Source organism: Chrysemys picta, chromosome 1 (assembly GCF_011386835.1).
Source record: "Chrysemys picta bellii isolate R12L10 chromosome 1, ASM1138683v2, whole genome shotgun sequence".
In the NCBI taxonomy this organism is placed as follows: domain Eukaryota; kingdom Metazoa; phylum Chordata; order Testudines; family Emydidae; genus Chrysemys; species Chrysemys picta.
The window spans coordinates 340,113,095-340,184,266 of NC_088791.1; the positions used below are offsets into that span (position 1 = coordinate 340,113,095).

The 71,172-nt window shown below is 50.2% G+C and overlaps 3 long non-coding RNA genes across 4 annotated transcripts; all 3 read left to right on the forward strand.

Annotated features, from left to right (window-relative positions):
* Positions 1-10,441: 10,441 nt before the first annotated feature.
* LOC135980952 (uncharacterized) lies at positions 10,442-14,627 on the forward strand. 2 transcript variants are annotated; one of them, XR_010597910.1, is made up of 4 exons: positions 10,442-10,566; positions 11,173-11,252; positions 11,809-11,953; positions 14,532-14,627. It is a non-coding gene; the product is annotated as an uncharacterized LOC135980952 (long non-coding RNA). The 2 variants fall into 2 exon arrangements; XR_010597909.1 differs by lacking the exon at positions 14,532-14,627 and having other exon boundaries at positions 11,809-12,178.
* Positions 14,628-16,366: 1,739 nt separating this feature from the next.
* On the forward strand, positions 16,367-20,250 carry LOC135984048 (uncharacterized). Its single transcript, XR_010601979.1, has 3 exons — positions 16,367-16,505; positions 17,255-17,364; positions 20,031-20,250. It is a non-coding gene; the product is annotated as an uncharacterized LOC135984048 (long non-coding RNA).
* Positions 20,251-44,100: 23,850 nt separating this feature from the next.
* LOC135983581 (uncharacterized) lies at positions 44,101-52,632 on the forward strand. Its single transcript, XR_010601279.1, has 5 exons — positions 44,101-47,671; positions 47,804-47,895; positions 48,283-48,346; positions 51,972-52,023; positions 52,418-52,632. It is a non-coding gene; the product is annotated as an uncharacterized LOC135983581 (long non-coding RNA).
* The last annotated feature ends 18,540 nt before the right edge of the window (positions 52,633-71,172 follow it).

Consider the following 71,172-nt stretch of genomic DNA (forward strand, 5'->3'; position numbering starts at 1 on the left):
CTATCTGTTACTATGCCGGGAGTCTGAGTAGCTGAGGTACAACCTATCCTGCCTGGCGAAGGCGGAAGATTAACTCAGCACTTACAACAACTAGTAGAGTGTGTGGGTCAACTAGCTGCACCAGCAGATGCTGCTTCAATTCCCCAGCAACCACAAAGAGGGTGGGGGGGGGGAAAGTTTCTTGCTACATATGGTCACAGATGGGCCATTTATTACAATATGAATGCAGGGCTAAGAATAATGCCTGGAAGCCATCAGGAAATTAGGGGTGAAGGCTGGGCTTATTGGCCAGACCCTCTGTTATCATGGTGATGGATACGGTGATGGATACGGTGAATCAGAATAGAATAGGGACTAACTGAAGCAGAGCAAAGGCCATTTACTGAAGTAGCATTACCTCTGTTGCTGGTGTTGTATGGGTCACTGTGAATCAGACAGCTGCTGCCTGGTTTAGTGGCTATGGGAGCTGCTGTTTCTCTAGTGACTTGAGAACTTTGAGCAAATATCCCCCTGACCTATCCTCATCTGCTTCCTGTCCACGGAACTGAGGGCCAAGAATTGTCAGTTAAAGGCAAGGCAGATCTCACTGTACATATTGGTGCCTCAGCAGGGGACACCCCTTTATGGTCACTGATATGGTCCAGTTTGGGAGTAGATTTTTGTAGACTGGAATCCGATGGCGATTCCATGTGCGTAATCAAACATCAGGGTGAGATGAAGATCGTGCTGAATTACACACTAACACCAATGTATCAATTTCATCTTCTGTGACTGATACAACAGTGCCCTTGGAGGATGTGAATATCCTTTTGTCCAGTTACAAAGGCATCTTAATGATAGGACTTAGCGCCAAGCTGGGATGGGCTCATTTGACAGCACTATATCGATGCATCGAGATGTACACCCCATAAACAGAGACCCTCTTGCACAGCTGTGCCAAGACAGTAGAAAACCTGTTACAGGTCAAAAAGAGAGTGATTTGGCCATCTCATGGACATCACCAGTTTTTCTAGTCACAAGGGAAGATAAAGTACACTGCTTTTGTGGGCTTGTTAGACAGCTAAATAGTGTTACAAAAAACATACACCGCCAATCCTACAGATTGATGATGTTCTGGACCAATTTGGGGGTGCTCAGGAATCCATTACTCTGGATTTGCCCAGTGGATATTGCCAGGTTCTCTTACGGAAGTTCTGCATAAAGATAACCTTCACTATTGGGCTGCATCATTATAGTTCAGTTCAGCTTTTTGGGATGACCCAGGGGCCTGCTGCCTCTCAGAGATTAATGACTTAAGCAGATGTTTCTTCTACTTGGATGGTATCATTGTGTACACCATCCAGCTGGATGGAGCATCCGCAATGTCTATGAGCAGCATAGGAATGTCGACAGTTAGAAGCAATGAGGCCACCATCTTCAGGGGAAGTTCTGAGTGGCAGTTGGGCCCAGAGTTTTGCAGGTATTTATGTGCCTAACTCCCTGACTGAGTAAAGGTCAAAGTAAAGGTTAATCCATACTGGTTAACCACCTGCTCATAGGGAAAAGCAGGAATTTATGCCCCATTTTAGACAAAACCTTAACCTTAACTGGAGTCGCCACCAGGCACCTCCATAATACTTTATGTCGCTTATATGGTTAACAACCCTTGGTCCTTCCTTTATTACCCGCCCGTGTTCATGGCAACAATGACATACATGCTGCAGTGTGACCTCACAATGCTGTGATTTGAACACTGGGTCAGTTGGCCCTCAGTGTCAGTTGCTTTTACTTGGACAGAAGGAGAGGCTGGGTATTGTGCTGGCTAAAGTCGATTTCAGATCCAAGATCTACTCTATTACTGAGGGGAAAAAAGTAAGTGGGGTTTCTTACTCCCCATGGCTGTCCTACCTCTGACCAACAGAGACCCACTTTGCTTAAATTCTGTTTGAAAAGGGTCACCAAATTAAATTGGTTTTTTGGCGCAGAACCTCAAAGGTATTTAGGCACTTAACTCCCACTGAAATCCATGGGAGTTAGGAGCCTAACTCCCTGACTGAGTAAAGGTCAAAGTAAAGGTTAATCCATACTGGTTAACCACCTGCTCATAGGGAAAAGCAGGAATTTATGCCCCATTTTAGACAAAACCTTAACCTTAACTGGAGTCGCCACCAGGCACCTCCATAATACTTTATGTCACTTATATGGTTAACAACCCTTGGTCCTTCCTTTATTACCTGCCCGTGTTCATGGCAACAATGACATACATGCTGCAGTGTGACCTCACAATGCTGTGATTTGAACACTGGCAGTTGGCCCTCAGTGTCAGTTGCTTTTACTTGGACAGAAGCAGAGTCTGGGTATTGTGCTGGCTAAAGTCAATTTCAGATCCAAGATCTACTCTATTACTGAGGGGAAAAAAGTAAGTGGGGTTTCTTACTCCCCATGGCTGTCCTACCTCTGACCAACAGAGACCCACTTTGCTTAAATTCAGTTTGAAATTAATTTAAATTAAATTCATTTTTTTGGCCCAGAACCTCAAAGGTATTTAGGCACTTAACTGCCACTGAAATCCATGGGAGTTAGGAGTCTAAATACCTTTGAGAGTCTGGGCCTTTGTTCCATTTTATGTCTCTCTCGCTCTGGCATGAAAAGTGCCATCCTAACAGAATCCAGGAGGGAATCCAGCTGTCTGATCAGGGGCTACTTGTGCCCTACCTCTCTCTTACACTCAAGTCTTTAGTTCAGCTGTAAAAATTGTGGCAGATAGGGAATAACTCCAGAGTTGATAAGGCTGCATGTTAAGGTTATATTTCATTAACCCAGCAAGGACTTCCGGAGATCACTGAGATCCCTAGAAAGACTTGCCCCCTCTGGGAGTCTCTTCCACTGATCCCTCTCTGGGACCCTGTTCTAGGATCTCACACAGGGCCCTTGTCCCTGAAGTGGAGAATGAAAGGAAGTGGGTTCTGTTCCAGGTCTCCATTCATTTGTAGACGAGCTCCATACGCACAGACCCCAGAGGACGCAATCAGGGGAGTCGCCCACTAACTTCAATGGGCTTGGATCAGGCCCAGATATAGGCCCAATAAAAAGATGGCTCCTGCTGTCCCTGCAGCAGAGTGTGGAAAGGAGAGGCTCTTTGCTGTGGCATTATTTCCTCCAGGTGCAGAATGGACACTAGGGGATTTCCACTTCAGTTCCTGGAGATTTAGGGAAGCTGATCCCCATTCTGTGGCCTCATCCTCACAGCTGGCATGAGAGGCAGCAATTGGGCTTGAGACATGGCCCTTAAAATCTGCCTTCAAGTTGATTCTCCATAATTCTCCATCTTGAATGAAGAATAACATTTCCTTTCCCCACTGTGGCATATCATTTTGGTTTTGCGCTGCCCATTTCAATGTTTAAAATTTTCCAGGATTAGAAAGGAATGAGGAGATACAGATACATGCTCTTTAATGCTTTTGGGGGTGCAATTCTCCCCCGGGCTGAGGGTCAGCAAAAAGTCATGTACCTCTTACATCCCACTAAAATCCAGAGCCCTGGAGAGTGCAATGAAATTTTGCAATGAATGTGAAGAGCTGTAATTTTTCCTGCTGTCTCCAGTGGAGCACAAGCAGCGGCGGCTCCAGTCACCAGCGCTCCAAGCGCGTACCTGGGGCGGCAAGCCGCGGGGGGTGCCCTGCCAGTCGCTGCGAGGGCGGCAGTCAGGCTGCCTTCGGCGGCGCGCCTGTGGGAGGTCTGCTGGTCCCGTGGATTCGGCGGTAATTCGGCGGCGGGTACGCCAAATCTGCGGGACCGGCGGACCTCCCGCAGGCGCACCGCCGAAGGCAGCCTGCCTGCCGTGCTTGGGGCGGCAAAAAAGCTAGAGCCTCCCCTGAGCGCAAGCATGTAGATTAAAATTTAAATCTTTGACAGAGGATTTAAGTAATATTGGAGCACAATGTGATATTTTGAATACAGCTAAACTTTGTGTTGCCCACTAGACTAAGAAGTATATTGTGATATTGATTGATGACCATCAAACCTGTAATCTTAGCTTTGTAAACTTCTTTCTCCATCTTTGTTCATAGCTCAAGTATTGGAGGAAACCAATGATTGTGAAATTAGTTAAGAGTCCCAACTTCTAAAGCAAGTAAACTTCGGGCTTAAAATGTGTTGGGTTTTATGGGCCAGATCTTCAGCTGCTATAAATCGACAGCTCCATTGACTTGAATGAAGTATTCTGATTTCCAGCAGCTGCGGATCTGACTCAACAAATGTATTATTCAAATGAAACGCGTATGCGATGGACAGTGTTCAATGTGGGTTTTTTTAGAAGCACCATAACTGAATTTTGGGTTGGCAAATATTGTGATACATGTATAGTTGTTTGGATTTTTAGGTGCTTTATAATTCCACTCTTGGTGCCATCATTGTGTCAGATTAGTTTTGTCACCTCTTTTCTCTTTACAAACATTAACTAAGTAACCTACCTCATCTCTTCGACGTACAGAAGGGTCAGTATCATGCCTTTTTGGTACATGGGGAAACTGAGGCACGGGGCGGGGACGTGAGTTGCCCAGCATCACACAGCGAGTGAGTGGCAAAGCCAGGATGAGAAATCTATTTCTGGTTTCCAGTCCCATACTCAAACCATTAGACCACACTGCTTATCCTTTGCATAGTTTTGAGTATATTTATTGACTTTATTAAAACAACAAAGTTCCAAAAGGAACCTCCAAACCTTTGCTAATCTACAATTTGAGTCGAGGATTTATTTCTGTATTTAAAAGAACTAGATTCATTACAGCTGAGCATTTACATGTTAAAAAGGAAGGCAATTCTCAACTGAGGTTCTGGCACCAATCACAGAACTGTGGGGCTGGACGGCTCCTCATGAAATCATCAAGTCCATCCCCCTACGCTGAGGCAGGACCAAACAGGGTGTGATTCCCTGCTTGAGGAGACATCCCTGCGCTAGCTGTCATCAAGCTAGCGTGTTAAATAGCAGCATGGCTGCGACAGTTCAGGCAGTGGCTTGGGCTAGCCGCCGGAGTACGTACTCATAGGGTCCGGGTGGGGTTGTACTCGGGGTGGCTAGCCCCTCTCACCGCTGTCCATGCTATCCTTGCTACAGTGCTATTTTAGCAAGCCAGTGCGAATATGTGTATGCGAGCTGGGTATCACACCCCCAGCTGCAAGTGTAGAGATACACTTGGTGGGGGGATTGGCAGGGGGTGCAGGGTCCCAGGCCCAGATTCTCAGAGGTATTTAAGCTCCTAACTGCCATTGATTTCCATGGAAGTTGGGAAACTCCATACCTTTGAGGATCTGGGCCCCAGTTCTCGGGCTCTGCTGTCTGTGGCTCACATTTTTAGCCGGAGGACGACGCACACATTTCTCACTAGCTTCAGGCTGGAAATTGTCCCACAGACAATAAGATCGACTGAAACAAAACTGGCCACCCTTCCTGACTTGTTGCAGAATGGACATGCACAGCTTGCCAAGGGAGGAGAAGGAGGAGGACGCGGCTGCTGAGGGCACGTCCACCTTGGGAAGAGAGGAACATTCCAGTGGGAGTCAGCGTGAGCCGGAGCTGGCTCGAGAAGATACTCAAGATGGCCCAGCCAAGGTCGTTCCTAAGCAAAGTGGGCCCATCCTAAGGTGTCTAAAGCGAATCTGCCAAAAAGCGAAGAGAGGCCAGACGCGATATCCCCGAACTGTCACTACAGGTAAAAGGAAAGGCTAAGGATGCGCTAAGGGGTGGGAATGAAGGGAGGCAAACTCAGTCTCAACCCCCATGTGTTCAAAGATTTGCAGTGATCCCAAAGGCTCTTGGGTTTGTGTTCCACTAAGGGGAAACTGAAGACAAGGCACAGAGAGTGGGGGGGGAAAACATGGAAAAAGTGGAGGAGGGGAGAACAAATAGATGTGGCCGCATGGCTTTGCTAGTGGGTGGACGGTGCTCTTCCATGGCTGAGTCTGCATGCAGCTGGAGGGCAGCCCTCTGTTCTGCACGGGGGGCAGAGATCACTGCTGGAGCTTGGCAAATAAATAATGAGCTAGCAGTAATCAGTCCCAGTACTAATCATCCCGGAATCTCCCAGAGACTGGAATGACAGGAGACAGTGTTCCTGAATCAGGACCAGTTTGGTAAATGCTGGATCTCCATGAGGTCCTTCCATCCCCAGTGTGAACACAATACTTACAAGCCCTGATACAAACACTAGACCCGGGTGATGGTCAGACCCCTGTATTTCTAAGGCTCTCCAGCACTGGTGGAGGTGATGATGCCCCCAGAGCCTGTATTTCTCTGGGAATCTCTGGCTGCTGGAAGAGGAAGGGCAGTTTCTATTTCTCTCCACCACACACTGCTCTCCCTTCTCTTTCTTACCCTTATAGTGAAGTCCTTGCTTGGAGCAGGCAGAACAATACAACACTAGGGATGACTGACTAGCCCAATACCTGGGTTGGAATGGGAGTCCTATTTCTGGATCCTAGAGCCTGGTTCTCATTACACTAAGGCCTCTTTCCACTGCTCTGGCAGGTACATCTCTCTCAGGAACCATAAGGAGGAATGGGGAGGGAGTAAAATGGGGCCTAGGTGTGGCCACGCTTCTGCACCCAGAAGTGTGCAAAGGAGACACCCCCACACACACTCTGGGCCCAGCTGGTGCCTCTCCACAATAGGGTCCTGCTCTTGGAGAGCCCGTAGGCATTACTATAATAAAAATCTTAAGTAACAGCTAGAGACTTACATTGTTTCTAAATGAAAGCTTAGATGCTGCAGAACAAAAAGGCATTAGAAAAAAGAAGCCAATATGCCAGGCCACCGCGGCCCATCCCACGCTGAGCCCTGGTTTAGTCCAGTCTAGTTTTAAATGTCTTTAGCCAACGTTTCTCAAACAGTGGGTCTTGACCCCAGATGATTACACAGAGCAATCAAGGGAGTCAGGAGGCATTGAAAATTGTATTATAACCTAAAGCAAAAATAATCTTGCTCCCCCACTCCCTGTACATCTTTACCCTTCAAAGTCAAATATTCTTGGCCAACCTCTCACAACACACGTGCAGGTGAATTCTGTAGGGCTAACGTTGTTAGCAATGACACATTTCTAACTCTTATAGTGAGTGTAAAGGCGAAATTCTTTAACTTTGAATAAGTGGCCAACCCGAAAACCACAGACTTAAGCAATGGGGCTTCCACCACTTCCCTTGGGAGGATGTTATCCTGGCTGTTCCACCCATCACGAGCTCCTAGCTGCTTTCCCATGCTGCTGACGGGGGCAAAGCAGGATATGTGAACTGAATCCTAATTGCAAGAGCATCAGCCAGTCCTATTCAGCAATATTTGGCTGGCTAATGTTCATGCTATCGGACAAATCTATTGTTTGGTTGGCCCTATACAGTACAGCGAGTCCTGGTATTTCTTTGGGTCTGTGCTCATTCATGTCCAATCGGAGAGCACAAGATATTTATTGTGTAATGAATCAATGACATTTATCCAAGAAATAAAGGGGGTAGAGGATGTGACTGGAGTCAGGAGAACTATCTTCTATTCCCAGCATTGCCAGTGACCTGCTGTTTGACTGAGCCAGTCACTTCAGCTCCCTGTGCCATGGTTTCTCCAGCCATAAAAATGGTGGTAATAATACCGGCCCACCTTTAAAAGCCATTTGGAGATCCTCCACTGAAAAACTCCATAGAAGTGCAAAGGAGTCTCATTCTGGGTCTCTCTTATTTTGTTTTTGTTTTTTAAGGAATCCCCAATTTGATTCTGATTTTGATCACACCAATCTCTCTTGCTTTGAGAGTCAGTGACTTATTTCACCAGCATCACAGTTTCCTTCACTTCTCCCCTGCTCAAGCAGGATATAGATGTCTAGCCCTATTCAAAACAAGCGGTGGGAATCAAACCAATCAAGCCAACAAACAAAAGATAACCCTACCCAGAGCAGAGATATCTTACCCCAAAAAGGGAGATGTGCCAGTGACGCCAAGCTTTCCATAGGAACTTCGCTATTGCTCATTGATTTTAGCTGGAAGGAGCCCAGATACCACGGTGATGGGCAGCAGTATACAACCCCAAGACAGACAGACCGTGTCCTTTCTTTGGTTTAAATGAACTGTCTTTTGGGCACCAATCAGTCCATGAATGACACCTCAGGGCGCGTTCGTTCCCCTTTAACCAGCAATGGCAGTAATTTCTGTCTTTCTGTCATTCTTTCTTTTTTATTAGTCCCAGATATCTCGTGCATGGAGACTATTTGGGAGGCGGATGAAAGTGGACGTGAGCAGCATGGCTGTGCTATGGAGGGAGCCATGCTCTTGCTGGAATCATGGAGAAATACTGTTGACTACTTCAATAGTAACAAAGAGGTATAAACCTTCTCCATCTAATCTGTAAACTAATGTCCCCTCACGCTGTCCGTCCCACCTGACCCAGCCTGGGACATCCCAGAAGGTTTATCACATAGGGTCTGACTTCTCTTCAAACCCTTTGCCTACAGCACTCAACCTTTCTTCTTTCACTTACTCCAGACAATCCAGCCTCTGGATGCTTTTCTCCTATTATACATATTAGGTGCCTTCTCCAGATACATCCCACAAACTCTTTGGTGATCTCATGCCCCGTTTGTCAGTGGTATCCTTGATTTGCAGGGATTTCCCACCACTCTGTGCTAGTTTCAGTAGATTCTTGCCCGGCTACTCCCCTGCCTCACACTATCTGTTGGACTCAAGGACGAGACATTTCCACCCAAGGTCTCCCCTGGCGACTGCTACTCTCTCAGGGCTGGTCTACACTGGGGGGGGATCGATCTAAGACACGCAACTTCAGCTACAAGAATAGCTACGAGAATAGCGTAGCTGAAGTCGACATATCTTAGATCGATTTACCTCGGGTCCTCACAGCACGGGATCGACGGTCATCGACTCCGCTTCCGCCTCTCGCTCTGGTGGAGTTCCGGAGTCGACAGGGAGCGCGTTCGAGGATCGATTTATCGCGTCTAGACGAGACACGATAAATCGATCCTCGATAGATCGATTACTACCCGCCGATCCGGCAGGTAGTGAAGACGTACCCTTAGATCTTCACTGACAAAACAAATGGGTCCAGCTTTGTCGCTTATACACATGGTGTCAAGGCTGAATCCCTACTCTGGCACTTCGAGTGCAGAAGGTGGAGGCTGGCAAGGATTTAAAAAAGCAATGCCTGCCACTCCAGGCTTGTATTACACTCCCAAGGTTACAGCTTTTCTCTGACCTTGTCTTGGTAAACGCTGCCACCACCCAAATGCAAAAAAAACCCCTTGGACCCAGGAAGGAGCACTTGGGAATTCTTCCCTGTGGGGTATCCTCAAGCCCTTTCAAATCCCGCCCCCTCCCCGCCCCCGGGGAAGAGGTGAGAAAGAAAACAAAGGAAATCTGCTGTTGCCACCAGCTAATTAAATAACATGCACAAACCTCTTAGGACACCAAAAATCCAATTCTGTTCTTAAAAAAGGTAAATTTTGTTAAAAACAAAAAGGAAGAAAGTACATCTGGAACTTAGGCTTTTTGCTAGATCTTAAAAGAAAACAATTACAAAAATTAAGCATCAAGATAGCTCTGTTGAGGTTCAGCTTCAAGGTTACAAGCAAAACAAAAGTATCTGGGGTTAGCACAGAGGAGATCCACAAGCCAAAATAAAGAAATAAACCTGATCGCGTCTAGTTAAACATTCCCTGGCCAATGATTTTTCTCGGTATGGAAGATGAATTTTCATACCTGGTTGCAGCCTTACACAGAATTGCTGCTCCGTGTCCTGTCTCCAGAGAACAGACACAGACAAAGAGAAGTTTTTTCCCCATTTTAAAAAGTTTTAGCCCTCCATTGGATCTTTTGGTCAGGTGCCCACTCCTTTTCCTTTAGCTGGGGAACTTTGTTAACCCTTTACAGGTAAAGCAGCAGAGAACAGCCACCAAGAGGGACTTTATAGCTAACTGGCTGGCTGGGTGTTCATAAAAGGGAGCCCCCCCCCCTTCATTTATTACACATGGTCACGCTACATCTGGCTACTTGTCCTACAGAAAACAGGCCCTGTGTGGAGTCCTCCACATGGAGTCCCATTGCTGTTCTGCTTGTTCTCCTTGATCCAACCCTTCTCTGAACAAGTAGCTCACACAGTCAGGTCCTACACAAGCCAACATTCTGCTGGAAGCCATCAGAACCTTCTTAGACTGTCAATTCTTGGGAGCTGGGCCTGTGTCTTCCTTTGTTTGCAGACAGAGCCCAGTATATTGTAGGTGCTGCCCGGATACATCATCATCCTCAACTCACCACGATTTCTGCTCCTGACTATTCATTGCTCTGCAACATTGTTAATTTATCTACCAGGTGTTCCGTGTGGAGGGGTTTTGAATGAAGGTAGAATATTCTACCCGATGATGTTCTCTATCTAAATCCCTTTCACCCTGATATATATTTTTTCTCATTTTGGTTTAGGATTTCATTGTGAAAAAAAGTCTCTTAAGACTCTTGTTTGTTCTCAGCAAGAGCATCGACTGGCATAACATGCCTGACTTTTTTATTCACAACTTTGCATCAGACACTGCAGGAGCCATAGTGGTGAGTAAATAATATACACAGGATCCGTGTTGTTGGCTGGAAAAGATTGGTGAACTGTGGAGAATACATAGCTGCTAAACCCACGCTAGGGTCCATGGAATCTGGAGAGTTGTAAAGAACTTTGTTGTATACACTGAAGCAATTATTTCAGTGTGTAAAATTGAGGTCAGTGCTGATTGACTGGAAATATTAGTGTGAATGGACAGAGAGAGGATGCTAGTTGGTGGGAAGTAGGAGATGAGTGGACAGAGATGGATGAGGAAATGAGTGAGTGAATTTGTGGCTGGGTAGAAATGGATGAGATCCCTTTGGACAACACCACTGGCTGAGTAGCTTCATGATCTGGGAGCTCTTCCATCAGAAAGGAAGATCCTGGGTTTTGGCTGGGCTCCTTGTTACTTTTGGAATATCTGATGTTCTTTTAGCTGGGGATTTATTGGAGACTCTGGAGAAGCCTGTGGCTAATTTAGCCTTTTTTGAGGCCTCCAGAGTTAGCTGTGATGCCAGGGCTTTGTATAACCTCCTCAATGAATGTGTGAGGGAGTAGGACTGATGCTGGGAGCACTTGTGTCTCATTTACTATGTTTGCCCCTTTGTGACTTACAGGAGATGATTAAGAAAGAACCCTGGGACTCTCTCTCCAGCACCATACGGCTCCAGGCCATGGCCATCATTATCGAACTGAGGTAACGTGACTTCTCATTTAACTGCCCCGCTTTCACACCTGGCTTCTCACTCCATGCTCGGTGGGACCAGAGTTGCCAATAGCAGTCCCTCACTTCGTGCCTTTTTCTCTTTAGATGCTGAGGACTCTTTGGGGAGGAGCTAGGGGACTATTGCATGGCTGACTGATGATTTTCTACCCAGTAACATTGTAATCCTCTTTACTCCACATGTGATTCAAAGCCAAGAGTCTCTGCAGACATTTTGAGATGATTTTCTTTCTGGAGGTGTCAGCTGAGTCATTTCCTTCACTCTCTTCTGTAACGTTTCTGAGCCGGATTTACTATTCGGGTCACCAGTCCCTGCCCTCCCGTGCTTTTCCTGTGTTCTGTTAATCTTTGCCAGTGTCTTACTCTTCTACATTGTTACTGTTCACATGATCTTGTTCTCTTGTATAGTCCAGATGTCTCTTAGTCTCACGCTCCTTCAGCATTACCCTCAGTTCATGTCCTCACCATCTGATGCCTCCGTTACGCTTCAGCACCTCAAAGTCCAATCCAGGCTTCTTCCTTTTACCAGCAAAAAGCATGTGGTGAAGGCCATGGGCTCCCACCAGAGAAGGGTCCTGCTGAGAACATTCCTCAAGAGCGTGTTTTCCCTGCCACTTCTAACGACATTGCAGGCGCAAGGAGTAATCAGGGGTACAAGCGCCCAGGACACAAAGGTAACTCAAGAATGGCTTCCTGTTACTTACTTTGGGCCCATATTGGTGATATGTGACTACACTGTCAGCGAAATTTCTCATGGAACGCCATTGTGGAGTATCAGTTGGGGACTTTAGCCCCGGTGACGTGGCCCTGATCATTCGTCCCATGCATACAGCAAGTAGCTGCCACATTCCCAATTATGAAAATGATCCATCCGTTTTCAATTTACTAGGGAACTACTGGGGATCCCAATCTGGGTGGTGAAGCTAAAATGAGGCATGTGGAATGAGGAAAACGTACTTAGTGCTTGCCCCAGAAATGGGGCTGGCTATTGTTTGATCACTGACCAGGTATTTCTGGTGTGTGGCACCTCCCACAGCTAGGTCCTCTTGCATGAAGGGGCTGAATAAAGTTGGGGTCCTGCGGCACTCGATACAGCCACATTTTCAGCCTGAACTTTACTTTAGTCCCTACTTTTGACCTGCAATTATTTGCAGTTACACCTTAGCACACGTGGGCACCTGAAATACCTGATTTCACACCTAAATCCAGTACTTTGGCATCCAAGTGATCAACTTGACGGGTGAAAAGACCAGTAGGAGCAAAGCTGCGCCTGCAAATTGTGGGTGTAAATATGGTGGCAAATCTTTAAACATCTGACCCGTACTGTCAGAGTTGCTAAAGCTTTCAGTGCCTGCGCTTTTTTAATTCTGAAAAGCCATTTATGGCCCTAAAGTTGAGGGGAGAGAAATTACAGACACTGGACCAAATTCACTACCAAAGTCAATAGAATTTAGAACACTTAATTTGCCTCACATCCCGCATGCTCACATATGCTCTCTCTAACCAAATCATTGGAGTGAATAGTATCTAAGACCCAGAGGAGTAAAGGGCACAGACACAGGGCCGGAGTAACCCATTAGGCGGTCGCCTAGGGCGCTACAATTTGAGGGGTGGCGACCACAGCGGTATTTCGGCGGCGGGACCTTCCGCCGCCTCTGTGGGAGGCGGCATTTCGGGGCGGGACCTTCCGCCGCCTTGGGCAGCAGAAAATCTGGCGGCGCTCCTGCAAAGACAAGGTGATATATTTATTAAAGTGATATTTATTTCTAATGTTAAAAAATCTCATTTCAATGTAGGACTTTCTTTGCTATAACATTTTCCTTACTCTCTGATAAGGGCTTTGCTGCATGTTATCTTCCCAAGGGAGGCATTGATGAATTCATTACATCAGGTTTGGGGGATGATTTGGAAGATCAATTATAAGAAAAGGGTCATTTATACTGCAGATGTCTTTCTGTTATCCGTTTCCTTTGGTTTATAATGGAAATGAGGCAGGGATATAACGATGCATCTGGCTTTCTGGGTGATTGTCAAGAGCACAGCTTTGAATCACGGCAGGCCAATATCAGTTGAAACATGAGGCTAGTTTTCTCGAGATTCCTGAAGGATTCACTGCCCAGAACAAATCTAAATACGGTTTCTCTTGCGCTCAGGGCACCCACATTATTGAATAAGTGAAGTAACTAATTATTTAGCAACTATTGTGCACAAGAAGTATGGGGCAGACCCTTCGCTGGTATGAATCCATGTAGCTTCACGCCTGCTGATGGAGCTATGTCAATATGCACTCATTGAGGATCTGGCCTTATTTTTATAGACCTTGTCTTAGGAGAAGGAGCCAGAATTTACCAACGTATATTGCTGAAGATCCACAGTAATATGTCAGCAGCCCCCGCATCAGCTCCCCCACCCCACTCCCAGCGCCTCCCGCCCTCTGGCAGCCCCGCTGATCAGCGCCCCCCCCCCCCCCCCGCACGTCCCGATCAGCTGTTTGGTGGCATGCAGGAGGCTCTGGAGGGGAGGAGCGATGGCATGGCAGGCTCAGGGGATGAGGCGGGAAGGGGTGGAGGGGGGGCAGAGCCTGTGGCAGAGCCAGGGGTTGAGCAGTAAGCACCAGTAGCGTAGCTAGGGTGGACGCGGGGCAGCGGCCGCTCCCCCACCGAGCACAAGTGGCGCCTTTTTCATTTTAATCACCCGGGAGCAGAAAAAAAAAAGGCACCACCTGCTGCGGCGCTTTTACTGACAGGGCAGCGCTCCGGGTCTTGGCGGTACTTCGGCGGCGGGACCTTCACTAGCTCCGGGTGTCTTCAGCGGCACTGAAGCTTCATCGCCGAAATGACGCCGAAGACCCGCAGAGCGAGTGAAGGTCCCGCCGCCGAGGTGCCGCCGAAGACCCGGAGCGCCGCCCTGTCAGTAAAAGGGCCGCAGCGGGTGGCGCTTTTTTTTTTCCACTGCCCCTGTTCCCTCCACCTGGCTACGCCGCTGATGAGCACCCCCGGGCACATTGGAACGTTGGCGCCTGTAGCTCCAGTCCCGGAGTCGGTGCCTATACAAGGAGCCGCATATTAACTTCTGAAGAGCCACATATGGCTCCGGAGCCACAGGTTGGCCAACCCTGATCTAGCCTGATTTCTTGTATAATACAGGCCAAAGAATTTCACCCTGTGATTCTTGCCTCAAGCCCATAAGATAAATTATTTGTATAATCCACAGCTCTGTGGCGCTGAGCATAACGGTTTCCCCTCCTTTCAGGACCTCTTCTTTGGAACATTGCAGACCCTCAACGAGATGCTCCAGAGTCTGATTTTAGAAAATCCAGTTCCGGCTGAGCTAGAGAGCATCTTGCAGGTAAACAGGATCTGGAGATGCCGGTTGGAGGATGGTAAGGTAGGGAAGAGGAACAGGAAAATCTTGTTAAGAGCTTGTGAGGGAAAGGAGAGTTAAGGAAAGAACGGAGTGCCCCATCTCCACAGAGTTCTCCTATTAGGGCATATGTGACAAGGTTCATGTAGCACGGGGGAGTCTTCTATTTCCATCTGTGAGGTCTGACAATCTCCTCCATTGTTACCCTCAGTTTCTTTCCTGTCTCCTGGTGGCCCTTACATCACAGTGTCCTTTCCAAATGAGGACGTTATTCCCTTTACTGCCCATCATTGCCACTCCTGATGCAATTGGAGGGGTCGCTGCCAGGACTCTAGTCCCCCGTGAGGGCTGGCACCTGGCCTCCACAGAACTCCCAGCTCCAGCTGTCCCACAGTGAGAACCAGTGGGTGCAATGGGAACCAAGACTGCCGCTAACTACAGAGCATGAGGGCTGGCCCAAAGTCTGCAATTATGAAAGTATAGAAGTTTTCTTCCAGCTGCTCTTATTTTGCTGAATGAAATGCTGGATTGTGTGGCTTGTCCAGAGAAGACTTGGCCCTTCCCTTCCTTACATAGGACCCAATCCTGCATCCATTAAAGGCTCGATCCAATGCTCATTGAAATCAAATGGGGACCTTTCCGTTGACTTCAATGGGCATTGGATCGGTCCTTAGATCAATGTCAAAACTTTCATTGACTTCAGCGGGTGTGTGACTGGGCCCTCAGAGAGAAATGCACTTTGCTTTCGTTCGAAGAGAAGAATTCCATGTGTATTTTGAGTCTGCACAAAGCAGACGCAGCCTGTATCTGTAAGAGTGAGATGATTCAGCCAGAATAAAGATTATCCTTTGGGGATCACTTGTATACACCCTTTCCCCCTGTTATTTTTAACCTCTCTTGTTTTTCCTGCAGCTCATGGGCTCCTGGATGCAGTCCAGGAAAGATTGCCTGCGGGAGAGGGCTGTATGGAGCATCATACTGCTCCTAAACTTTGTGGCCACAGAAGTCAAACTGGATGTGAGTAACTCTTGACTTCTAGTGACCTGATTGCAAACTAGACCTACAGGGCACTCTTCCACACCAGAGAAACTTCCTGCTTAGAAGTATGTTGATGGGCCCCACAGTGCAATGCTCCCTAATAGGCGGGGGAAAAACCGATCTCGTTGCTCGTCCATCATCCTGACTGAGATGGGTTGGCATCTGATACACTTGGAAAATAAATCCAGTGCCCTGGAGGAATAGGCCACCTCTTTCCAATGCAGGAAAGACAGCTAACAAGGGGCACAGGAAGAACGGGTTTTTCTATGGTTGGATCTAATGAATTTCAGAGAAAAGAGATTTCAAAATCCTAGAGACTGAAGACATTTCATCCCCAGCTGGTTCCCTGTTTGTCTCCATTCCTCATCCTAGTACCATGGGATACTTTCCTCTTGTAGAGCTGCAGGAAGAGGCCTCTCCATTCCAGCCCACCTCAGCCGTTACAGATCATTATGATCCTGATCTTGCTCCCACTGACGTCTGTGGCAAAACTCCAGTGGATGTCTGTGGTGCGGGATCGAGCCCTATATTCTTCTTCTGGCTCCCAAGCCTCTTCTGAAAAGGGAGAGTTGAGGATCACGCCCCATTATAGAAAGGGACTGTGTGGATATAGACTCCTTGCCTAGGAGACACAGCCCGCTTTACCTGCAGTGGTAATGGATTCCTCCTCTCCTCTTTTGTACCATTAGGAAGCGTCTCCATTCACCAGGCTCGGACACCTGGTTGCAGTGCTGGGGATCCGCTGTGGGGATCCCGTCAAGGAGATCGGCTCAAAGGCAGCAGAGGCTGTTCATTACCTCATCTCTATTGCGTGGCGCCAAAAGAGTAAGAGAAGCACTGATGAGCATCTGAATCCCCCTCCTGGGAGCTAAATGCTAGAGGCTTTCCTCAGGCAAAGCTCCTGTTCAGGGTAGTGCCTGAGGAAGAAGTAGAGCATCTGGCTCGGTATTTGTTCCTTTGAACAGAGTGCTGTTTTTTTTGTGGCTCTAGAAACAAGCGTCTGATAGTCATCCCGTAATTCTAGCCCTGACTTTCAAAGAAAGGAAAGGGGAGGGGGGGAATACAGAGAAAGGCAACACACGTTACCACAAACTGAGACTGGTAGAGCTAATTCCTTCAGTGGGAATGGGAAGGGTCAGTGGGACACGATGATAGGGATTAAACGCCATCAGACCAATTAGATCAGTTCGAGATGCCTGTACCCCGAACGCCCCAGAACTTTGATGGCTGTTGGAAATCTGGATCCAAATCTGGGGCTCAATTCATGACTGTGTTAATCCACTTCTATGCCACTGAAGTGTTTTGGCTAGATTCCAGTCACCACTTGATAGAGCCACTTTACTCTGGGAGTCAAGGCCCTGATCCAGCACAACATTTACGCACATCTGTAACTTTCATCAGGCGAGTAGTCCCACGGAAGTCCCTGGGATTATTCATCTGCTTCGAATAATGTATGTGCTTAAATGCTTTCCTGGATCAGGGCCAAACCAAGGGCTTTGTCCAGTAAAGAGGGATGAGAGCAGAAGCCAGGAAGCAGAATGGAAAGTTAAGAGTGTTATTAACATGTATTTCAGTTGCACAGTTGGACAGAAAGAATGTGGAATGGACTGAACAGAGGAACAAGGAATTTCTGGCTGCTTGGAGCCCCACTGTGGTTTGCAACAGCCCCTCCAAGATCGCAGAGGTAATCACGTCCTGGCACTAATGACCATTCTACATTGGTGTCAGTACAATACGGTATCGCACAGCTCCAAACTACTTCCTGTCCCTGGATCGCCCATCTCTATTGTGTATGGCTTACCCAAGAATTACAGCTCCTGCCCTTCCTCATGGCTAGAAATGACATGCTCAGAAAGAAACAAGATGGGTGAGGTCCAATTTTTTTATTGGATCAACTTCTGTGGGTGAAAGAGACAAACTTTGGAGCCATACAGAGCTCTTCTTCAGACAGACACAGAAGAGCTCTGTGTAGCTCAAAAGCTGGTCTCTCTCACTACCAGAAGTTGGTTCAATAAAAGATAGAACCTCACCCACCTTGTGTCTCTAATATCCTGGGACCGACACGGCTACAACAGTGAAGACAACAAATGCTCATAAAGAGTGATCTACTCTCTAGCAAGTGGTTCTCAACCTTTCCAGACTAGTGTACATCTTTCAGGAGACACTGATTTCAGTCCCAGGTGGCGGGGTTCGGGTTTCAGCTTGAGCCCCGGGCGGTGGTAATGTGGCCGGGTGCCCGGTTTTTGACCAGAAAATCTGGTTGAAAAGGGGATCTGATAGTGTCCGGTCAGATCTACTGACGGACACCCAAAGTCCAGTTACTGCGGGTGAGGGAGGTGGGGAGGTGCCAGCTCATCACCCGCACCAGCCCCTACTCAACCGGGGCTGCCACCTACCCACATCATGCGGCTGCAGCTCCCAGCAGGCAAATTGCTCCTGACCTGGGCGGGGAAGAGGGGAAGAGCAGTGAGCAACAGTGGAAGGGGAGAAGAGGACCAAATGGGGGGCAGGGCCTCGGGGGGAAGAGGCAGGGCAGAAGCGGTCCAGCACTCCTGCATGAGCGTCCGGTTTTTAAATATTACAAAGTTGGCAAACCTAGGCATTGGGCTTGGCTTGGGCTTCAGCTTCTGCATGTATCTTAGATTTGCGGGGGCCCTGCTTGCCACCCCCAATGGCGACCCTAAACTTGTGACCCCCCCTAAACCCATCCCATGACCCCCCTGGGGGTTGCCACCCCCAGATTGAGAAACACTGATATAGTAGATAGAGCAGTATAAACAAGTCATTGTCTGTATGAAATGTTAGTTTGGACTAACTTTGCTAGTCCTTTTTATGTAGCCTGTTGTAAAACTAAGCAAATAACTAGATGAGTTGATGTACCCCCTGTACCCCCAGGGACGGCAAGTTATATGGGCCCATGGTGCCCGGGCTTGAGAAAATTCAGGGCCCAGGGGACCCGGCTCCACCAATGTTCGGGGCCGGGTCTCTCTCCCAGCCCCGCCTGCCGCCCCCACGCATCTCCCCCGGCCCCGGCTGCCACCCCCGCGCACCTCCCCCAAGCGCCCCCTGCAGCTCCGCACTGTGCTCCCTCGCCAGCCGCTGCCGCAGCCGGCTACAAGGAAGTGGCGCCAGGGCAGGCTGAGGTGGCTGCTGCGCCTGCGGAGGGAGGAGGGGAGGAGCGCATGGCAGCCCTCCCCCTCCCCCCACACCCCAGCAGGAGACTCCGAGTCGACTCGGGGGAGGGGGGAGGCTTATCCTGGCTGGACCTCCTGAGCAGCAGCCTGGGGGGGCTTGGATGAGTGTCGTGTTGGGGGTCGGAGAGGAGGCCCCCCCTTCCTCTCCCACAGAGCTTGCTGCCGTCAGCAGGGAGAGGGCTGCGGGGAGTACTCCTCTCTGGCCCCCTGCCCCAGCCCAGGGTCAGCCTGCCTGCTGCACCCCAAACTGCTCATCCTTGGACCAGCCGCACGCCCCCTCCCACACCCAAACCCTCTATCCCAGCTCAGAGCCTGCACCCAGCACCCAAACTCCATCTCAGAGCCTGCACCCCTCCTGCACCCAAACTTCCTCCCAGAACCTGCACCCCAAACCCCCTCCCGCACCCAGACTCCTTCCCAGAGCCTTAGGCAGGTGTAGGGGGAGTGGGACTTGAACCCATTCTGGGCAATGCCAAAAATTATACAAACCTGCCACCCCTGTGTGTACCCCCAGGGGTATGTGTATCCCTGATTGAGAACCACTGCTCTAGCAGATGGGTTCCCAACCTGGGGGGCACAGGCACCCTGCCCTTTCCTTATTGCCAAATGGGACAGGGTCTTGGCTAGTTTGGAAGGGGATTCTGGGAGAGTCCTAGTATAGGAAAGGGAGTGTCCATATGGGGAAGGTTGAACGCCTACTGCTCTCGTGCTGTATTTATGCTGGGATGTGTTGTAGGAGGGTATCACATACAGTCACAGTCAAAGACCGAGTACTGTAACAGTCATTACTAATATTACTACATGGATCCCGCAACTGCTGATCTTTTAATGGTGACCCTTGCACCTCGGATGCCTGAGAAGTAGGTGTCTGACACCACTAAATGCACATCCTGACGTGCACGGCAGCACTCCTAGGTTGGCCACTGTAATGGTTTAACTAGTCCTCTTGCCTCACTGTGAGTGATATGGTTTCGCAGCAGAAGCCTCATCAGCCACTGGGGCCCTGTAATAGAAAGGAGTAAAACAGAGCCCCTGAGAAGCTGGAGAGGACCTGCAACCCCCAGCCAGGGCTTTCTCTGGGCTCCAGTAGTTATCAGCCCCCCGTGGAATCAGGACGAGGCCTTTTGTAAATTACACTTTTCCCTGTATGCTTCAGCTCTTTGGAGTCTATTTCAACCCAAGAGAGAGGACAGATTTCATTCTGACTGTTATGGATGGCCTGACGAATCACTGCAACAATAACTGCCAGCCAACTGCAGAGGGATTGCTGTCTGCCATGGTGAACAGCGGTGGGACTAAGGTGGAGAAGGTATGGGGCGCTGCTGCTGAGATGGACGGAAACTAAAATTCCCAGTGCTGGGAACAGTCATACGTTCAGAGAGTTTAAGGCCAGAAGGAACCATCAGATCTTCTAGTCTGATTCCTGTATATTGGACAACATAATCCCAACTATACATACAAATGGAGGGGGTCTAAATCAGCTGTTACCACTCAAGGGTGGAGTCATCATGGACAATTCTCTGAAAACATCCACTCAGTGTGCAATGGCAGTCAAAAAGGCTACCAGAATGTTAGGAAGCATTAGGAAAGGGATAGATAATAAGACAGAAAATATCATATTGCCTCTGTATAAATTCATGGGATGCCGACACCAATAAATTCATGAATTTGTGTGGAGAAAGTAAATAGGGAAGTTTTATTTATCCTTTCACACACACACACAGACACAAACACACACAAACCTGGGTTAATACAAACCTAAGGAAATATTTCTTCCCACAACACAACTCGTAACTCATTGCCAGGGGTTGTCGTGAAGGCCAAAAGTATAACCAGGTTCAAAAAAGAATTAGAGAAGTTCCTGGAGGACAGGTCCATCAATGGCTATTAGCCAAGGTGGTCAGGGGTGCAACACCTTGCACAGGGTGTCCCTACGCCTTCTGATTGAAACTGGGACTGGGTGACAGGGGATGGATCACTCGAGAAATTGCCCTGTTCTGTTCATTTCTTCTGAAGCATCTGGCACCAGCAGAAGACAGGATACTGGGCTAGATGGACAATTGGTCTGACCCAGTATGGCCATTCTTATGTTACCCCTGTATTGTGCCTAGATAGGACTCATCTCCTTTGAGCCATTGATATGTGGTCTTTGCAACGATGCACCTTGTAAGGCTCTGAAATGAGCCCTGCCAATAATATAGGAAATTGTGACTTTTAGGCAAAACCTAGAGGCTAACTCTGATTCTCCAGGGATGCTGAGGTTCCCTCTTGCCCCAGCTGCAGGATGGGATGAGAGTCTTGTCCCGTCTCATCTGGTTCCCTCTCTCTCAGGCAGCAGACCTTGTGGCTGGGGTTTGCAGCCGGTTGGATTCAGTCCAGCAGCCCAGCTCCAGGACCCTGATGAAGAAGTTAGTGGCCCTGCTGGCTGGCGAGGCGGAGCATCTGGACACAGTGATCTCATGCCTTCTGGACTACTCCTTCCCTACAGACAGGTACGAAATGCCTCCACTCTTCAGGCCTCGCGTGACCCTTTGAGGCCCTATATGAGAATCTCACCACTGAGCACATTGTTTGGTCTTACTAAGGCAAAGTATAAAGCACTGACTGTTAAGGACTGAATCTCCCCCCTCTACATGGGGCAAATTACCTGCCCTCTCCTCCTGATGGCTCTTCTCTTTTCAGCCACAAACCACAGCGAGCGAAATCCACCTGTCAGAGATTCCTCTCCCCCATTCCCTGAATGTGTCTCCCCATGTGCAAGGCAGGAGCTCTCATTCCCAGTCCCCCTCTCCCGGCCCCTGGGCCTTGTTAGAGATCTGCCTTTGGGAGGAGTTCTCAAAAGCACAGTTCCCCGCACCTACAGTCAGTGCTCATGGGTCCTGGAGCAGGGGGTGGATTTAAGTCTGTGTTCTTGAGTTCACTATCCCTTTGCTACTCCGGCTGGCAAGCGCAGAGCTCATTCCGCCGTTCTCCTTCATCTGAACGTACAGATAGTGAGCCTAGGTGGAACGTTTGCTGTCTGAAGCACATTTATGTTTGGGCAGGAAAAGTTGAGCAACAGTGATTATGCAAACCGTGGTTTTATGATGGATGATCCCAAGCGGTGAGTTCCAAAAACAATCCATATCAGCAGGGCTGGCTCCAGGCACCAGCAAAACAAGCAGGTGTTTGGGGCGGCACATTTGTAGGGGCGGCATTCTGGAACCGGCCATCATAGGTGCTGACGCCGGGACATGGGGAAAAAGTGCCCCCGCCATGTCAGCTCGCCGCCCCATCTCACCTCCGCTCCGCCTCCACCTGCTTCCCTGAGTGCGCCGCCACTGCTCCGCTTCTCCCCCCTCCCTCCCAGGTTTGCTGCGCGCGAAACAGCTGTTTCGCGCAGCAAATCTGGGAGGGAGGAAAAGCCGAGCAGCAAGGCGCTCGGGGGAGGCGGCGATGGTGGAGCGGAGGTGAGCTGGAGCAGGGAGCGGTTCCTCTACCCCCCGTTACTTCCTGCGCCCCCTGACCCTAGCTCACCTCCGCTCCGCCTGCTCTCCTGAACGCGCCGCTGTTCCGCTTCTCCCCCCTCCTTTGCCTGAGAGGGAGGGGGGAGAAGCAGAGCGGCAGCGCACCCGGGGGAGCAGGCGGAGCAGAGGTGAGCTAGGGCGGGAGGTCGCGGGGGCCCCCAGGAAGCAATGGGGGGGAAATGTGGCACGCCCGGGGGAGGAGGTGGGGCTGGGGATTTGGGGAAGGGGTTTGGAAGAGGTGGAGTTGGGACGGGGACGGGGGGACGGGGGCACGAAAAAAAAAGTGGGGGCGGCCAAAATTTTTTTTGCTTGGGGCGGCAAAAATCCTAGAGCCAGCCCTGCATATCAGAGGACTCCACTGAAACTCTCCCTCACACAGTTGTTGGCTGAGCGCTGCGGAGATCTGAGCCATGCTGCTGCATGCCCGCTCCCTTTTTTTTTTAAAGGGAATTTAATGCTGGTGAAAGGTGCCCCATTGACACCCTTGGACAATAAAGACCTCAGCTGCAGCCCAGAAAGTGACAATGAAGCTTCCTCCACACTGCCCCTAACAACACTCTGAGCTCATAGCTGGAGGGGCTGCCGACTAGGCAAGAAAGGCTCATTCAGCCTCCATGTCCCGTTCAATCCCTGAACCTACCAAGAAGGGCCAAGTATGGTGGTTGACTCTGTAATGTGGACAGCGTGCACTGGGCACTGGTCCGAGACCCTTAGTTCATTTCATATATCAGGGGGTAGCCGTGTTAGTCTGTATCTACAAAAACAATGCATCCGAAGAAGTGAGGTTTTTACTCACGAAAGCTTATGCCCAAATAAATCTGTTAGTCTTTACGGTGCCACCAGACTCCTTGTCATTTCATATAGGACATCTGCTGCCAGAGAAGCTGTATTAGCCATTAGCCATCAGCCTCTCGATATTAGCCATCAGCCAGTAACAAGTCGTGACCAACTGAGGCCAGATTCACACTGGCAGCCTTGAGCTGAAATGCTCCATATCCTGTGTCAGTGATTCTCAATCTGAGGTCCATGGAGTCCTTGTTCATGCTCCACATTGAATTGCACAAGCTCTGGGGACTGGACTGCTGGGCAGGGCGTTGGCTCCACAGGAGGATTTCTCTTACAAAGAGGTTACATTGGTGAAGAGGTTTATTAGCTTTTCTCCTAGGCCATCCAGTCCCTCATGTTGCCGTATTTCTGAATTTCTAGCAATTCGGCCGAGCTATGGCAGTTCCTATCTGCTGACCCGGCCCTCGGAGGACAGGTGATGGAGAACCTGGTTGTGAAGCTGCAGAGTCACCACAGCTCTGAGCACCAAGCCTCTCACACGTCTGCTGCCGTAAGTCACTGTTCGAACATCCATAGCCCCATACAGTTAAATCTATCCTATGTCTCTGTCACAGGGCACACTCACTGCCAACGCGCCTCCTCATGCCAGGACATGATGTTGCAGGGCTTATTCCACACTGGTGTCCCCTTGTCCAGCCTCCTGGTTCTGCAACACTCCGCAGGTTCCATGGTCTGGCCCTCTGGCCACGTCACCTCTTCCAGGGTTAACAGAAAAGTCCAATATGGGAAAACCCAACATGTAGTGGCCTCTGTGCCAGGCCCTCAGCCCCCATATGAGCCTCATCATTCTTGGTCTCTTAGTCCTGAGGTCGGTACTTTGCCTCTTGCTGGGGAACCCAGACCTGACTTCTGCTCTGGGTTCCAGCCCACGGACCCCATGATAGGCTGCTAAGGACTGTTCCTTCAATCCCTCACCACTTCCCTGAGCTGTTCCTCCCTTTTTCCTGCTTGTTAGCAACTCCCATGGATCTGCAGCTTCTGCTTTTCCTGCCATGGATTTGTGGCTCCTTGTGACTTCTTCCCACCCAACTTCTGAGGAGCTTCCTCAAAGCTGTTCCCAGCTTCCCTGGCAGCAGCTGGGCTGTGTTTCAAACAGTCCTTCTGGTTTCCCTCCATAAGACAGGATTCCCCACCCCCTAGCCTTCCTCCTGGAGGTGGCATTTACTTCAGGCAGTCCCTCCACCTCTCCTGCAGGCAGGACTCCCCAGTCTCCTCCTTTATGCTGGGTTGTAAGTTAGCCAACTGTGGGGCCTTAGCCAGATTCTCCTGGTGGCCCTTTTTCCCCAGTCAGTCCTCAGGCTCAGAGGGTTCAGGCATAGGTGCTGGAACTGGTGGAACGGGAGTGCTGTAGCACCCCCTGGATTGAAGCAGTTTCCATCATATACAGGGTTTACAGTTTGGTTCAATGGCTCTCAGCACCCCCACTACACAACGTGTTCCAGCACCCCTGGGTTCAGCCTTCTCCTGCTGGTGTTTTCTCTGCTAGGAAATCCTGAGAACTGACGCAGGAGGGAGTAGGATTTCCAAGTAAGCTTGTGTCTGTCTTGTTCCCTCTTCAGGCCACATGCGCCCTCTATGAGATGATCTCGGTGAGCAAGTCCAGAGATGCCACAAACCGCCTCTATCCTCAGCTGCTAATGGCTCTTCTTGTCGAAATCCATTTCAGCCTGGGACAGAGCATACCAGGGGATAAAGTCTCTGGAATGGAAAGCAGCCGGCAGAGCCTCCACACCAGGTACTGCGCCTACTGGAAAGTCAACGGTCTAATTACAAGGACAGTCATAGAGAAGTCATAGTTCTCTTCTCCAGCTCTCATGTGACCCCTGCAGGTTTTCCATAACTCTCTAATTCTGAGGGAGTTAGCAGGCAGGGCTTAGGTTGCAAGGGTGTCTCTCAGTGGTAAATGACATACCGACCAATGCACTGCAGAGGAAGTAAAAAGACTATCCCAGCAGCTATGGGGAGAAATTAGTGGGAGCCAATTTGCCAGTGTGTCAAAGGAATGTGGGTCCGACATTAAAGGGCTGAAGTTCTCCTGTTCTGTGACACTGACATGCCCTAGTGCTGATGTGCAATTGTCTGTAGGATTTGCTCAGAACTCTTTCTCTTTCTTCATATTATTAAATTGTATTACTATAGTGCCTAGGAACCCCAGTCACGACCCTGTGCCTTCCTAAGATCTATTTAAACCATTGGTGTGTCTTTCCACACACAAGTGAATCCGTCACTCCCTGACAGACCTACCATGAGGGGGCTCCTGGCACTCAGTCATGCTGGTGTGTTGTTTAAATCTAGCTCTGCAGTGGAGGCTATAAAGATGCTGCTTCTCTGTGTTGGCTGCCGTTCCGAGCTGACTGTTATGGAGAAGGAGCAAGGCTGGATCCTCCTACAAAGCCCCCAAGATCACCTCCGTGGGGTGAGCCTGCTGGCCAGGTAATACACAAGCGTTTTCCATGCAGTCAGTCCTGCTAGTGGGGGCAATTCCAGAATAAAACAGTCCTCACTTCTGGGCTGCCATGTGGCCCCAAGCTGACCCCTCACCCCCTTGTTGCAGAATGTGCTTCTTCCCTTACTAACAAAGGTATTTCTGCTTTGTGTCACAGAGCTGTGGTGCACTATGCTTGCCCTGAGACCACAAGGATGCTGCTGGACCTAGTAATCCCGCTCCTCGACAGAGGTGATAAGAAACACAGGCTGACCATGATGGCCTTCTTTGTAGAAGTAAGTTTCATTAGCTGATGAGAGCAATTGGGTCTTGTGTCCTAGATTAGTGAGCAACTCCTTAAATCAAGCCTTTGAGACTCATTATTGCGCTACATAAACGATGAGCTTTATTAGTCATGTCCACATTGCAAGGTGTCCATGCAGCACTGACTAGGCTCCCCCAGTCCTGTCCCAGCACGCTCAGTGTAAAATCTGAGATGGATCCTTTAGGGGATCATTGGTTGCTCCAAAGTTGTAATTAGGAGCCTGATGGGAATATCCAAGAAACTAAGGTTCTGTAGCACAGCATCAGCCTGGACTCTCCCGAAGGGCAGCTGGGTCTCCTGTCGGCATCAGCCTTTCTGCAGGTCCATGAAAGGTTCCTCCTTGCGAAGTCACTAAGGAAAAGCAAAGAAGGGCATTGAGAGTGGGTATGGAGGAGAGAGGATCATGGTAAAAGCTCCCCCAGATGCAGGATCATTAGCTCTGAATGTGGTGAGCAATCTTTAGCCTTCTCTATTGGATGGGTTAGTTAGAGGCACATCACCAGGAATGAGGTGGCTCTATAGTCCATCGCTAGGTTGTCCTCCCCATTTCCACGGTTTCTGTCTGGCTAGTTCCTATTGACAGTTTTCAGGGATTGTCTCCTCATCTAACTCATTAAGGGATGGGGTTTAATTCTCTCCTCACCAGGAGTCCAATCCTGGGCCCATTGAGATCAATGGCAAAACTTTCACTGACTTCAGTGGGGTCAGGATTTCAACTCAGGGGTTTGATTTCTCAGTCCCAGCTTTCGCGTTATCTCAGAGCGGCTTGTTGTGCTTCACAGGGTCACCACAAGGGGTTCGGCTGCTCTTGGCAAACCCCCAGATGCACAAGAGTCCGCCATACAAATGGTCACTGAACATTTTGTTGCCCTACATGTTCTCCTGGAGGGTAGAGCAGCTCTGCTAAGGCCTATGGCTGAGTCTAGTGCTAACGACCAGTCAAAGCCCCAGGAAGTCAGTGGGAGGACTGGGTGTCACACACAAAGTGGGGCTGATGTATAGCAATGGACGGTACAACATGGAGGTTATGATGCCTCTCCACAGAACCGACACACAAAGTTTTCTGGTAAGCACCCTGCTGCTGATTCGCTCTGTGTTGTTTTCAGCTTCTGTGTTACAAAGAGGCCAAGAAGCTCCCACATCCAGACACTTTGGACCGTCTCGAGGAGTGGACAAAACACCCCAGCCCAGTTTTCCGTTCACTTGGTCTAAGAGGACTCGGCATCCTGGCAACCCAACCAGGGAAGGTGAGAGCCCAGGCTTGGTTAACTGGAAAATGACGAGGTGGCTGTGACCCAGTGGACTGAGTTCTGGGCAGGCAGTGAGGCACAGTGTTCTGAGCCCACCTCTGCTGCTGACTTGCTGACCCTCTCGGTGCCTCCATTTCCCCAGCAGGAACGGGGATCACAACGGCCCCTCAATGCAGATCTTTCCTCGGAGAGTATTTTAGATGGGATTTTACTGCTTGGATTTCAGGTGGACATTATCATTCTCCTAGGGCTATCACACTCCGGGTTTCCCCAGACATGTCCGGCTTTTCGCTCTTTAAATAGCCGTCCGGGGGGATTTCTAAAAATCTAAAAATGTCGGGATTTCCTCCCAGTCGGCTATTTATCGACCAAAAAGCGGGTGACAGGGCGGCCGAGCGCCACTCACATTGGGGCCTTGGCAGCCAAAGCCCCTTCCCAGCTCCCCCCATCCCCTGCAGCCTTAGCACGCCGCCTGGCAGCGCTGGGGGGTGGGGCTGTTCGCCTGCGAGGGAATGCGGCGGCAGGGCTGGCAGAGGTGGCCAGAGCCCCTCCCCCGCTTCCCCTCTCCTCCACAGCCTCAGCACGCCGCTCGGCAGCACTCGGGCGGGGTGGGGCGCTCCTTGGGGCGCGGAGCCAGACACCTGCTCTAAGCTGAGTGGCACGGTAAGGGGGCCGGGGAGTTGGAGAAGGGGGGCAGTCAGGGGACAGGGAGCGGGGCGGGGTTGGATGGGTCGGGAGTTCGGGGGGGGCTGTCAGGGGGGCAGGGGTGTGGAGAGGGGTTGGGACAGTCAGGGACAGGGAGCGGGGGGATTAGATGGGTCGGGGGTTCTGGGGGGGCTGTCAGGGGGCGAGAAGTGGAAGGGAGTGGCTAGGGGGCGGGGCTACCCCCCCAATGGAGTGTCCTCTCTTTGAAAGTTCAGATATGGTAACCCTAATTCTCCCCCATGCAAATTACCCCAGCAGCATTCCTGTTCCTTCTTGGAGAGACCATTCCTGGTGCTGTCACAAAGGAAGACCTTGATTGGTCTAAAGACCTTAGCAAGCACACAAGGCCCTGTCTCATAGCCCCCTCCAGTGGCAAGACCCAACATTGCAGCACTGCCTCAGTTTTCCCCTCCTCGGCTTGACTTGACAAATACCTCGTTCAATAACACCCTTATTCAGGCTCATTTATTAAGACAAACAAGCCTTTGAAGGCCAAAGATAAAACCCTCAGAATCAAACCTGACAATGTCCAACAGACTAAAAATCAGAAACAGGCTCTTCTGCCATTACCACATCTCCTCTTCTGAGCTCACTCAACAAAGGTTCCACCCTGTCCTTAGTAAACATAAGAAAACTTAACTTTGGCCCCCTTCCAGGGCACCCCTTCTGCAAGCTCTTTGCCCCCAGGCTCTGCGGAGTTCTTTGTTCTCTTGGGGGAGGACTGCTTCCCAAGGCTTCCTCCCTGGAGGCCCTTTCCCCCCATCAGATTCCCCCTGCCTTCCCTCCCAGGGTACTCTAGGAGCCACTCCCCCCTGCTCCTGCTTCCCCTTCCTTCCTGACAGCCCAAAATAGTTCTCTCCTCCTCCGCTGCATCTGATTAATGCATGGGGCTGGCTGGCCCCAAGGTCTCTGGCCCTGAGAGAGGCAGAGCACTCTCTTAAAGAGTGTTTGTGACCCTGCCCCCAAATGATATTTCAATGCCTTGCACTATCAGGTCCAAGTTTCTCAAACTTTGCAGAGGGTTCAGCTCTCACTTAGGACTCCCCATGGGCCAGGTTTGATTTTTTCCCCAAGTTTCACCATTTGGGGGATTGTCTGCATGGGAAAAGAAGGTGGCTAGAAGTTTTCGTTTGTTTGTTTGTTTGTAAGTGGAAAAACTGTCCTACAGCTCAGAGACGCAATCTCCCCAGGAAAAAATCACAATTGACTGGGGAGACAGCATGGAACATTTCCATCCAAAAAGGGAATGTTTTTAGGAGCGTATCAAAAGGAGCAACTAGAATGGAAACTGTGTACCAGCCTTAACTATGGAGATTGCTGCCAGCATCTGCTATAATAATAATGAATAGCACGTAGAAAAGAGAGAAAAGCCCCGAAGCAAACCACAGCTTTGCCCACCCTACACCAGAACGATCCGGGACAGGGTTAGGATTCACTGATTGCCTCGTCAGGCATCCCCATCGATTCTAAAGCACCACGCCTCTGACTGTGGAGACGGAGCTTCTCTCTGACTTGGTGCCACGGGGTAGAATAAACACAGCCCTGGCACTGTGGCTTGTACTCACTGGAGGGCTGGGAGATCTGATGAGCCCCCCCATGTGTGTGTGTGTGTGTGTGTAGGTGGAACAAGTCAAGGCCCTGCTGCCTGCCATCCTTTGGGGCTCGGATGAGATGGATGATGGGAGTATTCTGGAGGCCATCTCAGCTGTTCAGAACCTTCTGCAGAGCCTGGATGGGAGTGAGCGCACCAGCGTGGCCAGAAAGCTAATCCCCTTACTCGATGCTGTAAGTCAGGGGCTCTTGACCTGCCCATCCCCAGCCAGGCAGTGTTGTGACTCTGGAGTCGTAGTGGTGGCATATCTGACCTGATCAGTTCCGAGCCATTGCCTGGGCCTCAGGCATTGGTGACACCTTGGTCTCTCGTGTTCTCTGTGTGTGGCATGCAACCGTTTGGTCTCCTGAGGACTGATATGCTTTAATCTAACTCAAGTTAACATGCTCAATGTAGTGGTCATGGGGTGAAATGTAATGTCCTGTGCTTTGGAGTCTAGATGAATGAATGGCCCTTAAATGCTATGAAACTATGAAAGTGTTGAACCCATTAAAGAAACCCTCCAAAGAGCCCTTCACTGTGGATGGAGTCAGCACTTACAGGAGGCCTCCAGGGAAATTTAGGAACCACTGTCCTAACCTGTGTTGTCTGCCCCTCCACCCAAACCTTTCTGCAAATGGGTGCCCTCTTGGTGGGCAGACCATGGAGTTATTAGTCAGACTGGCCCCTATCTGTGGTTTGCATTGTGCCGAGCTCACCCTGTAAGGAGAGTGTGAAGCTCCCTCGGTGAGATCCCCTCATGATTGTGTGTCCATCACAGGTGAGACCCCAGGTGCGCTCTGCTGCCATCATGCTCTTTACAAAGTTGCTTAAGACAGTGACGAGGAGGCAGAAGCCCCTGCTGCAGGAGGAAGTGACCCGCAGCCTGGTCCCACTGCTCCTTCACTTACAGGACGAGGACCCTGACGTGGGCAAGGTGAGTCCCGCTGCCATGTGCTCCCTGGTGCAGCAGGCCCTGACTGCTCCAGCTCTCCTGCTAGATCTGTCTCCAGAGCCGCCTCCCAAAAGTGAAAAATCTCAGCCCTACCCGTTTACCCAAGCAAGTTCCCTGGCCTTCAATGGACACACAAGTGGAGATGTTTTATGTCTCTCAGCAGCCACTTCCTAAGTCACTGAACTGCAGCCACCATGAAGATCAAACTCCAGGAGCCTCCACTAATAGGAACAAAGAGACACCCAGGGTCTGCAGGATACCATGTGACCCCCACATTCCTTTCCCTCATTGATCATTTCAGCTGGCTTTTCACTGCAGAGTGACCACAGATTCCAGCTCTTCTCATGATGCAAACTCTCCTTGTCCTATCTTGTGTTGCAGAGGTGTCAGAAAGCCTTGGCTGGGTGTTTTCAGCTCCTGGGATGGTCTTGTCCTAAGCAGATTAACAGCAAGAAGGCTTGGCACACCCATCCCCAGGTGGTGGACAAGATCTGCCAGCACTCTGTAAGTGAACAATCGGCTTCTCGTGAGTGCTGCTTCTAGATGTGGGACTGGAAACATGTTCCCTCACTCACTGCTCTGATTGCATGTCTAGTACTAGCATACTGCACTCTGGCTTCCTCTTAGAAGCACCCAGCTCCCCCACTCCTCCCACTGCCTGTCAGATCTGAACAGGCAGACCTGGCCAGGAGTTCAGTACGGAGGTGAAAGCTCAGAACATAAAGAATCAGTTGATGGCAAAAATGCTTTCTGAATCCTGCAGGAAACTGGATGTCCCCATTTTTCACCTTACCCCAGCCCACTGGCCACTTCTGCACTGTATTTCCTATGCTCTGCACCCTCTCTAATGTCCTCCCCCGATGAAGCCCATACAACCGGGCTTCAGTGTTCTCTAGTGCCAGGCTCCAGCCCTGCATTGCCAGCAGCTCAGACACCAGCAATGTGTCTGGTGACACTTTGAAATGGTCATTTAATGACTGCCTGGCATGTAGATGGTCGCCCCCAGGATACATGGAGATGGGAGCTGCATTCTTCCCACCCCTCCAAGCCAAGCAGATGAAATCTCTCTTCTTCTCACCCTGCGGCCCCAGCAACAAGAAGCTTCTTTGGTTTCTATTCCTAGGTGCTGAAGCTCAAGAACGTATCTGACATCTTGCTCCAATGTCTGGATCACCTCCAAAGCCCCCAGGCTCCAATACGACGGGCAGCAGCCATCTTTATCGGTAACCACTACTTTTCTTAAGCAACTTCTATCTGAGAGGTTATCCCGTGTTCTGCTTGGAGGGCACTAGCAGCAAGAATTAACCCCCTGGGATCCTAGTGTCTAGATTTCCTGCCCTTGAGGCAGTTGGGCTGGGGATTATATCAAAAGGCCTGGAGCAAATTACAACCCTACCCTCCTGCTCCACCCACTGGAATCCCTGTGGGACTGCAGTCATTGGCAATCAGGCTCTCTGTGTCTTCCAAGACATGAGCCTCTTTGTCTTGGAGCTTGTGGACTTGTCTGATTATCCCAGGGACCACTTGAAAGCTGTTTTGCTTGTTGGAAAGACTGCCATTTTTTAAAAGGTAGCCCCAGGGGAGGTGAAAACTCCTGCAAGATTCATTTCCATTGTACGTTCCAGGTTGCACTGTTCAAAGGTCAGAGCCCGCCATGGTCAGGCAAGAGAAGGAGCTGATACTTCAGTGTAAGTAGTTGCCACATGGCTGTGTTTGCATGTGGAAGGAGAGCTCATGCTCCTTGTGGAATATCAGGGTTGGAAGGGACCTCAGGAGATCATCTAATCCAACCCCCTGCTCAAAGCAGGACCAATCCCCAAATAGTGTTTGTTTGTTTTTAAACCCCAGTTCCCTAAATGGCCTCCGTAAGGATTGAACTCACAACCTTGGGTTTATCAGGCCAATGCTCGAACCACTGAGCTATCCCTCCCACTTGTGAACCAGTCTAGGAAAAAGTGCAACTCCCCTGCCATGCTGCTGCATTGAGTTCAATTTAGACATGGCCAGAGGTAGCTGTTGAGAGAGCCTGGACATCAGTCCCAGCTTTGTTTTCTCTGATGTCAGGCGTCACTTCCATCTCCAGGTGCCAGAAGGTTTTAGAAGGAGAAAGTAAATGCCAGGCAGGGTGAGAGGCCCTGGCATGTGTCAGGGAGATGGTGCTAAGGAGGTGGATGCCCCAGAATGCAGTGGAAGATGGTGCTGCCAAGGGCAGATGTCACTGAGGATTTAAGGGGTTATCAGATGGCGATGACACTGATAGCCCTGGTGGGTCCAGAGCATCTGGGAGGAGTTAGTTGCTGTGGAAGATCAGGGGCAGCTCCAGGCACCAGCGCAGCCAGTGCGTACCTGGGACGACAGGCCACGGGGGGCAGCGTGCCGGTCGTCGTGAGGGTGGCAGTCAGGCAGCCTTCAGCTGCATGCCTGCCGGAGGACCGCCGGTCCCGCAGCTTCGGTGGCAATTCGGCGGCAGGTACGCTGAAGGCGCGGGACCGGCAGATCACCGACAGAAACGCCGCTGAATCCGCGTGACCAGCGGACCGCCCGCAGGCATGCCAACAAAGGCCGCCTGACTGCCGTGCTTGGAGTGGCAAAAAACATAGAGCCGTCCCTGTGGAAGATACAGAGGCCCATGATGCAGGGGCTAGGGCATGCTAATATGATATGTGTTTTGACCTGAGCTTCCTCTCTCTGTCTCAGCTCTCAGTGGCCTGCAACAAGATCCGGATTCTTCTGTCCGTGTCAGTGTCTCACGGGCCATTCAGCAAGTTCGGGATGGTGGCAGAAACCAGTCACGTCAGACCCTAGGAGCTAGATTCAGGAACCTGCTCTGCTGCTTGACTGGCCAGGAGGAGAGGGAAAATGCTCCTGACAGAGATCTCTTGAGTGGCCCGGACCCTTCCCAAAGCCACCGATGGGACTCAGGAGGGCCCTGAGTTCCCACAGAGAAGTTGGTGACTGGAGGAGGTCAGCTGAGCCACCACTCCAGCCCCAAAGCCAGTGCCTGCATGATCCTGTGGTAATTACCTGCATTGTGCCCCATGAGATGTGGGCAGCTGGGGATGAGTTTAAGTGACCCCAGTACTCAGCAGAATGACGGCTACTGGCTCCAGTGAAACAAAAAGGTGACAAGACTGTTAGTGTAAAACCAAGGGCATTTGCTCTCACGTCTCTGTCTTCCTTCCATAATGGGACGAGTTGCAAGATAGCTGGTTCATTACATCAGCCACCTTTTCCCTTTCTTCTGATTAGCCTCCGATCTCTGATACAGTCTTTGTGACCTTGTAGGAAGAGATGGAATCTGGATGATGGGGATGGATCACTTGATAAATTGCCCTGTTCTGTTCATTCCTGCTGAAGCATCTGGCACTGGCCACTGTCAGAAGATGGAATGCTGGGCTAGATGGACCACTGGTCTGATCCAATATGGCTGTTCGTATGATCCAGGCCTCTAGTTCCCCTTGGACAGTTAAAGAAAACCCTTTATCTCTCCATCCATTGACATTATATAACCTCACTCTTCTTTAGACACTTGGGCCAGCACTTTCAAACATGGATGTCAAAAGTTAGGTACCTAAATCCATACTTCTTCTTCAACGCTTAGCCGAACGGTCGGCCATAGCAATTGTTCACCATTGATCCGTTCCTGTGCTTGACGGGCCGAGAGCCCAACGTCAGAATAGACTGGAGGCACCCATGTAATAGGGGGCCTCCCTTTGGGCTGCCTGCACCCCTTGATTGGTGAAATTGTCTCTCGGATGTTACGAGCCACTCAAAGAACGGCGTTCGCCGGAACCTCTTGTGGCATACTCGCGACATGTCTGAAAAGCATAAGACGCCATCTGCGGACAATGGCCCCAGTAGTCACGCTCACCTCAGTTGCCTTCTTTGCTGAGGTAAGTTTTGTTGACTTGTTGAACTGAGATTGCAAAGTGTTGCTCAGTCCCATATTCTCACAACTGGCAGTGCCCCATATATATGTCTGGGGCACCGTGCAACCTCATTTCTCTCACATCTCTGTTTTCCTTCCATAACAGGATGAGTTGCAAGACAGCTGGTTCATTACATCAGCCACGGCATTATTGACCGTTTCCCTTTCTTCTGATTAGCCTCCGATCTCTGATACATTCTTTGTGACCTTGTAGGAAGAGATGGAATCTGTGCATTAGCCCGCTCATGCTATGGAGCCACGAGAAGATTTGACAGCAGAAGTAGATGCAGTGTGGACTAATCTACGAGGGACTAACAGGTTCATGCCATATAGCTGGCCTGCACAACATACGGTCCGCGGTGGCGTGCCTGCCCGCCGACAGGAGCCAGCAATGCGGACGGCTGAGTCCAGCCCAATCAGAGCTGCGGTGGCGGGGCTTTCAGGCGCCCCCCCCGACCCAATACCGGCGCCCGCGCGCGCCACCTTCCCTCCCCACTGCCCCAAGCGGGACACGGGCACGGAGCCCTCGCCCCCCCTCCCCAGCAGGACACCGCCCCCGTCCTGAGCACTTTTTGGCCCACCCCCCCCCGGGACTCCTGCCCCATTCAACCCCCCGCGTTCCTTGATGCCCCCCCCGGGACCCCTGCCCCATCCACCTCCTTCCCTGTCCCCTGACTGCCCTCCGCTGCCCCATCCAACTCCTCTCCTGATTCCCCATCCAACCACCCCTTCTCCCTGTCCCCTGACCACGCTTGGAACCCCTGCCCCTGACTGCCTCCCACCGCCCCATCCAACCCCTGCTCCTTCCTGACTGCCCCCCGGTACCCTTGCCCCCATTCAATCCCCCTGTTCCCTGCCATCTGACCGCCCCGACCTCTATCCAGCCCCCCACCACCCTCCTGAACTCCCCTGCCCTCTATCCAACATCCCGTCCCTGCTCCCTTACTGCGCTGCCTGGAAGTGGCTGGCGGCGCTACAGCCGCGCCGCTCGGCTGGAGCCGGGCCATACTGCCACCGCGCAGTGCCTGGAGCACCGGGTCAGTCTGAGCTTGCACCCCCCCGCTTCCCGCCAATCAGCTGTTTGCGCAGGAAGCCTGGGAGGACTGAGAAGCAAGCAGCGGCTTCATGCTCAGGCCCAGGGAGGCAGAGCGGAGGTGAGCTGGGGCGGGGAGCAGTTTCCCTGCGCGCCCCTCCCCCTGGGTTACCTGCTGTGGCTCGGGCGGCTCCCCCCACCCCAGCTCACCTCCGCTCTGTCTCCGCCTCCCTGGGCTTGAGCACGAAGCTGCCGCTTGCTTCTCTGCCCTCCCAGGCTTCCCGCGCGAACAGCTGATTTGCGGGAAGCCGGGGGGAAGAGGGGGAGAAGCGGGGCAGAGTGTTCAGAGGCGGAGGCGGAGCGGAGGTAATCTGGGGCCGGGGAGCGGGGCGGAGAGCTGGAGCACCCATGGGGTCGGCTCCTAAGGCGTCACTTTTGGATAATGTGCTCAGGGGGAGCAGCCGCTCCCTCTGCTCCCCCCCAGCTACGGTCCTGGTCACTTCAACTTACCGGTTGTTAAATTTAGAAGCCCTTTTAGAACCGGTCCCGCGCAGGAAAACTGGTTCTAAAAGGGCTTCTAAATTTAACAAACGGTTCCCGCGAACCGGCTCCCGCTCACTACTGGAGACTTCCCTTGCCGCTCTCACCCTAGGAGCCAGAGACCTCCCAGCAGGGTTGGTGAGTGTGGCCAGGGAAGGGGGAAGGGTGTGGTGGAGTGAGTGTCTGGGAGGTGTGCGGGGGGTGCTGGGCTGTGAGGGTGTGGAGGACGCTGGGCAGTGGGGGAGGTTTGTGTGTTTTGCGGTGCTAGGCAGTGGGGGCCTGTTGGGGGGTGCTGGGCAGTGAGGGAGATCTGTGTGTGTCAGGGCACTGGGGGTCTGTGTGGGGCATTGTTTAGTTGTGGTGGTGGGGCTGTGGGGGAGGGCACTGGGAGGGAGGGAGGGAGGGAGGGAGGGAGGAGAAATCTGTGTGTATTGGGAAACTAGCGAGTGGGGTGCTGATGTGTATTAAGATGTGCTGATGTGAACATAGTACCAAAGTTCAATACAAAGTCATATAAAAGTTATACAAAAATGCATAATGCAGAGATTTATCTACAACTGCATTGATTGACTGCTGTGTGCAGTAATATAGTGTCCCCTGGACCTACAGGCATCCACACACTGTCAGTGCCTTGCTAGTGTGCCATGCACCGTGAGATATCTCTTCTCTTTCTGTGTGACTGTGACTGTTTCCCTTGTGTGTGAATTTATTCAACAAAATCTTGAGCTTCATAATGGATACCATGAGTGAAAACAAAAAGAGAAAAATAGAATCAGAGCACAGAGTTTTCAACACTGAATGGACGAATAAATACTTATGTACTATTTCCAAAGACAAAATACTGTGCCTCGTGTGTCGCGAAACGTTAGCCGTTCCGAAAGAATACGACCTTCGGTGGCACTTTGAAACTAAGCATCCCAGTCCCGCCAAATTGAGGCCAAATGAAAAAATAATTAAAGCAGCCAGTTTAGTGAAAAACCTTAGTAGAGAACAGCAAATTTTCAAGGCACTGACGGTGTGTGGAAGCCTGTAGGTCCAGGGGTCACTATATTACTGCACACAGCAGTCAGTCAATGCAGTTGTAGATAAATGCATAATGCAGAGATTTTTGTATAACTTTTATATGACTTTGTATTGAACCTTGGTACTATGTTATAGCGGGCTCCTAAGATAGTATAATTAAGGTAAAAGAAAAATTTCTTCTGTGCAAATTTTTGAAGCAGAGTTCAAATTTGTGTGCCATGAGGCAAATGCGCCCAAGTGAGTAAAATGCTTATACATTTAAAAAGTTTTAATTTGCAATTTGTGTCAATTTATATGGGTTTTCCGATAGAGACATCATAAGTAAAAAAAGAAAAACAAAAGTTTGTGTTTTAAATGGAAAATTTTCCTAAAAAATATGAATAAATGATTATCAGCCAAGAATAAGATATGTAATTACAAATGCATTTTAATTTCTTTATTGGTCGAAATGTCAAAGACTGCTAAACTAACCTTACTGTTTTTCCCTGCAATCTTTTTCATTTGCCCATTCAATATAAACTCTGTCCAAATCTATCAGTTCTCAATCCAGCTAGTAACTCTTAATACACATCAGCACCCCACATAGAAACCCCCACTCGCTAGTTTCCCAATACACACAGATTTCTCCTCCCTCCCTCCCAGTGCTCTTCCCCACAGCCCCACCACCACAACTAAACAATGCCCCACACAGACCCCCAGTGCCCTGACACACACAGATCCTTGAGTGGGAGTTCCATTGGAGGAGAAAGTACCTGTATTTGCATCTGTCTTTGTATTGCTTGTATGTGTAGAGGCCTGTAGGGGGAGCGTGCTGGGCGGGCAGCTGAGCCCTGATTGGGGGCGGAGCTTGGCTGAGGAGAGGGCCTATAAAAGCGGCCACCCAGCCAGGCAGCGGCAACAGCTGCGAGCAGCGGCACAGGAGGCAGCGAACAGGGCTGCTAACAGGGGAGTTTGAGTGGGAGTTCCATTGGAGGAGGTGGAAGGGGAGCAGGAGGGCGTGGTGCCCTTTGTGCTGTATTTCCCCTGGTGCAGAGGGCACAGCTGAGCAGGCGGGCCCAGGCAACAGCAGCCATGAGCCAAGCCGCAGGTGACACAATGCAGATGATTGCATGCGGCAGCTGCGGTATGTACATGGTCCTAGCAGCGGTACCTGAACAGAGGTATGTGTGCATGAACTGCCGCCTAATGGAACTGCTGGAAGAAAAGATCCGAGGCTTGGAGATGCAGGTAGATACCCTGATAGAGTTTAGAAGGAGGTTCGAGCATCTGATGGAGCAAAGGCAAGTGGGGGCTGAAGGGGAATGCTCAGGGGTACGGTGGTAGCAGGGGCTAAGACCTGTGAGGGGGGAATGCCGGGGGGAGAACAAGGGCAGTGGAAGCATGTGACTGTGAGAAGCAGGCAAAGGAAAAGGAGGGCCAGTGAAGGAGAAATAGAGCTCAGGAACAGGTTTGGGTGTTTGGAGAACGAGCAAGGGGTGCAGCAGGTGGTAACTGAAGGGGGCAGGGTGAGGAAAAAGAGACGAGCAGCTAGTCCCATAGAAAGAGGGGAGGAGTTGATGGAGACAGCACCAATTCTGGGCCCCGGGAGGATACAGGATGACGTAAGGGGGACTATAAGGGAAAATAGGAATGGACAGGGGTTGCAACTAGAGGTGAACAGGGGATAGATTAGTAGATCGCACTGCCACCAGGCAAAGGCAGGTGTACGTGATTGGGGACTCCTTACTGAGGAGGTTGGACAGGCCTGTAACCAGGGCGGACCCAGAGAACAGAAGGGTGTGCTGTCTCCCGGGCGCTAAGATACGGGATGTGGACTTGCAGCTGAAAAGGATCCTAAAAGGAGCAGGTAAGAACCCCTTGATCATCCTTCACGTAGGAAGAAATGACACGGCTAGGTTCTCGCTAGAGAGAATCAAGGGAGATTATGCCAGGCTGGGGAAGACGCTTAAGGAATTCGAGGCTCAGATCATCTTCAGTGGGATTCTGCCTGTTCCTAGAGAAGGGCAGTAAAGGGGTGAAAGGATTGTGATGATAAATAGTTGGCTAAGGGAGTGGTGCTATAAAGAGGGCTTTGGGATGTATGGCCACTGGGAGGCTTTCGGGGACAGAAAACTGTTCTCACGGGATGGACTTCACCTGAGTAGGGAAGGAAATAGACTTCTGGGAGGGAGGCTGGCTCATCTCATCAAAAGAGCTTTAAACTAGGAATTTGGGGGAGACGGTTGGGAGATGTCCAGTTAATCTCCACACCAGATTATAACATTGAGAGGGAGGACAATGAGATAAGAACAGATACAGCCAGGGGGAAGAGATTGGACATAAGGAGGAGGGGCGTGGATACCAGACTAATGGGTCATACTAGCAGTACGGTGTCCATATCAAATGGGAGAATGTGAGAGAGGCCAAAAGGCATAAATTAAGATGTTTATACACCAATGCGAGAAGCCTAGGTAACAAAATGGAGGAATTGGAGCTCCTGGTCCGAGAAATGAAACCGGATATCGTAGGAATAACTGAAACGTGGTGGAACAGTAGTCATGACTGGAGTACAGGTATGGAAGGGTATGTGCTGTTTAGGAAAGACCGGATCAAAGGTAAAGGTGGGGGAGTAGCATTGTATGTCAATAATGAGGTAAACTGTAAATAAATAATAAGCGATGGAATGGATAAGACAGAATCTGTCTGGGCATTACTCACATTGGGTAAAACAACTACTAGAGCCTCCCCTGGATAGTGCTTGGGGTGTGCTATAGACCGCCGGGATCTAGCCTGGATAGGGACAGAGAACTCATTAATGTTTTTAGGGAAGTAAATACTAATAGGAACTGTGTAATCATGGGAGACTTTAACTTCCCAGATATAGATTAGGGAACAAATGCTAATAACAATAATAGGACTCAGATTTTCCTAGACGTAATAGCTGATGAATTCCTTCATCAAGTAGTTGCTGAACCGACGAGGGGGGATGCCATTTTAGATTTGGTGCTGGTGATTAGTGAGGACCTCGTTGAGGAAATGGTTGTAGGGGACAACATTGGCTCAAGTGATCATGAGCTAATTCCATTTAAACTAAATGGAAAGATTAACAGAATTAAATCGGAGACTAAGGTTTACGATTTCAAAAGGGCTAACTTTAATACATTAAGGAGACTGGTTAGGGAAGTGGATTGGACTAACATATTTAGGGATCTAAAGGCGGAAGGTGCCTGGGATTATTTCAAGTTGAAGTTGCAGGAGCTGTCAGAGGCGTGTATCCCAAGAAAGGGAAAACGGTTCGTAGGCAGGAGATTTAGACTGAGCTGGATGAGCAAGCATCTCAGAGGGGTCATTAAGAAAAAACAGGAAGCGTACAGGGCGTGGAAGAGGGGGGGATCAGCAAAGAAACCTACCTTATTGAGGTCAGAGCATGTAGAGATGGAGTGAGAAAAGCCAAAAGCTGAGTAGAGTTGGACCTTGTAAGGGGAATTAAAACCAATAGTAAGAGCTTTTATAGCCATATAAATAGGAAGAAAACAAAGAAAGAAGAAGTGGGACCGCTTAAGAATGTAGATGGAGTGGAGATTAAGGATAATCTAGGCATGGCACAATATCTAAATGAATATTTTGCATCGGTATTAATGAGGCTAATGAAAGGCTGAGGAATAGTAGAAGCGAGACAGATGGGAATAAAGGAGTGGGGATTGACATTACCGTATCCGAGGTAGAAGCCAAATTCGAACAGCTTAACGGGACTAAATCGGGCAGACCGGATGATCTTCATCCGAGAATATTAAAAGAACTGGCACGGGAAATTGTAAGCCCGTTAGCGATAATTTTTAATGAATCCATAAACTCGGGGGTGGTACCGTTTGACTGGAGAATAGCTAATGTGGTTCCTATTTTCAAGAAGGGGAAAAAAAGTGACCCGGGTAACTACAGGCCGGTTAGTCTAACATCTGTAATATGCAAGGTCTTGGAAAACATTTTGAAGGAGAAAATAGTTAAGGACCTTGAGGTCAATGCCAATTGGGACAAATTACAACACGGTTTTACGAAAGGTAGATCGTGCCAAACCAACCTGATCTCCTTCTTTGAGAAAGTAACAGATTTTTTAGATAAAGGAAATGTGGTGGATCTAATATACCTCGATTTCAGTAAAGCGTTTGATACGGTACCGCATGAGGAATTATTGGTTAAATTGGAAAAGATGGGGATCGATATGAAAATCCATAGGTGGATAAGGAACTGGTTAAAGGGGAGACTGCAGCGGGTCGTACTAAAAGATGAACTGTCAGGTTGGAGGGAGGTTACCAGTGGAGTTCCTCAAGGTTCGGTTTTGGGTCCGATTTTATTTAATCTATTCATTACTGACCTCGGAACCAAATGTAGGAGTGGGCTGATAAAGTTTGCGGATTACACAAAGTTGGGAGGTATTGCCAATTCGGAGAAGGATCGGGATATCCCCCAGGGAGATTTGGATGACCTTGTAAACTGGAGTAATAGTAATAAGATGAAATTTAATAGTGAGAAGTGTAAGGTTATGCATTTAGGGATAACTAACAAGAATTTTAGTTATAATCTGGGGACGCATCAGTTGGATGTAACGCATTAGAGGAGAAGGACCTCGGAGTCCTGGTTGATCGCAGGATGACTATGAGTCGGCAATGTGACGTGGCCGTGAAAAAAGCTAATGCGGTCTTGGGATGCATTAGGCGAGGTATTTCTAGTAGGGATAAAGAGGTGCTGGTTCCGTTATACAAGGCACTGGTGAGACCTCATTTGGAGTATTGTGTGCAGTTCTGGTCTCCCATGTTTAAAAAGGATGAAATCAAACTGGAACGGGTACAGAGAAGGGCCACTAGGATGATCCGAGGAATGGAAAATCTGCCGTATGAAAGGAGACTCGAGGAGCTAGGTCTGTTTACCTTAACCAAAAGAAGGCTGAGGGGGGATATGATTGCTCTCTTTAAATACCAGGGAGGGAGAGGAATTATTTCAGCTCAGTACTAATGTGGACACTAGAACGAATGGATATAAACTGGCCGTCGGGAAGTTTAGGGTCGAAATTAGACGACAGTTTCTAACCATCAGAGGGGTGAAGTTTTGGAACAGCCTTTCAAGGGAAATAGTGGGGGCGAAAGACCTCTCTGGCTTTAAGATTAAGCTTGATAAGTTTATGAAAGGGATGGTTTGATGGGATACAGTGATTTTAGTCAATAGGTCAATAACAATGGTCAATGATGGGATATTAAAAGTTACTACAGAGAACTTTTCCAGGCGGTCTGGCTAGAGAATCTTGCCCGCATGCTCGGGGTTCAGCTGATGGCCATATTTGGGGTCGGGAAGGAATTTTCCTCCAGGGTAGACTGGCAGAGGCCCTGAAGGTTTTTCGCCTTCCTCCGCAGCATGGGGCAGGGGTCGCTTGCTTGAGGATTCTCAGCGACTTGAAGTCTTTAAATAATGATTTGGGGAGTTCAACAGCTAAGTCAAGGGAGAGAATTCTTCCAGGAGTGGGTGGGTCAGGTTTTGTGGCCCGCATCATGTGGGAGGTCAGACTAGATGATCATAATGGTCCCTTCTGACCTTAGAGTCTATGAGTCTATGAGATCTCCCTCACTGCCCAGCACCCCCCAACAGGCCCCCACTGCCTAGAACCGCAAAACACACAAACCTCCCCCACTGCCCAGCGCCTCCACACCCTCACAGCCCAGCACCCCCCGCAAACCTCCCAGACACTCACTCCACCACACCCTTCCCCCTTCCCTGGCCGCACTCACCAGCCCTGCTGGGAGGTCTCTGGCTCCTAGGGTGAGAGCGGCAAGGGGAGTCTCCAGTGGTGAGCGGGAGCCGGTTCGTGGGAACCGGTTGTTAAATTTAGAAGCCCTTTTAGAACCAGTTGTCCTGCGCGGGACCGGTTCTAAAAGGTCTTCTAAATTTAACAACTGATAAGTTGAAGTGACCAGGACGATAGCTGGGGGGGAGCAGAGGGAGCAGCTGATCCCCCTGAGCACATTATGCAAAAGTGGTGCCTTAAGAGCCGACCCCATGGGTGCTCCAGCTCTCTGCCCCGCTCCCCGGCCCCAGCTCACCTCCACTCCGCCTCTGAACACTCCGCCCCGCTTCTCCCCCTTCCACCCCGCTTCCCGCGAATCAGCTGTTCGCGCGGGAAGCCTGGGAGGGCAGAGAAGCAAGCGGCGGCTTCGTGCTCAAGCCCAGGGAGGCGGAGACGGAGCGGAGGTGAGCTGGGGTGGGGGGAGCCGTCCGCGCCACAGCAGGTACCCCTGGGGGAGGGGCGCGCAGGGGAACCGCTCCCCGCCCCAGCTCACCTCCGCTCTGCCTCCCTGGGCCTGAGCACGAAGCCGCCGCTTGTTTCTCAGCCCTCCCAGGCTTCCTGCGCGAACAGCTGATTGGCGGGAAGCGGGGGGGCTGCAAGCTCAGACTGACCCGGTGTTCCAGGCACTGCACGGTGGCAGCGTGGCCCAGCTCCAGCCGAGCGGCGCGGCTGTAGCGCTGCCACCCACCTCCAGGCAGCGCGGTAAGGGAGCAGGGAGGGGTGCTGGATAGAGGGCAGGGGAGTTCAGGGGGGTGGTGGGGGGCTGGATAGGGGTCGGGGCAGTCAGATGGCAGGGAACAGGGGGATTGAATGGGGGCAAGGGTACCGGGGGGCAGTCAGGAAGGAGCAGGGGTTGGATGGGGCGGTGGGAGGCAGTCAGGGGCAGGGGTTCCAAGGGTGGTCAGGGGACAGGGAGAAGGGGTGGTTGGATGGGGAATCAGGAGAGGAGTTGGATGGGGCGGCGGAGGGCAGTCAGGGGACAGGGAAGGGGGTGGATGGGGCAGGGATCCCGGGGGGGGCATCAAGGAACGCGGGGGGTTGGATGGGGAAGGAGTCCCAGGGGCGGGGAGTAGGCCAAAAAGCGCTCAGGACGGGGGCGGTGGCAGAGCCCTGTGTCCCGCTGGGGTGGACGGAGTGAGGGCTCCGTGCCCGTGTCCCGCTTGGGGCAGTGGGGAGGGGCAGCGGCGCGCGCGGGCTCCGTGTCCTACTTGGGGCGGGGGGGGGGGTTGAGGCGCGGCGGCGGCACGCGAGGGCTCCATCCCCTTGTCCCGCATTGCTGGCTCCTGTCGGCGGGCAGGCACGCCACCAGGAGCTGCCCCAGGAAGCGCCGTGTAATAGGTCCGTGCCGGGTCTCAACCCTCCTGGGCGGGAGGGGAGCCACACCGACTCACTACTGCTGGAAGTAAACAGCCAGTTAGTTTAGAAGCTCTGGTCCTCCGGTGCAGGGGAGGAGCAAAACCGACAGCTAGCTCAGGGCTCAGGCCCTCAGACAGGGGCTGAGCAGGCGACCGTGAGTTCAAGGCTCAGGCCCTCTGGTGCAGGGACTGAGCTGACAACAGTTAATTTAAGGCTCAGGCCCTCCGGTGCAGGGGCTGAGCCGACAACAGGTAGTTCGGGGCTCAGGCCCTCTGGTGCAGGGGCTGAGCCGACAACAGTTAGTTCGGGGCTCAGGCCCTCCGGTGCAGGGGCTGAGCAGACAACAGTTAGTTCAGGGCTCAGGCCCTCTGGTGCAGGGGCTGAGCCGACAACAGTTAGGTCGGGGCTCAGGCCCTCCGGTGCAGGGGCTGAGCCGACAACAGTTAATTTAAGGCTCAGGCCCTCTGGTGCAGGGGCTGAGCCGACAACAGTTAGTTCGGGGCTCAGGCCCTCCGGTGCAGGGGCTGAGCCGACAACAGTTAATTTAAGGCTCAGGCCCTCTGGTGCAGGGGCTGAGCCGACAACAGTTAGTTCGGGGCTCAGGCCCTCCGGTGCAGGGGCTGAGCCGACAACAGTTAATTTAAGGCTCAGGCCCTCTGGTGCAGGGGCTGAGTCGAGAACAGTTAGTTCGGGGCTCAGGCCCTCCGGTGCAGGGGCTGAGCAGACAACAGTTAGTTCGGGGCTCAGGCCCTCTGGTGCAGGGGCTGAGCCGACAACAGTTAGTTCGGGGCTCAGGCCCTCCGGTGCAGGGGCTGAGCCGACAACAGTTAATTTAAGGCTCAGGCCCTCCGGTGCAGGGGCTGAGCCGACAACAGCTAATTTAAGGCTCAGGCCCTCCAGTGCAGGGGCTGAGCCGACAACAGTTAGTTCGGGGCTCAGGCCCTCTGGTGCAGGGTCTGAGCCGACAACAGTTAGTTCGGGGCTCAGGCCCTCCGGTGCAGGGGCTGAGCTGACAACAGTTAATTTAAGGCTCAGGCCCTCCGGTGCAGGGGCTGAGCCGACAACAGTTAATTTAAGGCTCAGGCCTTCCAGTGCAGGGGCTGAGCCGACAACAGTTAGTTCGGGGCTCAGGCCCTCTGGTGCAGGGTCTGAGCCGACAACAGTTAGTTCGGGGCTCAGGCCCTCCGGTGCAGGGGCTGAGCCGACAACAGTTAGTTCGGGGCTCAGGCCCTCCGGTGCAGGGGCTGAGCTGACAACAGTTATTTTAAGGCTCAGGCCCTCTGGTGCAGGGGCTGAGCCGACAACAGTTAATTTAAGGCCCAGGCCCTCCGGTGCAGGGGCTGAGCCGACAACAGTTAGTTCGGGGCTCAGGCCCTCCGGTGCAGGGGCTGAGCTGACAACAGTTAGTTCGGGGCTCAGGCCCTCCGGTGCAGGGGCTGAGCCGACAACAGTTAGTTCGGGGCTCAGGCCCTCCGGTGCAGGGGCTGAGCCGACAACAGTTAATTTAAGGCTCAGGCCCTCTGGTGCAGGGGCTGAGCCGACAACAGTTAGTTCGGGGCTCAGGCCCTCTGGTGCAGGGGCTGAGCCGACAACAGTTAGTTCGGGGCTCAGGCCCTCCGGTGCAGGGGCTGAGCCGACAACAGTTAATTTAAGGCTCAGGCCCTCTGGTGCAGGGGCTGAGCCGACAACAGGTAGTTCGGGGCTCAGGCCCTCCGGTGCAGGGGCTGAGCCGACAACAGTTAATTTAAGGCTCAGGCCCTCTGGTGCAGGGGCTGAGCCGACAACAGTTAGTTCTGACTCAGGCCCTCTGGTGCAGGGGCTGAGCCGACAACAGTTAGTTCGGGGCTCAGGCCCTCCGGTGCAGGGGCTGAGCCGACAACAGTTAGTTCGGGGCTCAGGCCCTCCGGTGCAGGGGCTGAGCCGACAACAGTTAGTTCGGGGCTCAGGCCCTCCGGTGCAGGGGCTGAGCCGACAACAGTTAGTTCGGGGCTCAGGCCCTCCGGTGCAGGGGCTGAGCCGACAACAGTTAGTTCGGGGCTCAGGCCCTCCGGTGCAGGGGCTGAGCTGACAACAGTTAATTTAAGGCTCAGGCCCTCCGGTGCAGGGGCTGAGCCGACAACAGTTAGTTCGGGGCTCAGGCCCTCCGGTGCAGGGGCTGAGCTGACAACAGTTAATTTAAGGCTCAGGCCCTCTGGTGCAGGGGCTGAGCCGACAACAGTTAATTTAAGGCTCAGGCCCTCCAGTGCAGGGGCTGAGCCGACAACAGTTAGTTCGCGGCTCAGGCCCTCCGGTGCAGGGGCTGAGCCGACAACAGTTAGTTCGGGGCTCAGGCCCTCCGGTGCAGGGGCTAAGCAGACAACAGTTAGTTCGGGGCTCAGGCCCTCTGGTGCAGGGGCTGAGCCGACAACAGTTAATTTAAGGCTCAGGCCCTCTGGTGCAGGGTCTGAGCCGACAACAGTTAGTTCGGGGCTCAGGCCCTCCGGTGCAGGGGCTGAGCCGACAACAGTTAATTTAAGGCTCAGGCCCTCCTCATAGCGGGTCCGGGGCAGCTCCGGCCAGTCAGGGTACTGTCCTCGGGCCTCGGAGGTCTCCCGGCTGGGAGCTCCCGGCAGCACGTCTGCTTCCTGCAGTGGCTGGCGGCTGACTGAGCTCTGGCGGCCGGCCTTTATACTTCCTGTCCCGCCCCTTGACTTCCGGGGGACGGGAACAGGCGGCGGTGGCTCCACCCACTCCTCTGCCTGCAAGGGTGCTCCCTCTTCTGGGCAGGAGGGGAGCCACACCGACTCACTACACGCCGCCACGCCAGCCTCGGGACTTTGTGTGCGTGGGGTTTAATATCCCCCTGCGGGCCACACAGTGGGCCCCCACGGGCCGTATGTTGTGCAGGCCTGGTCTTGTGGCATACTCTCCACATGTCCTCTGAAAAGCATAAGACGCCATCTGCGGACAATGGCCCCAGTAGTCTGTAGACCGGAGCGACCATAAACATCTGCTTTACAAATGAAGTCGTTCCACTCTATGCCAAATATACAACGTTGGCATTTTATGTGGAAAGCCTCCAGCTTTGCCCACTCTGAGTGGCGCAGTCCCAATGTTTCACAACCGTACAGCAGTACAGAGAGGATACAGTTCGATTAGATCCTGAACTTGGTTATCGTGCCAAGATGATGTTGATTCCATATTCATTGTAAACGACCCATGGCAGAGGCTGCAATGCCACACTCAGGCACCTAAATAAATGGCCTGACTTTTCTCAAATGCTGAATACCAAGAACTTCTCACTCGAATCTGCCGAAGCCGTGGCTGTTCAGCTCCTCTGAAAATGAATCCACTCGTTTAGATGCCTGAATATGAATGTTAGTGCCAGACTTTGGACAGTGACATAAGAAGATATTGGCCTGAGCCTGTGCATGGACTCTCATCCTACAATCCAGCCCCTCAACAGATACATCCCAGCTTCTGACTGTGAGCCATTCAGCTACAATGGGGAGGCCTAGATGCTGTAAGTGAATTAACATGTAATGATAGATAGACAGATAGATAGATAGTATAAGCTATTCTTTCTACCATCTGCCGTATGGATTTGCTCTGTAGAGCTTGCTGTCCCTGTTACTCATGGGTATTTATGTTCCAGAGCCCCACATGAGAGAGGGAAGGATTTCAGGCCCAAGGCCCAAGTGGGGCAGGAAGAAGCACACGCTCACCTCAGTTGCCTTCTTTGCTGAGGTAAGTTTTGTTGACTTGTTGAACTGAGATTGCAGAGCGTTGCTCAGTCCCATATTCTCACAACTGGCAGCGCCCCATATATATGTCTGGGGCACCTTGCATCCTCATTTCTTGACCTGTAAGTGGGGTGGCCTGGGGTTTATGTAAAAGGCAGGGATTGTGTTGAAACCATAATCATCCAGATACTTCTGAGGAAATCCCTCTGGAACAGTGGAAATAGCGTAGCATTCGGCCATCAGTCCCTCGGTAATTTCCCAGATTGTGACTGAGTTTGATTTCCCGTGAGACGTCTTGAAAACTGCTCTCTTTGTTGAGAGGCTGAACCTCTGAAAGTTCGCCCTGGAGAATGTAAGCATTGACAGGAGAGCCGTTGTGTTGATTCCATAGGGTGCACTGTCGAGCACGCCGGCAGACAGACCCAGATCAGAAGACCTGGACTTGGTACGTGAACGTAAGTAATATCCTTAGGTTAGTGCAGTGAGGAAGCAGAGGTCCCAGGATGTGGGTCAAGGAGATGGCAATGGGGACGCAGAGGCCCTGTCATGGCACCAATGGGATCTAATTTGTACTGTGTACTTTGGTCATCCACTGTGTGATGATCCTCTTCTGTAATGGGCGCCATCGGCCTGTTGTAATGGCTCCAACACCACCCTCCTCCCAGCCTCAGGAGAGGGAGGTGTTCCCAAGGGAGAGGGGGCATGGCTGCGGCATCCCCGAGGCTTCTCTGCTTTATGCTGGGGGCTGGCCCAGTGGCCAGATGGCCTCCAAGTTAGTGGGGGTGGCTCACAAAAGCGGCTTTCAGGCACATTCCCACGCAGCTGCCAGGATCTGCACTGAGCCTAGGATCTGCAGAACCATATCACAGGCTGGGCCTGAAGGCTGGCAGGTTGGCAGATGCTGCACTGAGCAGCAGAGTTACTCTGTATCCTGAGTCAGGAAGCTTTTCTGCTGCTTCGCTGATCAGAGGAGCCTGGTAGTTAAATGAGGCAGGAAGATACACCTGGTTAATGCAAAGACACAGATGGAGCCCTGGAAGCCCGTATTTCCTGGTGTTTAGTCAAAGAAGATCAGGCCTGGGCAATATGACTTGACAGTCCTCAGCAAGGACTCATCAGAGAGACCCTCAGATGTAAAGAGGGAGGAGGTGGGGGATATTTGGTACAAACTCCCCAGATCCAGTTCCTTAGTCCGGGAACTGAGTGAGGGTGAGACCAGCCCGTCAGTCAAAGGAAATAGTGGACAGTGAGATGGTTATAGGCTAAGCCTAGTGACGCAGGAATGAGTCCAACCCCTCTTTGTTCAAGGTGGCCTGATCCAAACAAAGCTCACGGAAGTCAGTCTCTCTGTTGTCTTTAATGGGCTTTGGCCCAGGCCCATGGAGAAGGGAATGTGTTCTTTGAGCCCTACAAAGGACAGAGCAGAGACCATTTCCATCATTAATGGTGTGATGATTGAGCTGGAATAAAGCTAATCCAGGGTTCCCCTTTCTCTGCTGTCGCTAAACTTCTTTTTTCCTTGTTGATCCCCCAACACACGAACTGCTGGGCACCGCCAAAGTCCACAAAGAGGAGAAAACAAGGAGGAGCAGCATCCGCCTGCTAAAATTCATGGCTGAGGACGGACCAAGTAACCTTTGACCCTGGCTAGCTCATTATGCGCTCCACAGGGGACCCTTATTACATAACAGTACAGTGATTGGCCAGCCCCAGGCTGGCAGGATAAACCCAGAGCACTGCAACCTCTGTCCTCATGACTGAAATGGGCTAGTGCCACTAGACTAGGTCATGCCTCCTTCACCTCTATTCCGCAGCAGTAGGGGTATGAATCACAGCAAGGAGATCAAAGCTCTGTAGAGCTAGAGACAAGCTCTCTCCTCACCACCTTTCATATGGCAATTCTCACCCCTCCCCCACCCCCACCCTCACAAACACAAACACACACACACACACACACACACACACATTTACAGAGGAGACTCTAGACAAAATACAGCAAAGGGCAAAATAACTGGTCCCTGGACTGTGGGAGGAGAGTTATGGGCACGGAGTGAGGGAGCTGATGGCAAGGGGAAGGCTCCGGGCGAGTGTGGTCCCGGTGATCAGCGAGCCTACGGGAGTTATTCACATTCTCCGGAGGCCGGGACAATTGCTTAAAACGAAGACAGGAAAGCTGGAGGCAAGACCACGTTAACCATTAAAGCAGCCTGTCGGTTTGCCTGGGACGGGGACAGTCCAGCTCGCAGCGTAGTTCTCCTACAGTCACTCTGGACTGACTCTGGCTCTTGTCCCCACTGAGTCTCCCACCCCAGCCACTATGCGCACATGAGCCCAGGGCGATTCTGAGGAGACCCCTATTTTCTGAACAACAGCTTCAGGAAGGACCTGGCTGGCTGGGAAAGCGCAGAGCACTACAGAGCCGGCTGGGCCCTTCATGTTTTTCAGCCTGTCAGCATATTGGATTCAGACTAATTCTCAGGCTGAACTCTATTTAGAACAGGTACCTTTGTTCCTTCCTGCGCTAACGTCACTCCGCTTTGGGGGAGAATAAGGACAAAGGCCTATTAGAGATCTGTAGAAAGCCGATCTGGGAGACAGATTCTTCCACAGCTGCTACTGTGAGATTCTGACAGCATCCTCTGAACCATCGGGTGCTGGCTGCTGTCAGAGATGGGGTCCTGGACTGGATGGAACTCAAGTTTGATTCAGTCTGCTAATGCCTATAGCTAGTCCTTCACTAGTCAGTACCAGACTCCAAGAACCAGCTGCTCGGATGGTGCAAATTGGCTTAGTGCTATGGACGGCAATGGAGCTCTGCAAATTCCCACCAGCTGAGGATCTCTAGCCCTGCAGCATCAGTGACTCAGGACACTGGAGTGTGTTGGCCGAGGCTTTGAAATGATCATGGCAGTGAGAGATGGGCTCAGACTGGAAACCCCAAACCCAGCACTGGTGGACTTGGGGACGCTGAGATCTGGATCCGGAGCCAGAGCTGAATGATGTGGCTTGGGGCAGTCGCTGATTACAATAAACCCTGGTGTGTATCTGGGCAGTGTGCACTGCACACTGGGCTCCCAACTGCAGGATTTGACTAGTAGCCTTTTAAAAAAAAAAGTTTTGAGGTGCAGAAGGACAAGGAAAAATGTGACACCCTGTCCCAGACCCTGAGCTATTTCTGTGCTACAGGGGTCCCTTTACGAACACAGCAGCCATCTCCATACAGCAGCTAACAAAAAAAAAGCTTCCATGATCCTTAAATCCTGACCCTGTCCCTCTTCCATCCTGCACTGTCCTTTATTACACAAAGGCCTTGTCTACACTTACGTCAGCACATAGGGTGCGTGTAGCTACACGTGAAAGGCTGTGGTAGGGAGGGCAGCCAGGCTCAGCTTGGGGAGCTGCCGGTGCCATTCCGCACTGCCTCCCCCCACCAGAGCCTTTCCCCACTGGAATCTTTCACTGCCGTGGGGAAAGGCTCTGGCAGCGGGGAAGGGGCAGGACTCTACCCTACTAAATATAGCAGCGTAGACTGGGGAGGCCCTGAATGGGCATGTAGGGTGCATAGCCATAGGGTTCAAGCGTCCCTTTACTTGCCTTAGCCAGTCCTCACCATCTACACTGCTGTTACACCCGTGCTAGCAGGGTCGAAATAGCCCCAAGTGTAGACCTACCCAAAGCAACCACCTCTGTTCCTGGAGTCCTAATTGACTGCGCTTGAAGAGGCTTGGGGATTGCAAAGGAAGGCAGGGTCCAAGTTAACACCCTAGCCCAGCAGCAGCCCCTCTGGTGGGAATTCGTCCTGGGCTCACTGCAAGGAAACAGTTCCCCCTTAGTTAGGACTTTGTATTGTTCTTCCAAAAAAGTAAGACAGAAACTAGTCATGTAAGCCACTCACCACAGGGTGGCGCTGATGCTCTGCCTCCCCTACGTTTTTCTCCTCTTAGGTCCCTTTGCAGCGAATCAGATTATGTCCGGTCTCTGTGCCCATTGATGCAGTCTGAGTAGCAGGAGCCCTTCAGCCCTACGGTGACATGGGCTGTTATGTGTTTGAATGATTAATCCTTCCTCTTCCTATTCCAGGCCAGAAGGGCTGAGGTGCTGTTTCCCGAGGAGCTGTTCCAGGACTAGCGAGGTAAGCACAGACACGGGCCGTGCACTACAGCTCTAGGTACACTCAGGAGCGCCGCCAGTGTTTTTGCGGCCCTAGGTGGCGGAAGGTCCCGTCACCAAAATTCCGACGACAACCGGGGCAGCCGAAGATCCGGCCGCCGCGGTCGCCGCCCCCCAAATGTTAGCGCCCAAGGCAACCGCCTAGGTTGCCTAATGGGTTGTGCTGGCCCTGGGTACACCCCTGTAACCCTAGAGGGGCAGGAAACGTGGTCCTTTCCGGTGGAAACGATGGTTGCTTTAATATGAGTGTAGAGTGTTTAGATGCAAGCTGGATGGATAGAAACAGAGAGTTTAGAAGATCAATATGTAGCTGAAGATCATTGTTTTTACTGTGGTTTTTTTCCCCCCTCTCATAGGAGCCTTTCCAAGCGTCACAGAAGGACGGGCCAGAGTTAAGATGGCATAGAGTTGTTTGTTGCATAATAAAGCTGCTGCTGATTTCCAAGTGTGTGTGGCCAACTTTCCTCACTGTGCACTAGGCCGCGTGTAGCCATGTGACTGAGATGTCGGCCTTTTCTTTTCTGGGCACTGCACCTTTAATAGTAGAGGAATCTTGCTGGCTGCCAGCATCCTGTCTAGGGTTGCCAGGTGTCTGGTTTTCGACCGGAACACCCGCTAGAAAAGGGACCCTGGCGGCTCCGGTCAGCACTGCTGACTGGGCTGTCAAAAGTCTGGTTGGCGTGAGGCTGGCAGGCTCCCTACCTGGCTCCGCGCGTCTCCCCGCAAGCAGCGACATGTCCCTCGGCTCCTAGATGGAGGGACGGCCGCAGCCCCATGCACAGCCCCCACCCTGAGCGCTGGCTCCGCATCTCCCATTGCCTGGGAGCCGCGGCCAATGGGAGCTGCAGGGGTGGCACCTGAGGGTGGAGACAGCATGCAGAGCTGCCTGACTGCGCCTCCGCCTAGGAGCCAAGGGACATGTCGCCCTTTCCCTGGAACCGGCTGAGGTAAACACCACCCGGAGCCCGCACTCCAAAACCCCACCTGCACCCCAACCCTCTGCCCCAGCTCTGAGCCCCCTCCTGCACCCAAGCTTGGGGATTGGTCCTGCTTTGAGCAGGGGGTTGGACTAGATACCTCCTGAGGTCTCTTCCAACCCTGATATTCTATGACTCTATGATTCCCTCCGAGTCTGCACCCCCCCACAACATCCCAACACCCTACCCCAGCCCTGATCCTCCCCTGCACCCCAAGCCCCTCATCCCCAGCCCCACCCCAGAGCCCACACCCCCAGCCGGAGCCCTCACCCCCCCCGCATTCCAACTGCCTGCCCCAGCACTGAACCCCTTCCCCCACCCGTCATCCCCAGCTCCATCCCAGAGCCCACACCCCCAGCTGGAGTCCTAACCTCCTCCCGCACCCCAACCCCCTACCCCAGCCCTGAACCCCATCCCGCACCCAAACTCTTTCCTGAAACACACGCCCCACCCCTCTGCCGCAACTTGGACCCCCCTCCTGCACTCCAAACTCCTCGTCACCAGCCCGGAGCCCACACCCCCAGCTGGAGCCCTCACCCTCAGACCCCAACCTCCTGCCCCAGCCTGGATCCACCTCCCACACTCTGAACCCCTCATTTCTGGCCCCAGTCCAGAACCTGCACCCCCACCCCAAAGCCCATGTCCCCTCCCACACCTCAACCCCCTGCCTCAGCCCAGACCCCTCCCACACTCCGAACCTCTCATCCCTGGCCCCACCCCAGAGCCCACACCCCCAGCCGAAGCCCTCACCCCCTCCCACTCCCCAACCACCTGCCCCAGCCCGGTGAAAATGAGGGAGTGGAGTGAGGGTGGGGGAGAGCGAGCGACAGAGGGTGGGGGCAATGGAGTGAGCGGGGGTGGGGCCTCGGAGACGGGGGGGGCAGGGCCTCGGTGATGGGGTGGCAATGGAAGGGGCCTTGGAGAAGGGTTAGGGCAGGGGTGTTCGGTTTTGTGTGATTAGAAAGTCAGCAGCCCTAACACTGACTTTTGGGGGCAGGGGGCAAAGCCGGGGGTCTGCTGTAGTCTGATCAATGGCTGGAGTTCCAAGTGGTGCCTGTTGGCTCACAGTGGAGCAAGTTCAGCCTTTCCTTTCGAAAACTCAGCCGGGCATTTTGAAGGAGAATCTCAGCTTTCTTCTTCCTTTCTTTCAAGTGAGTCGCTCTAGATTTTATGGCTGTGGTAAATACTTGAAAATGTGAACTCCAAAGGCTCAAAAACCAGAGAGCAAATCATTTATTGATTTATTAACCTCATGATTTGGGGGACATGACATGATTTTTGAACATGGGGTGTTGGCCCTACTGCCTCTGCGTCTAACCCTTGGCAGGGGGAAATGTACTTCCTCCTCGTGGATTGCCAATTTAGGTTGGACGTATTCTTGAAGGTTTCATAACATGACATAATCCTTAATTAAAGATTAATCTTGAATTCATGGAGACACCAAGCCAATCCTGGAGGCTTGGCAACCCTACCTGCAGCACAAGCCGCCTTCTCTCAAGAAGAAACACCTACAAGCGACGTCCCCCAGCTCTGCCCACTCTCTGTTTTCTTGCTCCATTTTATCATTCTGTCTTCATCACAAATCACCCTTTCCCCTGCCCTGTGGGTCATTCTATCTGTTCCTCTTCCTTGCATGTCTCTCTCCCTCCATCTTTGTTCCTCGTTCTCTGGTCCCACCTGTTTCCTCCCTCCCTTGCTCTCTACCTCATCTTCTGCTTTGCCCACCTTTGATTCATCTCCTACCTAGAAATTTAGCCAGGAGAGTAGGGGTAACCCCCCAATTCTGGCAAAAAGTGGTGTGGGATCTTCAGCAACGACGCCTGATTGGGATCTCAGTTTTACGGCTCCTCCGGCAGGTGGTCCAGCAGCAGAGCGCTCCCTAGCCCCACTGGCTGAGTATTGACACAAAGGACCTCCAGCTCCTGCATTCCAAGCAGTGCAGGCTGGAAGATTCATAGTTGGCCAGGGGGAAATCAGACCAAATCTGAGTGACATTTGATGAGGAGGTAAACAATCATGAGTTAAAAGGTCTTGCACAAACAAATCCTCAGGTGCCCGCAGATGCTCCTACACATTGGCATTCTCTGACATCACGGCCTGCTCCTGTTCCTCCTCCTGTTCATGTGTAGATAAAAGCCTGAAACACTTGGAGAGCTTTAATTCTCTCTGCCCCATGCAGAGGTAACAGGATAAATGATCCCCACCTCTGCTTACTTGTCTGTGGGGAAAACACACCTGTTCTGCATTGCTCGAGCCACAGGGTGACTCATGGGAATGCAAACGTTCTCACTGACCTCCCAAGAGCCACATCAAACACGGAGCCGTGGCAGGAAACAAACCTTCCAGACTATAGATCACGGCAAGTTCGGCTCTGGACTGTATTTCACCTGCAAACTGTTAACAATACAGGCAGCTCCAGAGAGAGTGCCACCAAAACACCCCCGGTTCAGCTTTGTGTTGACAAAAGCAGCTAAGGACACGGACAATAACAGACCCAGAGCTAGGTTCTTGACACCACTGGTTCCCTAGGGCATAGGTTTCTGGCCCTATGCCCAGTGTAATTCAAATTTGTTATTATTATTATTTATTTGGATTTCAGTAGGACCTAATGGCCCCAGTCCATTGTGCCAGCTGCTGTATATGTGTTGGTTATTTATATTACCATATGATTTAGGCTCCCCAGTCATGGACTAGGCCCCATTGTGCCAGGTGCTGCACAAACACAACACAAAAGACAATCCCTGCCATGAAGAGCTGACAATCTATTAATGGGCTCAATCTTCACACTGTGCACAGTCTCTTCACAAGCGCACAGTCAACCTGTGGAACTCCTTGCCAGAGGATGTTGTGAAGGCCAAAACTATAACAGGGTTCAAAAAAGAACTAGATAAATTCATGGAGGATTAGGGTTGCCACCCGGCCAGTCCAAGTTCCGGCTTGTGTGTCCAGGTGCCATTTGACAAGACCTGATATCTGGGTTTTTTGGATCTGGAGTGGAAGAGGTGGATCAGAGGGTGTGGTCTGGGAGAGAGGTTTATCTCACGGTGACACTAACACTTTTGACTGGCTGGCCAGGAAGTACCACCTCCTCATATCTGAGGACTTCCTGAAACAATCAGAAACACAGATGGACTGGGGCTGCAATTGCTCTCCAACAGTCCCACCTCTGGGACCCACTTCTGGGATTCACAGCATGGCAGTCAGCATGTCCCAGAGCACATGTGGGTATTCAGCGCCATGGGGCTGGAATTCCACTCTTGCCCATCATAAATGCCAGCTGCCACGCTGCCGCTGGAGGGATTAGGAGCATTTAGATCCCAGGCTGTGATTAGGTCGCTGACGTTCCTTTGTACAGACTAACACCTTTCACCTGGGATTCGGGGCAGGACTGCTAAGGGCACAGCCGCAGAATGCGCCTGGTCCAGTGAAGCTGCATGCAGAAAAGAGCATCTGAGTGGCAAGGAATGGCTTAACTGGGCAGGGTAAGGACGCGACAGGTGAAGCCTCTGGTATGGCACTCGAGGTGTATATGTTCTGTATGCGGCTCCTCCAATACATTACGTAAAGAAGAACCCCACGGACTAGACAGTGCCATATAGGCACAACCCTGTGTAGGGCAAATCCACTGCCCATAGGAGTATGAGGCCCAAAGCTTGCAGAGCTCCCCAGCCTGGGCCCACGGCTGTGCCCCACAGGAGGGTGCAGGGTGCCCTCCCCTCTGCTGCTCACCAGCTTTGTCTCTCCACTCCAGTCCTTTCACCACGGTGGCCAGTATCCACCAGGCTACTAGCTGGGAGCAGACCCTGCACCCTCCAGCAGGCCTGTTTCAGGACGGCATCAATGTGCATTAGGTACCTTTAGTTCCCACCAGCGGGGTCTACACGGGCTGGCTAGAGTGCAACGTGCGAGTGCTGCACAACTCACACCCCCATAGAGCGGACTGCGGCGCCGTGTAGACAACCCCGTCGGTGCCTAAAGGGGCAGTTAGGCACCTAAATCCAACAATTAGGCACCAGTAGCATTCACAAAAGCCCACTCAGCTGCTATCCTGTAGGCACCTAAAGCCCCTAGGCATCTACTTTTCCACTGTTGAAGTCTGTGAGGCGCTTGCACTTGGTGGTGGTGGCCCCTGCGCAATAGCCCAGGAATCAGAGCTCTCACCCGGATCCAAATCCCCCCTCTGCCTGATGTGGGGCAGGGTCTCTCTCCTGGTGAAGCTGTTCCCAGTGGTGCAGAAGCAGGCTGTGGAGCCTGGCATAGCACTGGGCCAATGCTCGGCTTTGGCGCCCGTCTCCCGCGGGGGAGTTGCTGCCGTGTTGTGCAGCAGATGCTCGGCTGCGACTTGGAGACGGGGCTGAAGATGCCTCATGCACTGGGCCCTACAGGCTCTAGCATCTGGGGGGCTCATACCCAAGGGACCAGTTAGGATCTATGATACACACAGTAATTCCTATCTTGGCCTGTAGGGGGCAGTCCAGTAGAGGGGTACAGGGTAACCCTGCCCCAGGGTGTTTCTCATGTCTGTTGCCTGGGGTGCCCGTTCCAGGCCATCCCTATGTGAGAGGGCAGGTTTCCCTGTCTGGGGCTCAGTCAAGCAGCCTGGTCTTATTAGGGCCTCACCTCATTCTCCTCCTGTCTAGCTGCAGCGGTTGGATCACATCTGTTATTGCAGGCAGCTCCCCCTGGGAGAAACCATTAGGCTGCAAGCCCCAAACTCCCACCCCATTGACGATGCACGACCTGCCCCAGGCCCTTTCCATGCAGAGACGTCCCTTTGCTGTGGTCAGAACACACTGCCCCCTGTCCCAGGCTAATCCCTGGTGGCTGGGGCACTGCGCTGCACCGTTAGTTCACATTAGTGCCCCATTGAGAGACTTGAAGGGCACCTGCCTCTGTGCTCCTGCTGCAGCTTCTGCAGCCTCCTCTCCTGGCTGCATCCCCTTCCCTTCCTCTGCCTCCAGTTCCCAGGCTGCTGGACCCCTCACGTCCTCTGGCTCCCTAGTCCCTCTCCACTAGGCCGTCATAGCACCTTCTAGAGGCTGAAATGAATCCCTGCCCCTCCAGGAACGACCCATGGCTCCGTCCCTTGCCACCAGCCCGTTCTGAACCGCTACAATGGGCTATGTGCAGACAGGGGCGAGCTGCCAGGAACTGGTGCCCTAGGCAAACCATGCAATCGGCGCCCCCCCACCCCCAAGGGCAGATCTAGGCTGAGGTTTTTGGTAAACTGGGAAACATTTTGCCCCTTTTTTCCTTTTAATGTTTTTTAAGCGTTTTTTTTTTTTTTTTTAAACAGAGACTTAATTATTCGGTTTGTCCATCCGTCCAACCAATGTTTCTGAGATCAGATAAAATAGAGACACACAATTTTCAGAATAGATTTGTACACGACAGCTAGATGATATTTCAATCCCATTTCAAATAAAAATGCATTAAAAATGTTAATTATAATTTTTATTATTACAAAGCCAAAATCATCCATTACGCTATCCTGCTTTAACTGCCATTACCACCACATCCGATATAGAAAGAAATAAGAAAACTCTGCAATGAACTTTAACCTGTATTTACAAAACACTCCGAATAAAAAACACTCTGTGCTCTTAAAACATGATTTTTCTTGGTTTAAGTTTTGAAAATTCAGTCACTAGTTCTTTTAGATCCAGTTTTCCAGCTCTTTCATGCTCTATTGACATTGTGGCAAGTCCAACAAGTCTCCACCATTGTCGAACACAGATATGTTTTTACAAATTTTAACTTTGAGAAGCTACGTTCCCCACTAGCTACAGAAACTGGCAAAGTTAAAAGAGTTATAAAAATGTTTGGAAAACTGTCTGCAAGTTTATTTTCACAAACAAACTTCAGGAGTGGAATGTTTCTTAAGTCGTCTGGAAAAAGCCTGAATGAAGCTCACTACATAAATCTGTAGCATCAATGTCTTCTGAATTTTCATGAGTCAATGCCGACACCAGTTTTATACAAAATTCTCTTATCTGTTTTGCTGTTTTCTTTTGCCAGCTGTGGATATCATCTAGAAAGCCAAATACTGACTCTAGCTGCTGCATGTATTGAAATCTTTCATCAACCGAGTCAATAGCAGTATCAAGGACTGCAAAGTAGAAATTCACTTTGAACCTTTGTTTTGGATTCTGAATGGGTGTGTCTCGTCCTTCATACGAAAACTGCTGTTTCTTTTGCCGAATCAGAACTGGCTCTGCTTCAAATTCTGTCGGAAAGTCTATTTCTTCAGCAAGCGCAAGAGAATCTACCAGTGTTCTTTCGAACCCTTCATCACTTCTGAATTCCTCCAGAATATTTTTATTTTGCTGCAGTTTTTGAATAGCAGAATGTATGTTCAAGTTCTTTTCCTGAAGCTGCTTAGTAGTGAGGTTAATCTCAAAAAGGATATTATACCACAAAATGTGTAAAGTCACAAATTTGAACTTGGAAAGACCATTTGCAAGAGCTTCTGCATCTGAACGTGCCATATTTCCAGATGATCCAATAAAGGTAGTATCATCAGAAATTTCAATTAGGGCATCATAAATGTTTCCAAGTTCACAGTGAAGAGGCTTCAAAGCATCAATGCAACTCTCCCATCTTGTCTGACTACGTGGCTTCACAGTTAGAGAATTCACATGGCGAGTCAGAATCTCCCAACGGCGTGTTCAGCCTGAGACAAACACATAAACACGTTGCACCAGGTCAAAGAAACTGCTTGCCTCCAAACAGCATCTAGCAGCATCATTGACAACCAAATTCAGAGAATGCAGACTGTAAGGAACGAAAAAGGCCCTAGGATTGATTTCCATCATTCTCCTTTGCACACCATTGTCTTTACCCTTCCTATTACTCACATTATCATAGCCTTGGCCACGAAAGTTTTCAACAGATAATGACATTGTTTCAAGCTCTTGTAGAATAGTTTCAGTCATAAATGCTCCAGTTGTCTCCTTCAGTGGTACAAAACCCAAAAAATGTTCCTTTATGAGCATTTCAACATTATCTTCATCTGCAGACTTTTCCATATTCACAAAACGAATGATCATCGTCATTTGTTCAACATGACTCACATCTGGTGTACAGTCCAGTATTATTGAAAAGTATTTTGCAGAATGGGCAACTTCTACAATTTTATTTTTAATGGCATTTGCTAGGATTTGAATCAGTTCATTCTGCATATTTTTTCCTATGTAATGAACCTGTGTTTCATGATTAGTTATTTTACATAGATGCTCCTTCATGACTGGATCAAACAAAGCTAGGTATTCAACACATTTTTAAAAGTTTCCATTACCTGGAGTATATAATTTTTCATTTCTACCGCAGCTGCGGAATGCTACATTTTGCCCACCGAGAACTCTCACTAAAACTATCAGATGCTCTAATATTTGTTGCCAATATTCTTCTTTTTCCTTGATCACACGTAAATTTTCTTCATCGATAGTTTTTCCTTTTTTCAATCATAATTCAAGTTCTTTCCAATTTTGAAAACATTCCAAATGTTCTGTATTTCTTTCATGTGAAGAGAGAATTGAAGATATATATTTCCAGTCCTTTGAACCATTTTCAGTAAGTGATGTACCAATTGCTTGATTTCTAAACAACTTGCAGCAAAAGCAAAACACAGAGTCCTTCGCCACTGAATATTGTAACCAGTTTAGATTAATTTCTTCCCCATTATGAGTTTCCTCTTGTAATGCTGAGCAGAGAATTTTCTTTTATTTCCATCTTTAGGTAAGGGAAATTCATCAACTTGTTCGGGTCCATGTTCCACGAGAATTTGCCGCACACTGTCATCACATCTGGGCCATGAAGCTGGGTCCCCATACTGTAATTTGTTTGTAACGTCCTCATCCTTTCTTCCAGAATTCTACTTCATTTACTTCAATTTCTGCATGTGTCCGAAGGTGAATAAATGTTTTCCACTTCCATATCAGTCTGATGCTGTGAGCTGCCTTCATCTAGAAGTAAGTTTCCATCATCTTGATGTTCCAAACTGCTTCCATGCGGATGTGAGATAACCTTGTCTCCAAGTAAAATTCCTTCATCTGGATGCTGTGAACTGCTTCCATCTTTATTTGGATTAAAGAGAAGATATTTCAGGACGGATCCCTGCCGTTTTGCTTGGTCCTTTTCCTTCTCAGTCTTTTGTTTATGATACTCAGCTCTGGAGGGTTTTCTTTTTCCTCTTTCTGCCATGGGGCACTTGAATATTGTTATGTACTGTGCTCCCGACTGCAAGCCTTATAGTGTTAAGGATGGCTGTCACATTACATGGTTGGTGATTTAAACCACATTGCAGCCATTCCAACATGTCTTTTCACTGCTTAAAGGTTCAATAATTAGTAACATACACTCACTTACCTATTAAAACAGTTAGTTATAGCATTTACATGGAAACAAAATGACCGTTTTTGACGTTATAACCTGACACCGGTTGTTTGGAAAGTAATCCCCTTCCTCACGGTTACCCGCTTGGAGGGGGACGTCATCACTTTCGTAGTCTATTAAGCATTAACGCTGTCACTTTTCTTTTATGGACCTTATTTATTACATGTGAACCAGTTATAACAAAGAAAAGTTCATAATTATACAGCCCGATAATAACGCTAAGATTTAATAACGCTTAAAGATACTCACATTTTGGATTTATAATGCTGAAAGACATTATTCTTTATTCTTTGGCACCAGGAAACACAATTTTCCACAGTATTCGCTCGATTCTTAACCACCTCCCTGCGATGTGTGTTAAAATGACCGTTTGACATATATCAACTCGTGATATCTCCGCTCTACATTAATTTCCGGCTATGCAACCTTGATATATATTCGAGTTAGGTGTCACTAGCATTGTAGCTCTTGCCACTGGGGGATGTGTTTCATTATGGCTGAGTTATTGCTTATCAAAATTGCGGAGTGGGTCATCTTGACCCTACGTCGCAAATTGAAAAAAAAATCGCTAAAATATTATTTATTTTTGCAGTAAATAAAAGATTTGACATATTAATAAATTCTCAAAAATGTAGAGAAATTAATTATAATTCCTATTCCCTCTGTATGCACATGGGAATTGAAATAATGACATCTTCGTTATTTTATTTGTATTTTTTTTCATCTTTTTCATTTTTTCCCCCTTTTATTTTTTTTTTATTTGATTTTTTTCCTCGAATTTGGCAGCCCATTTAACTTGGCACCCTAGGCGACCACCTAGTTCACCTATATGGATGGGCTGTCCCTGCTTCCAATATATTAAGAAATATGTTAGAAAGAGGCCAGTGATCAGTTGTTCTCCATGTCCACTGAAGGGAGGACAAGAAGTAATGAACCTGCAGCAAGGGAGATTTAAGTTAGATATTAGGAAAATTTAATAAGAGTTAAGCTCTGGAATAGGATTTCAAGGGAGGTCGTGGAATCCCCTTCACTGGAGGTTTTAAGAACAGGCTGGACAAACACCTGTCAGGAATACACCAGGGTTACTTGGTCCTGCCTCAGCGAAGGGGGCTGGACTGGATGACCTCTCAAGGTCCCTTCCAGGCCAATATTTCTGATTCTGTTGGGCTCTATTGTAAATGACTGGATAATTATAGTCACTTGAAAAAGAAACGAAGACCCATTTGTCTTGTAACCACCCATTTCGTTGTCACTTTATTTCATTCAATTAACATTTTTGAAGAAAATCCATTCTATAAACACCTGCATTTTTAAGCACCAGAAAAGTCAGTGAGCCCCTGTCATTCTGACCCTCGCTAACCCATGACTTGAGACCTACTGCTACGCAGGGCCAGCTCCAGCTTTTTTGCAGCCCCTAGTGGCGAAGCCACAAAAAAAAAAAAAGATAAAGCCGCGATTGGCGGCACTTCAGCGGCAGCTCTACCACGCCGCTTCATTCTTCAGCGGCAATTCAGCGGCGGGTCCTTCCATCCGAGAGGGAGTGAGGGACCCGCCGCCGAATTGCCGCCGAAGAACTGGATGTGCTGCCCCTTTCCATTGGCTGCCCCAAGCACCTGCTTCCTTTGCTGGTGTCTGGAGCCGGCCTTACTGCTACGGGGATATATTACAAGACTATGGGGTGGATCCTTAGGTGGTGGAAAGCGGTGTCGCTCCATTGACTTAAATAAAGCTATGGCAATTTATATCAGCTGAGAATCTGGCCCCATGACCCCAGTGGAGTTACACGAGGGATGAATTCGACCCCATATGTTTAGTTTTACATAGAAGACTGGACTTCACACTTCTTTCCAGCTACAAGTTTCAACCTGCAGTCTACAAAAGCAATCAGCATTCCAGCATAGTTGAATAGTGTAATAAATGGGTTAGCGCATTCATGTGCACCACTGCCCTCTACTGGATGGAATCCAAACTACTCAACTTTTCCATTATTAAAATTTATTATTTCGGGGGTGCCATATTTACATACTACCTTATTAAAAAACTTTTTGGCCACTCCCCTGTGCTATTATTTTTAGTAGGAAATGCCTTCACTCATTCTGAAAAGGAATTAATTATTACCAATAAATACTGGAATCTTTCCTTACTTCTTGGCAATTTATTAATAAAATCAATTTGAACCCTGTGCTACGGCCCAAGCCTTCGTTGGTGCATCATGGGTTGCCAGTGCAGAGGACGAGCCTCGTCCTGACTGTACCGCACACAACTCCGCACCCATATTTTAATATTATTCTTTCCAGGGGTCGGCAACCTTTCAGAAGTGGTGTGCCGAGTCTTCATTTATTCACTCTGATTTAAGGTTTCACGTGCCAGTAATACATTTTAACATTTTTAGAAGGTCTGTTTCTATAAGTCTATAATATATAATTAAAGTATTGTTGTATGTAAAGTAAATAAGGTTTTTAAAATGTTTAAGAAGCTTCATTTAAAATTAAATTAAAATGCAGAGGCCCCCGGACCGGTGGCCAGGACCCAGGCAGTGTGAGTGCCGCTGAAAATCAGCTCACATGCCGCCTTTGGCACGCGTGCCATAGGTTGCCGACCCCTGATTCATACACTCCCATTCTGCTACTTGTTTTAGCCTTTTTAAAGTCCCTTCCACTTTTTCCATTAAGTAACTTCTGGTTTTTTGGAACATGGTTAGGGTGATTTGCAGTGCCATCTGTTGGCTCAGATGTGTCAGCACAGACATTCTTGTCGGGCTATTGTATCTACCCGATTATTCCAGGCGGTTTTTATACCTGTTTCTTTACTGTGTGCCCTTACATGTCGCACCTTTAACTGTTTAGGGTTTTTTGTTACCCACTGGTAAATCTTTTTTTTATTTTTATTTTTTGAGTATGTAATTTTTTTTAATTTGCTGCTTTTCACCTGTTCCTATACCAATGCTGTATCCAAAACTGTATTCCCTTCACACAAAAATCACTGTCAGCATAAATATATACGGGCTGTGGGGAATTTTCATATTGCCTTCAAAACTGATAAATTGCGTGAAGCTCGGCATGCTGAGCCGATCCATGATCTAAATGTCCCTGAATAACTTCCTCTTCTAAGTTAATGGCAGCGTATTTTACACACCTTTTCCTTTTTACTACCATTGCACTCCCATCAGTAAACCAGACGTGCTTTTCTTGACCCACGGTATCTAATTCTTCTAGTGGGGGGTTCTCTGAAAATGTCCATGCAGTGTGCAGAGGCAGTCAAAAAAGCAAACAGGATGTTAGGAATCATTAAAAAGGGGATAGAGAATAAGACTGAGAATATATTATTGCCCTTATATAAATCGATGGTACGCCCTCATCTCGAATACTGTGTACAGATGTGGTCTCCTCATCTCAAAAAAGATATACTGGCACTAGAAAAGGTTCAGAAAAGGGCAACTAAAATGATTAGGGGTTTGGAACGGGTCCCCTATGAGGAGAGATTAAAGAGGCTAGGACTCTTCAGCTTGGAAAAGAGGAGACTAAGGGGGGATATGATAGAGGTATATAAAATCATGAGTGATGTGGAGAAAGTGGATAAGGAAAAGTTATTTACTTATTCCCATAATACAAGAACTAGGGATCATCAAATGAAATTAATAGGCAGCAGGTTTAAAACAAATAAAAGGAAGTTCTTCTTCACACAGCGCACAGTCAACTTGTGGAACTCTTTACCTGAGAAGGTTGTGAAGGCTAGGACTATAACAGAGTTTAAAAGAGAACTCCACGAGGACACATTTTCAGCCTCATAACTATATACATGAAAATTACAACCTATTACATTGCTATAACAACAATGCTCCATGCACCATGAGCCTTCTGAAAACACCCAACGTGACAAACTTTGCATTGGATACCACACAATCATATTATAAGGATGAACATGGGGGTGCAGGGTGTTCCCCAAGGTATAGAGCATCACAGGGTGTCTGTCCCCTACAGGGCCTGAAGGGATAAATTAGGCCAATTAACCTGTAGGCCACATCTGGAGGAGAGTCAGAGAGTGCTGCGGCCTAATTTGCTGATAAAGTCCAGCTGGGGGAGGAGCTGGCCCAGGTTTATAAAGCCAGGAAGTTGGCAGCAGAATGTGGCTACAGGGAAGGAATCCCTGGGAATAGGGAGGTCTGTCACAGGGTTCAGTAGTCTGTAGTTACTCCCTGGGAGGAGGGAGTTTGAGCTGTTATACCCACAGCGGGAGGAACCAGAAACTGTAGAAAGGAGTCCAGGGGAAGAGCAACGGGGTCTGAGGGAAAGCAGACCGCAGTTGCCCAGTGCAAGGTTCCTGGACTGGAACCTGGAGTAGTGGGCAAGCCTGGGTTCCCCTGCTAGCCACGGGGGAAGTGGCACCCTCAGGAGAGTGCCAGAGAAGACTGCCTGAGACCGTTCATGTGAAAGAACTTTGGTACCCTGTAGGGGAAAACTGCTGAGTGACCTGGCCGGAGTGCTAAGTCACCAAGAGCAGGCTGCAGCTTGTGGAACTAGAGGGGGGCCAGAGAGGTGGAGAGAGCGCATGTAACCGCGGGAAGGGGCATTGACCTCGTGAAGCTAATGCCCAGAAAGGCCAGAGGAGGTGCCATTCTAGTGGTGAGTCGAGCTCCCCGTCACAGAAGCATTGAAAGTGACTGGCCGATCGGATTATTTCTGAGAAGTGCTGACTGAGCTGCTCCTGGAGATGGGTTCTCTCCACTCGCTCCTTTGGAAGGTAATAAAAAATACACGAATAACATAAATACTCTTTTGAACTTCTATAGCAACTTCCGCCTGCGGGTTTACAATCAGCATGGAATGCAGCCGAATAGCGCCTCATGTGACATAGCAAAGTGTTATCCCTAAGTCACAGACGGGGCATCTAAGGCACAGAGACACTTTGTGACTTACCTACGGTCTCCTAGCAAATGTGAGGCAGACTCAGGAATAGAAGCTGCATCTCCTAACTCCTGCACATGCTTTGCCATAAAACCAGCCCTATCCCAGGGAGGTTTTTTAGTGGTCTTTGGTCAAAAGTTGAGCTCAGCTCTTTGGCCAGGCCAGAGAAATCCAGCCGATATAGCCTGTGGGCATAGAGTGATATTACTGTAAGGTGAAATGCTCTGTTGCACCAGGGGTGTGCCTGGTGCCACCTTCCAGCTTGTAGTGCCACCTAGAGGTACTCTACGGAGCTGAGCTTCTGAAAGACAAAAGCTGAAGCCTGAGATTCTCTGCAAACAGAATTTTGCATCCATCGGGAAATGCTGCCTTTGGGCTGCTTTAATATTTCATTTGATCACTACAGACCAGACTGTAGCCCACCCTTACATGGCTATGCAGGGATGTACTGGGAAGCAAGACCCTGGTCACACTCCCACTCCGCTCTGCTGCCTCTCCACATTGCAGGTGCAGGCATGGGAGAAGAAGAGTTGCACACCTGGCATTTCACCTCCACCCTCAGCCCATGCAGGTGGATGGGAGGGGGTGGAGAGGGGTAGGAAATGGGTGGAATCTTGGCTTTGCTCTTCCTCCCCCCAATACAACATGCTTAATTATTTGCTCCATTTATCTTTCTCGGTACTGAACTTAAGATGGCCTCTGCAGTGTGTGTAGGAGAGATTAGGGTTACACTTTTTTTCTGAGTGTCATAACTATAAAGGGAAGGGTAATAGCTGTCCTGTGTACAGTACTATAAATCCCTCCTGGCCAGAGACTCCAAAATCCTTTTCCCTGTAAAGGGTTAAGAAGCTCAGGTAACCTGGCTGGCATCTGACCTAAAGGACCAATAAGGGGACAAGATACTTTCAAATCTTGCGGGGGGGGGGGGGGGGGGGGGAAGGCTTTTGTTTGTGTTCTTTGTTTGGGAGTGTGTTCGTTCTCCGGGAATGAGAGGGACCAGACATCAATCCAGGTTCTCCACATCTTTCTAAACAAGCCTCTCCTATTTCAAACTTGTAAGTAAATAGCCAGGCAAGGCGTCTTAGTTTTCCTTTGTTTTTCTCAACTTGTAAATGTACCTTTTACTAGAGTGTTTATCTTGTTTGCTGTACTTTGAACCTGAGACTAGAGGGGAGTCCTCTGAGCTCTTTAAGTTTGATTACCCTGTAAGGTTAATTTCCATACTGATTTTACAGAGATGATTTTTACCTTTTTCTTTAATTAAAAACCTTCTTTTTAAGAACCTGATTGATTTTTCCTTGTTTTAGATCCAAAGGGGTTTTGGATCTTGATTCACCAGGAGTTGGTGGGAGGAAGGAGGGGGGATGGTTAATTTCTCCCTGTTGTAGATCCCAGGGGGGGTTGGAACTGATTCACCAGGAGTTGGTGGGAGGAAGGAGGGGAATGGTTAATTTCTCCTTGTTTTAAGATCCAAGGGGTTTTGGATTTGTTTTCACCAGGGATTTGGTGAGGGTTTTTCAAGGCTTCCCAGGGAGGGAATCCATTGATGGTGGCAGCCGAACCAGAGCTAAGCTGGTAGTTAAGCTTAGAAGTTTTTCACGCAGGCCCCTACATTTGTACCCTAAAGTTCAAAGTGGGGATCTCAGTCCTGACATGGTGAATAGCGGTGGGATTAGGGTGACCAGATGTCCTGATTTTATAGGGACAGTCCCGATTTTGGGGTCTTTTTCTTATATAGGCTCCTATTACCCCCCACCCCCTGTCCCCATTTTTCACACTTGCTGTCTGGTCACCCTAGGTGGGATCATTTTAAACCCAAAAGCCAGTGAGATTTTTTTTTCCTTCTAGCTGCTTGGAAAGCGGAGCTGGAAGTAGATAGATGCATATCTTATCTCTCCTTGCCTGAAGGCAGAGGTGTTAAGTTTTTTTTACAGGTCCTTTGTTAAGAGAAGGGTTCAATTAGCAAATGACTGGTAAAAGGTATTTACAAGCTGAATTGTTTTTTTTTTCTTTTTACATCCTCCGGAGTAGCTAGTTAGAAAGTTACTGTTAACTCTGCAGCAGCCAGAGCTGAGAGCTTCCCAGTTTGTCAACTGCAAAGGGGGTGACCCAGCACAAGAAAACAGGAAAATGACTACCAAAGAAGAAAAAGCCAAAGAGGAGGCCCACAAGAGAGAGATAGAGCTGAGAGACAGAGAGGAGAAAGCCAAAGAGGAGGCCCACAAGAGAGAGATGGAGCTAAAAGAAAGAGAAGAAAAAGCCAAAAAGGAGGCCCATGAAAGAGAGATGGAGCTGGAAAAAGCCAAAGAGGAGGCTCACAAGAGAACTATGGAGCTGAAAGAAAAAGAGATGAAGATGAAAGAGAAAGAGATGGAGCTGAAAGAAAAAGAGATGGAGGAGAGAGAAAAAGAAAGGAAAACTAACACGCCTTGCCTGGCTATTTACTTACAAGTTTGAAATAGGAGAGGCTTGTTTAGAAAGATGTGGAGAACCTGGATTGATGTCTGGTCCCTCTCATTCCCGGAGAACGAACACACTCCCAAACAAAGAACACAAACAAAAGCCTTCCCCCCACAAGATTTGAAAGTATCTTGTCCCCTTATTGGTCCTTTAGGTCAGATGCCAGCCAGGTTACCTGAGCTTCTTAACCCTTTACAGGGAAAAGGATTTTGGAGTCTCTGGCCAGGAGGGATTTATAGTACTGTACACAGGACAGCTATTACCCTTCCCTTTATAGTTATGACACTGAGCAAAGCTTGTACTCCACCATGTCTTCAAGAGAAGTTTGCAGCTCCATCAAACGCACAAGCAGACATCTTGGGGTCCAATTTACAAGCATTTAACTCTTCGAAGACGTGGGTTGTCACAGATGCAGCCGATGTGTCTTTTATAACCTGAACATCTAGAAATGCATCTGCTGGCCTACCCCTGACATCAAGATAAGACACGCAATGACTTAATACTCGACACCCATTTGCACTGGTGCATTCATCAGACATATATGCACATTTTTTGAATGTGGTGAGAGAGTTCTTCACTTTTTCAACTGCTGAGTCTTTCAATGTTGCACCGCATGATTCTAACCAGTCTTGCAGAAAGATAAGCTTTCGTGGGCTAAACCCCACTTCATCGGATGCATGCAGTGGAAAATACAGTAGGAATATATATATACACAGAGGACATGAAAAAATGGGTGTTGCCATACTAACTATAATGAGAGTAATCAGTTAAGGTGGGCTTGTTATAGTTAGTATGGCAACACCCATTTTTTCATGTCCCCTGTGTATACCGGTATATATATTCCTACTGTATTTTCCACTGCATACATCCGATGAAGTGGCTTTTAGCCCCGAAAGCTTATGCTCAAATAAATTTGTTAGTCTCTAAGGTGCCACAAGGACTCCTCGTTCTTTTTGCTGATACAGACTAACACGGCTACCACTCTGAAACCTTGCAGAAAGATAGTGAGCATTTGCTGGTCTTGGTTGGAACCAGTGTCCAACTTCAGGGTTAACAAGTAACAATGCACTTAACATTGGCCTCCAGTTTGTAGGATGTGGTATCTTTTGCTTAAATAGAAAGTATGTTACAACAGCCATGTTTGTTTGCATAAACTGTGTTGTGTCTCCAGCATTCTTAACAGCCTCATTAAGTACTTCTGGCAGTGACTGGCTTATAAGGCTTTCAACAGGCTTGGTGTTTTGCAGCCTTTTCATGTAGTTTGTCAGCTCTGGCTTTGCTGATCGGTCCAGCAAACCAAGCTCCTCCAGTTTTACCAATTGTAACAGTGGGAAGCTTTCCTTCTTCGTAAGCTTATTTGCAAGAGGTGCACCAGCAGCCATGTTTTGTAACTTCAATAAATGGGACAAGTTTGACCGACAAACATCGGGAATTGCCTTTAGATTGTGGAGACTTTCTTCAGTAGGCAGCTGTATTTGTGCTTCGGGCTGTTTGGATGTTTTGAACCTGCAGAGGACAGGTTGGTATATTCCTGGTTCTTGGTATGTTCTTCAGCTTGGTTGGGTTGACCCCTGGGAGGGTGATGGGGGAGTTTTTTTTGGGGGGTGGGGTGTAGGGAAATTCCTGGTGTGGCTGGAGAGGATGTGGAAACCGCAGGAGGGGATTGATATTTATGCTTCCTAGTGAGAGCAGCTACAGAACGGTGCCGTTTCGACACTGACGGAGTAATGCTGGATTCTACGAGGAAAAGGCATTATCGGTGATGTGACTCCAGGGGATCCAGATTCTCTGAGTTTGGTGCATCCAGCTATCATAGAATCGTAGAAGATCAGCTGTTTGGTGGCATGCAGGAGGCTCTGGAGGGGAGGAGCGATGGCACGGCAGGCTCAGGGGATGAGGCGGGAAGGGGTGGAGGGGGGGCAGAGCCTGTGGCAGAGCCAGGGGTTGAGCAGTAAGCACCAGTAGCGTAGCTAGGGTGGACGTGGGGCAGCGGCCGCTCCCCCACCGAGCACAAGTGGCGCCTTTTTAATTTTACTCACCCGGGATCAGAAAAAAAAAAGGCACCACCTGCTGCGGCGCTTTTACTGACGGGGCAGCGCTCCGGGTCTTGGCGGTACTTCGGCGGCGGGACCTTCACTAGCTCCGGGTGTCTTCACTTTATCCTTATGGAAAACTGTGTAAGGGGGCTCGGATGTAAGCGCCCTGAGTTCAGAAACGCGCCTTGCTGAGGTGATGGCTACGAGGAAGGCTGTCTTCCAGGATAGGTACAAAAGTGAACAGGTGGCCAGTGGCTCGAATGGAGGACCTGCGAGCTTGGAGAGAACCAGGTTGAGGTCCCACGTTGGAACGGGCTGACGTTGTTGTGGGTACATCCGG